The 72,089-nt window shown below is 34.9% G+C and overlaps 4 protein-coding genes and 2 long non-coding RNA genes across 7 annotated transcripts; 1 reads left to right on the forward strand and 5 right to left on the reverse strand.

Annotated features, from left to right (window-relative positions):
- Positions 1-8,059: 8,059 nt before the first annotated feature.
- Positions 8,060-11,241, reverse strand: LOC131144045 (protein LAZY 1-like). Its single transcript, XM_058092392.1, has 5 exons — positions 11,236-11,241; positions 11,086-11,152; positions 9,702-10,480; positions 8,731-9,013; positions 8,060-8,305 (listed from the first exon to the last, which is right to left on the reverse strand). Exons 1-5 carry the CDS (start codon positions 11,239-11,241, stop codon positions 8,286-8,288), a joined length of 1,155 nt encoding a protein of 384 aa, XP_057948375.1. The 3' UTR covers positions 8,060-8,285.
- Positions 11,242-12,640: 1,399 nt separating this feature from the next.
- On the reverse strand, positions 12,641-15,598 carry LOC131144782 (uncharacterized). Its single transcript, XR_009133908.1, has 3 exons — positions 15,350-15,598; positions 13,416-13,767; positions 12,641-13,002 (listed from the first exon to the last, which is right to left on the reverse strand). It is a non-coding gene; the product is annotated as an uncharacterized LOC131144782 (long non-coding RNA).
- Positions 15,599-20,502: 4,904 nt separating this feature from the next.
- Positions 20,503-23,034, reverse strand: LOC131144783 (uncharacterized). Its single transcript, XR_009133909.1, has 2 exons — positions 21,603-23,034; positions 20,503-20,656 (listed from the first exon to the last, which is right to left on the reverse strand). It is a non-coding gene; the product is annotated as an uncharacterized LOC131144783 (long non-coding RNA).
- A 1,315-nt stretch (positions 23,035-24,349) lies between these two features.
- Positions 24,350-25,820, reverse strand: LOC131144781 (uncharacterized). Its single transcript, XM_058093637.1, has one exon. The coding sequence runs from the start codon at positions 25,520-25,522 to the stop codon at positions 24,743-24,745; it is 780 nt and encodes a 259-aa protein (XP_057949620.1). The 5' UTR covers positions 25,523-25,820; the 3' UTR covers positions 24,350-24,742.
- A 20,823-nt stretch (positions 25,821-46,643) lies between these two features.
- Positions 46,644-50,686, reverse strand: LOC131144784 (uncharacterized). Of its 2 annotated transcripts, none has more exons than XM_058093640.1 (3): positions 50,512-50,686; positions 47,148-47,839; positions 46,644-47,061 (listed from the first exon to the last, which is right to left on the reverse strand). In XM_058093640.1, exons 2-3 carry the CDS (start codon positions 47,766-47,768, stop codon positions 46,849-46,851), a joined length of 834 nt encoding a protein of 277 aa, XP_057949623.1. In that variant the 5' UTR covers positions 47,769-47,839; positions 50,512-50,686; the 3' UTR covers positions 46,644-46,848. The 2 variants fall into 2 exon arrangements, with proteins under 2 accessions (XP_057949623.1, XP_057949622.1); XM_058093639.1 differs by having other exon boundaries at positions 50,391-50,611.
- A 9,259-nt stretch (positions 50,687-59,945) lies between these two features.
- Positions 59,946-61,260, forward strand: LOC131144046 (heavy metal-associated isoprenylated plant protein 8-like). The gene is made up of 5 exons (XM_058092393.1): positions 59,946-59,957; positions 60,122-60,335; positions 60,459-60,655; positions 60,735-60,822; positions 60,920-61,260. Exons 1-5 carry the CDS (start codon positions 59,946-59,948, stop codon positions 61,258-61,260), a joined length of 852 nt encoding a protein of 283 aa, XP_057948376.1.
- Positions 61,261-72,089: the final 10,829 nt, after the last annotated feature.

A 72,089-nucleotide genomic window follows, 5' to 3' on the forward strand; every position in this document is an offset into this window, starting at 1 on the left:
CATCCATATATGGGTTGAGGAGGGCAGGTCGACTGACGGAGTTCAGTGATTTATTCCTAGTTGGCCAGTCAGGGTAAATCCCGCCTACGGGCCGCACAACCTCTTCATGAGGGGCATGTCATGACACAGATAGCCACAGGAAATAGTTTTAGTTGCTATTATTTACGTATTGATTTACAGAAACAGGGATCCTACTATATACACTAGAAGTATTTTGAATTATAACCATAATACTGATATGTTAAGCAATAGGGAAAAGGGGTGGTGTGCTTTATTTCTTGTACTGTACCTTGGTACTCAGTTATTTATGTTTATATGAAACAGATTTCATGATATATAGTAGTTCATTTGCCACACAATAGTAATAGCATGTTTCTCCTAACTGAGCGTTGGCTCATCCCAGTGTTGATATATTTTTCAGGTGATCCAGGCGGGCGAGCAAATCAAGCTCGCAAATAGGGGGCGTCTGTAGTGCCCCATTAGAGAGTGAGTATCATTTTTGGAGTGATTTTGTGTAGCCCTAGCTAGTTGGGGGCATTTTTGGGGATACAGTTATGTTGTATATATTGCAAAACATTTTAGAACTCTAGTATTGAATGTAATGGTTCAGATTATGTTTATATGATTATGCTTCTTGTTGCTTAGGTTAATGACGTAGATGGTATCTGAGTCTATATATATAAATCATGTTAATTAAGCAAGTCGTTACAGATTGTATTCGACCTACCTCTCGATTTTGTAGTTGGGAGTGACCTATGGGTAGCCCGAGTGTCACTTATATGCTTTCATATTAACGAGTGGTATCTCCCTGACTGAGTTATGCGACAATTTGGCTATCGACAGGGCATTCCCGACCGCTTCTTGACATCGGGGGTATATGTAATGACCTCAAAATTCTTATCATTTTTTTTATATGTATATAGTAAACATTCCTACGCAGCGGAAACAAAAAGCATATCACTATTACAACATAACTGTACAATACCAGAATCCAATATATACAGGTCATATCCATACAAAGTAAACCCCTCTATCCTCATCTTTCCCAAAAATACAACTCGTCAAAAACTCACCCAAAACCCAGGGGGATCTAAATGCCCTCTATCCACGAGCCTGATCTGCTCGCCCAGCTGTCTCACCTGAAAAATGGTAATGTAATGGGGTGAGTCGACGCTCAGTAAGTGGAAATATGCTATCACTAGTGTGTGACAACTAAGTTAAAGGTACTTTAAAATATAGCAACTGAACTGTAATGCAACAATCTGTAAAACATATCTTTCAAACATATCTATCTTTCTCAATTTAAAAAACATTGTATTGTCTGTATTTTCTACTTTTCATACTGATAATATATCATAGTATTCTCATCATATACTGTAAAACTGTAAATATATATATAACTATGCTTTTATCCCTGGGACTCTGTACGTCATGATTTGACCCCTCATGACAGGGTTGTGCGGCCCGTAGGCGGGACTCTATTTGGTCGGCCCTCCAAATAAGTCATCATACTCTACACTACCTCAGCTCGGCCAAACTGCATCCTCTCCTAAGCTCGGGACAAGCTACTACCTCGTCAAACCGGCCCCCTCAACCCAGTGTACTGGGGAGCTGCATACTCTCCGAGCACGGCTGACGGTGCCCACATACTATTTGAGATATGTGGTTGCACTCTATCTGTATCTAGCAACGGTACCGTGCTCTGTAATCTGTATCTGTCTGTGTAACTTTCCTCAGGGATCTGATACTATATACATATATATATATATATATATATATATATATATATATATACTCTTTTACTGTTTTCATCATGTTTCCAAAATTACCATAACTCTGTTTTTCTGTACTATAAACACTATATCTGTAGCATCTTGATGCTACCTTTGTATATCTATCTGTGTATTCTGTATATATACTCTGTCTGTGTTCTATATGTTATGGTAATAGGAAAAACATGGCATGTTATAACACTGTATATATGTATATACCGTTCTGTAATAAACTGCAATATAAAATACTGATCTGAGTATCTGTATACATGTATTTGGATATATGTATATAACCGTTTCATGAACTATTCATATAAAACTGTATATGCATGTACATTTCTCCGCAAATATAAATCTATCTCTGTATAATCTTATATGCTGGAAAACCATATCAAATGTATATACTATCTATATCTTTGTATTTAGTATAATATGATGTTTCATAACAACTATATAAATTCATTCTTCACATGAAAAGTCTACTTAGGCCACACAAACATTTATGCTCATTTTCTATAAAAATTGTATAATAGAATGACATAAAAATATGCTTATGAAATCTCTATTAACTCTTTTAAAACTCCTAACATAGCATATTTCTCTTACCTCAACTTTGAAGAGCCCTATAAAAATCTGGCTCTATACCCACAGGATTCCTAACCCAACATCCTGAAAACATAATGTCCCAGAACAAAATATTATTATTTTTCTGCCTACGTCATTTCTTATAACTACCATAAGGCCAAAAACTCAATAAAATACCTTACCCAGAATTTGGGATGAAATCCAACTTCGTTTTCCTGACAATCCGCTCCGACAATCTTGTAGAGAACTCCGTTAGGAGTGTCGTGGTAGCTTCGGATCGTCGATCTGACGACTGGTGGGACCGAAAACAAAGAGAGAAGGGAGAGAAAGTCATAGGGAGAGAGAGAGAGATTTTGTAAAAATGAAAATTTTCCCTGGATTCCATATATATAAACAGGGGATTTCGTCGATGAGACCCTGTGTTTGTCGACGAGTCCTTCACAAATTTCGTCGACGAGACCCTGTATTCGTCGACGAAATTCAGGCTACCCCAGAACCCCTCTCGGTATTTTCTCGTCGATGAAATTCTGTGTTCGTCGACGAAATTCTGAAGGCCTTCGTCGACGAGACCCTGTGTTCGTCGATGAAGTCTACGGCCTCCTTTTGTTTCTGTATCTATTTTCCTCTCTCTTTAATATTTGAATATGGATATTTTTTGGGTCGTTACAGTATATGTACTTGGAAAGGACCTCCATGGCATGGATGGACGCGGTCGAGGGTTCACGGACTGGGCGACTATGCACAAGATATTTATGATTGCGTGGGAGCATCGGCGAGAGTACATCCTACCAGAAGTGGTGGAGGATGGTCTGATGCGTTTGGATGACCCATACTTTACCTGGTATAGGTCCATCACACGATACTTTGTCGATAGATATATCTGAGTCTCGTAAGAAGATTTCAACCCACATTTACTTTTATTATGTGTACGTTACGATCTGCATGTGTTAACCAATTTTTTTCGTATCCTGCAAGTTGACATACTACATGAGGCAAATCATATCTCTCCAGATCTTGCAATCCAAAGGTTAATGAGTGCTGCATTGGACCTTGTCCACGAGGACGACCGACGGATCCCAGCTGCTCGACCTGATGTACCTGCACGAGAAGGTTGACCATCTCTAGTACAAGGAGGTTGAGTAGCTTCAGTTGGAGGACGACATGCCTCCTCCAGTCGTTTATTGAGTCCCATGTCATCGTCACCAGTTGTACAGGCGAAGTACATATTCAGTCCATTAGTATTGTATGCGCCTTCGTCAGGAGCTGATATTATGGGACCGTCCAGTAAACAGGTTGATGCCCTTTTTGACTCTGCTGCCACCCCATTGATATTATTTTTATTAGACAACATTTTCAGTGCGAAGGAGGTCGATGCACCCGCTACGCCATCTCGCTCTCGTCCGGAGACATCATATCAGTTTTCTCCCCATGCGCTTGGCATAAATGATGATTACGCAGTACCTCTTGGCGGAGATGATCCATAGACAGGACGACGACGGGATAGGACACCTGATGCAGATGACCAGTAGAGAGAGGGCAGACACAGACGACAACCACCACAACCCTGGAGACGACCTTGCTACGGCCTTGAGTAGTATAACATTATTTTTATTTCATTTGTATAACATTGATTATTTTCATTTCATTTGTATAACATCGTTGTATTATTTATGTATAATGGGAGAATGTTTATTCATTTTCGCCAACATGTATATGTGAATGAAAGTTGTATATGACAGTTTTGAATGAAACACAATGTTATCACCTATTTTTAATAGTGATACAAACGCAATGCTTGCGTCTTTTAGCCTTTAATAATGTTCTATGTTATAATTAATTTAATTGTTTATTTCGCATTTCACAACCCGAATTCATGCTAATTATCTATTCACTATAAAAAAAATAGCCATCATGATGCAAATTATCTCAAAAAATGATCGTCACTATTTTAATCCTCCTATCATACGTGCAATTATACTCTAATAAGCCCCCACGACATGGTGCGGTGGAAATACATCAGCAAGTAAAAAGGAATATCGAAGGTTCAATTTTAGGTAGATACACTCACGAAACCAGCGGTACCTGTGGATGGTGAGAGTTTACTCTGTGAGCCAACGGAGACCGTGGATGGTTAGAGTTCTCTATAAGCCAGCAGGGACTGTGGATGGTAATGGAGATATGTACTGGGGGTCAAGTTGGCCAAACATCCAATTGATGCATAGAAGCCGTGTCCGCATCCAGACTTTACCCTGATAAGCGAGACTTGAGGGCGAAGGATGCTGATTCGTAGGTTTGGTGCCGCACTAAGAGATCCGAAGGGTTCGTTGGTGGCTAGAGTTCCTATGTAATTAAAAAAAAAAAATACTCAAATAAAACAAATATAAATTGAGGAAAACCTTAAAATCAAACATTCACTTCTATTTTTTTTTTTGAATAGCATTAAAAATAAATTAATTGGTAAACATAGAATTTACAATGAAAAATGTCGAGTTAGTAAATACCTTTAAAAATGGAGCAAATGAAAATGAAATAATTTAATTTCTTTTTAAAATAGTTAATAGAATTTCACTTTTTTTTTACTAGTGTGATAAATATTCTATAGTGTGGCAAAGTGTAACTTATTTTTCATTTAAAATAACTGAACTACAATTTTAAAAAAATAAGTGTATCCACTTGTGAAAATAATTTTTTTTTTTCAATTTTCAATCATTTATAAAAATGTCACATTGTTTTCAAATTATTCAAAATATAGAAAAGTTGGAAAACGTTTTTTTTTAAAAAAATATTTTAGATTTTTGACTCTTGCTTTACTTATGGAAGAAGGTAATTATGAAAAATATTTATGATTATAGAAAACATTAATTTATTTTTTTTCATTTTTTATATTAATTTTTTTTAAAATTATATAAATATTAATTTATTTTTTAATTAGAAAATCTCGAACCAAATTGTTTGATTTAAATGGTAAGAGCAATGGTGATTTTGACGCGTGACAAATCTTATCGGAGGAAGTTGTGAGGTGAGATTTAAATGGTTAGAAAAATCTAGTTTTGACGCGTATTAAATCTCGCAGTACTAAGTTACGAGATTAGGAAAATTTTTCTTAAATAAGTATTATTTTATATTTTATTATAAAATAATAATAAAACCGAAAAAACTCAAGAAGTACGGGTGATTTCAAGATTAATTAATTAATTAATTAATTTTTTAAAAAACAGGCCAGCTGGTGCAACCTAGTGACACGAGTAGGGGTCCCCTTGGTAGACAGAATGTGCCCACGCTTACGGGAAAAAAACCCTGGACGGCTGCCACTTGGCTGATATAGGAAATTCAGTTAATACATGAAATGACTATTTTACCCCTCTTAGTGCTCAATTGTGTGCCAGGCAAGACGGAGCCCACCAATATTCAATGTGGCCATTTTTGGGCCGACTCCACCTTTCCCTGACACGATGGGCCTACCCATAACGACGTACAGGCTCCATAATTTGTGGGCTGTCAGTTTCGGCCCACTGAGTCAACTTCTCGAAGCCCGTGCTCGAATTAAGCATTTAAACTTTGAAAAAAGCCTTTGGCGGAGCGAGGGAAGCCGTGGCTTGTGGCGGGCTTATATCAGATGGTGTCCGCTCACCGCGCGATATTACGTCTTCTGGAATTGTCGATGTGCTATTGGAATCATTTCGTGATTCTTGGAACGTTTCCTGTTTTCCGATCGATGTTTTCTGTGTTTTTCGGTTGGATGATTGTGAAAAACTGCGAACCCTAGTTATTGTGCGCGAAGCGGGCCTGTGGACTGCTTCAGTTAGTGTTGCTTCGGATGGTGCGGCGTTCGTGAGGTACGTTCTTTAGAGAATTTCTTAACCTCATTGCAGAAATTGAGGGTTCTTTTCTGTTTCCGGTTTTCAAGTTGCTACTTCTGAGTGATATTTGGTTCGAATGTTGAATCTTAAATGTTATTTAGTCTTTGTTTCTTTAGAGTTTTCTTTGTTGGAATTAGATACAGTTGATGTTGTGTTTTAGAGCAAAGAAATTGAGTCTTAGGTTTATATTTGCATTGAATTCAACAAAATTATACAATTTTGTGATGTATTTTGTGCAAATCCGCATAAGTTCAAGCGGAGCTTCAAATTTCATGCTCCAAATACATTGTAATTGTTTTGGTTGAAGTTAAGATGAGAGATACAGTGCCAAAGAAGCAAATATTATGAAAGATGTTCCTAGATTGGCGTTTCAAAATTAAAATTGGAAGCGTGCTTATTCTCCTCCAGACCTCGAGTCCATGACACTATTATAGTTATAACTTCCAGTGTTGGTAGGCAAAAAGTTCTGTTTCCACCTTTTACTTTTTACAAATGAGATGTATCAACTTTTAAAGTTTTATTGCTGGTGACGACTGACAAGTGACCAGTGTGTATATGTAGAGCTTCCTTAAAATTTGAAGCGGGGATTCTCTAATTCAGAAGTAGGAATTGTTTATTATTATTTTTCATCCACAACTCTTACCTTACGTCTTTTGGGGGGGGGGGGGGGGGGGGGTGTGCGCTTTATGGTCATGGAGGCTGGAGATGTGTGAACTTTTAAGGGAAGAACCTACCCATAAAGACCAGTTATGCTATATGGATCGGAATGTTGGGCGACGAAGAAACATAATATCTAAAACGTAAAAGTTGCCGAGATGAGAATGCTTGGATGGATGAGTGGTATAATATTGAAAGATAAATTAAGGAATGAACATATTCGTGGTAAGTTAGGTATAACTCCTATAAAATATAAGATAAGGGAGGGACATCTCAGATGGTATGAACACTTGTAACGTAGGTCCCATAGTGTACCAGTGAGGAAGAGTGAGTTAGTTACTGTGGGGGCAATAGAAGGGGTAGGGGTAGACCTAAAATAATTTGGTAAGAGATAAAAATTTAATATCCCTGAATCTGTCAAAAGAAATGGTTCATGATTGCATAAATTGGCGAAAAAAGATTCATATAATCGACCCCACCTAATGGGACTTAAGGCTTGGTTTTGTTGTTGTTGTTGTTGTTGGGTGTCGTAGAAGCTATAAAAAGTTTAAGTAATTAGGTACCGGTTAACTAGTCATTTAAGAATTTGAGGATAGTTGGGGCCTTGGGGGATGAACTATCAACTTCTTTTGTAATTGTAATAATTTATTAGGGTGAAATTGTATTCTTAGGAATTTTGGATGCACTTCAAATAAATACATAATAAGGTGGAAAAGGATTCATGTAGCTGACCTCATCTAGTGAGACTTAAAGCTTGGTTTGTTGTTGTTGTTGTTGTGTGTGTATAGATCAAATTCTAATAACATACAGGGGTAGGCACATATTTTGCACAAAATCTGGAGGGGCATTTTTTCTTTCAGATTGAATTATTGAAATATTTTCCCGTTTTGAGTGTGATTTTTTTTTAAACTTTAGCGAAAAAGTTGTGTGTGTGTGTGTGAGGGAGAGAGAGAGAGAGAGAGAGTGAGCATGTCTGACCCAAAATGGACAAGTCTGCTACTGTTTGGAAAAAATGGCTTTTCTGGTTGTTCCCATAGTCAATATGGTTATAAAAACCTAGGACACTAGCCAGATTTTTGGTACCATTCATATTACGCCTTAAAAATTCTTGTACTAGGACAAGAAATGAGCACAATTTTTTAAAAATCAAAGACGATTCTAAGCATTGCATTTTTGCTCTGGAAATAGCAGAACGATGTTTATTAGTAATTTATTAGAGAAGTATACTTTAAATTTTACATCATACACTCATGGATAGGCTAAAAGTGCCTATTTTATTCTTTCATTTGTCTCTATCTCAGTATAGCACAACCACTCACACGCCAATAGCAGCAAACAGCGATAAACTGAATACTACAGATACAATAACTCTTCTTACTGGTAAAAAATCATAATTGACTGCTTCTGCCTTTTAGAGCTCCAACACCAGGTCTGCGACGCCAAAAAAAATAAAGAACTCAGTTTGTGTAATTATGAATAAGAGTAAAAGAAACTGAACTTCTATGCATAGCAGGGACTTCTATTCCTGAAGTCTTTTTTTTTGTTTTTTTTTTGTTGTTTTTTTGTGTTTTTAAAAAGCTGATCTTGGGATGGTCACGCTCATGTGATTTACATGTGATCAGTGTGCAAGGGAGTTAATATATCTGGGTGCATTGTTATATTAATTAGCGACTGTAATTTTGGGAAATGGGTACATTAAAATGTGAGGATATCTATGTGAATTTCAAGACCCAAAAGTTAAAAAATGTAGACCGCTTTTCACATGGTCTAATGTTGCCTAGTCTGCCATGATACTGCTAAGTTATTGAACATCTACTGTGGTTGACTATGAGGATTGTGCATGCTTTAATACTTACAATCTGCATCACTTTTGATCCAATACTCCCTATTTCCATTTGAATCGCTTCCACCAAGTGTGAATTGAGGTGGGTTAGATTGACACTTGTAGCGGCGTATGCTATCCTTCAAGAGTGGTCTATGTGGAATTATAGTAATGTCTTCATCTGGAAGCATCCGTTCTCCATTGCCGTACCCACCATCATAGGACATGTTTTTGATCTCATTTTTGTGGGTTTTGTCGGACTTTCGTGTGGCTGTTGAGCTTTCAGGATGGACTTTTCTGTGGAACATATGTAGGATCTACATGCCAAATATAAAAAAATTAAACCTAACCATAATTCATTATCAGGATACATGGCATCCTGAAGGATTCTAATTAGAGCGATCAATTCTTTTCTGTTATGAGTTTACATTCATTAATTATGCAGAAACATCAAGTGATAAACTTTTAATCCACAGACCTGTAAGTTTGGTTAATCTAATTGGCCATATTCAGAGTAGCATGGGACCATTCTGCTTTTGATGGTTATATGTGTGTGTGTGTGTGTGTATATATATATATATATATATATATATATATAGAGAGAGAGAGAGAGAGAGAGAGAGAGAGGACTGTTTTATGTTCTCTTTGCAAGTGGCACTGTTATTTTCACAAATTGTGAGCAGCACCAGCCGTGGTTGGAGAAAACTATAACAGGAAAGTCTGAACGGCCAGTTGTGACATTATTGATGCAGCGTCTCACTAGATAGCACAATTAGAAGATATTAAAAATTTTGGCTATAAGCACGTGTGTTGAATGGAGGTGGATGAAGAAACTAGGAACCCACCTTGTAATTCTCATAGCAAGGATTAGCAATTTGCTAATTTACTTGTACTGAGTTCATTTATCCAAAATACTGGTGATTTTCAAACGATCTAAAGGGGAACAAGAGATTCACTGTTCTTTGAATCTCCAGTAGAAGATTCGGTATTGGTGAGTAAACGTACCTTATGCAATTTTGTCTCTGCTGAAGCTGGATCAGCAGTTCCAGCACCAGCTGCAGTAGAGCTCCTAGATGAAGCATGGAGCATTCTCCTCTTTAGCATCTTTTTCATGAGATGCACAGCAGATTTGTCAGATTCCTTTTCTGAACGCTTCTCGCCCCTCTCAGATTTAGGACCAGAATTCTCCTCTGCTATTTTACTTCTCTGGAACAACTCCCCAAGTGATGTCCTGTGCTCCTTCTTTGCTACTGTTGTTTCTGGTAATTCAATTGCTGACCCAAAAAGATAACCCTGGAGTGGACAAACTGCAGTTCCATTTCCATTGTTTTCTGTGCCTTCCAACTTGCCACTAAGTGTAATAGTACTGCCATGACTGCTTCTCCCGTTACTGACGTGACTGTTTCTCCCAGATGAGTCGTTGCAACCATCTTCTTTTGCTTCAGCTCCCAGCACTTTCTCCAGCTCTTCATTAATAAGTTTCAGTTCATTCTCTGTCACTTCAGTTTCTTTTTCAGCTATATTCTCAACAGAGATGGAAAATGTGGGGGTTGCTGGGTCAGTGGTGATGGGGTCTGAACCAAGTGTGCCAATTGCAAGAAACCCATGGAACAAATCAGATATTGCAGCTGATGATTCCTCTTCGAAGTCATCTTCATCTATTCTTGCTGCTTCAAGGCCTGCAAATGATTTTCGGAGGGAGTGGTCTCTTTGTGCTTGTCTTAGGGGTCTGCTGCTATAGTTTGACTTTGGGTAGTATTGCTCGTCATCAAGAGATGGCTGCCCTGAAAGACAATTACAAGAATGCCCTGACACAAGAAATGTAAAACGAGCTGGGATGATGGTTAGGTCAATCAGGGGAAAACATTTTATTGTTGCAATTTGGCAGGAAAATCATGTGGTTGTTTCCTCTTAGCATGTCTTTAGGGAAATAGTGTTGATCCATGATTTTGTGTTCCATTAGTATAAACATAATAGTTTTTGGTTTCTCAATTATTATTGTGATGGCTATGATAAGTTATGCAGCTTTGTGGGTAGCTAATTTTCACAGGGGTCCTTTATGGAATAATTCTGGTAGCAGCTCTTTCTAGTCTTGTTTGTGACTTTGCATCAACATGTCTTCCAAAGGTAGCTACGTTACTCGTAAGGTTTCCAATGACCCAGTCTTTTTGTGAACCAATTCAAATAAGTCAGCATAATGTACACCCTAGGCTTTGACAAAGACTGAATGGCCTTTATCATGTTTAACTATGCTCTCTGTACCTGCAGTTTTTGTACCTTGTATGTGTAGTGAGACAAAAATATGATACCAATTAACCATTGTTTAAGTTTGTGCATTCCTGTATGAACAATTTAGTAGAACAAATGTGGATGGGAGTGTAGGACATACCGATACCATAATCTTTGATAGGCTCACTGCTATTCTGCCGGAACTTTCTGTGCATCCAACCTAGTAACTGCAACAAAAACTTGCAAAGATGACCTTACCAAGTATTAAATTCAGTTTGGTTCTGCCATGTTCACTAGATAGGTGACTTACCTTCATCTTTTGATCCTTCTTCAGAGAGCAATGCTCAATCGCCTTGGTTGTGATGAGAGGCTGGGGGACTAGCTTTTCATAAATTCTCAGACGACTGATATTGAATATGATATCAAATGGGTTCCTGAAAGTCTCCAAGTGTTTGAGATAGAGGTGGGTAGAGTGAAACACAGAGAAGGTTACAAGATTGGGTCAGCTATCCTTTATCAAGATCAAATCATGTGGCCACAGGTGGAATGGATTCTGGACCTACAAGCTATTGATTCAATCTGACCAATACACTTTACATGTAGTTGTGAAGTTGGTTGCTGGATTATGATTTTTGCATGATCACTGCCCAATCAAACTTTTTGATCCAGTAGAACTCATCACATTTATCACACATTGATGGTTCTGTGTTTTGAGATGCATGTCAGCATCTTCCAATTGTGAATGGATGTCCTTGTCAATTTGTGCTTCCGTCTAGTTTCTTTTTTTCGGTCCTCTCAATTTATTTGTTCATGCACATGCACTTTCTGTGTGGGAAAATGATGGATTTTTCTTAGTTAATAATTCTAATAAATGTACTAGGTATTTGTTGATGAACAGTGGGGAGTTGAGTGAATATTTTAATTGAACTATAATCCAATCGAGGATGATTTGACCATGAGACATCTTTTCTTCACAAAAAGTTGATTACCAGTGCTTTTTGATCGGTTTGGGTAGGGTAATTCTATCTGAAGGGACCTAGTCTGAATGATTTAACATTTTGTGATCAGCTTGAATAAATATCTCTTTTATGGTGCTTAACAGTGATGCTAAACATTATGTGTGTGGCTCATTTCAGCCAAGATGAATCTGAGGAAGCATTGGTGTTGTTGAACTTCTCTTCATTGTAGAAGCCCACGATACCGGTGGTTTGGAGTCTATCTCTAACAGGATTGGTGTCATTACCAGGTATGAGTAAAGCTAAGACCTTCAGTTGAACTGTTGTGATGCGTGTTCTGTTTCATCTTCCTGGCATTTATTGGAGCTAAAGGACCTTACACATTGTTTGTCAGTACAATGGATCGAACCATTGGAACCTCATATCACTTAAGTTGATTCATGGAAACTAACTTTTGATTAGCTCCAAAATTTTTACAAAATTTACCATCTAAGAAATGTTGTTGCTGTGCCACTTCTTGGAACATTTCGTTCTGCATCGATTACTGAACTTGCTAGGTATGATGAAGATCAAGTAGTCATCCTTGATTGTTAGCCAGTCATGTTTTTATCATCAACCATAGTCTTCGTTGCCACAAATGTTCCTTCTCAGGGAAGGGGGGGGGGGGCCTCGAATAGGTGCCATCCTTGAAAACTGCAGTCCGCTGCCTGCCCCACCCCCTGAATTAGAGAACAGAGAAAAGTGAAAAGGGTTGTAGGCTTTGAGACAAAAGTGACAAAGCTATGTCTTCCTATTTATGTGTAATTTTTTTTAATCGCAAAAGAAGAAGTATATGAGTAGAGAAAGGATACAGAATACAGGAGAACAAGGAATCCTCCAAAAAAGAGAAAAAATAGAAAAACTATAGTAGAAAGACAACAATAATACAAAAAGTAAATATTTGTAGAAAACAACACAAGTGGCTATGTATCTGAGAATCCATGGAAATATTTTCTCTCTCAGAAAAAAGGGAAAATATTCTCTGTGGGATCCATGGAGGCAATCCCTTTTCAGTTAAAGAGTTCCATTCTCTCGAATAGGTGCCATCCTTGAAAACTGCAGTCCGCTGCCTGCCCCACCCCCTGAATTAGAGAACAGAGAAAAGTGAAAAGGGTTGTAGGCTTAGAGACAAAAGTGACAAAGCTATGTCTTCCTATTTATGTGTAATTTTTTTTAATTGCAAAAGAAGAAGTATATTAGTAGAGAAAGGATACAGAATACAGGAGAACAAGGAATCCTCCAAAAAAGAGAAAAAAAGAAAAACTATAGTAGAAAGACAAAACAATAATACAAAAAGGAAATATTTGTAGAAGACAACACAAGTGGCTATGTATCTGAGAATCCATGGAAATATTTTTTTCTCTCAGAAAAATGGAAAATATTCTCTGTGGGATCCATGGAAGCAATCCTTTTTCAGTTAAAGAGTTCCATTCTCTCCTTCATGAAATTTTCGAATTCTAGGTCATTTCTAGGAACTAATAACTGGACTCCATACCTATGCCCAATAATTGTGGTTTGATCAGTGGGTGTCGACATCTTCCTTTTATTTCCTTGTGCATGAATTGTGCATGAAATTGACCTTTAGGCTTTGATTAGATTTAACAGATTTAGATGCAAGTAGATCTATGCAGATTGGGCCATGAGTTGTGATATCATTTGCCATGTACATTCCAAGGATAGTGACAGATCTTGTTCCCTCCAGCAATAGCATATCAAATCATGCTTTGAAAATTAATTGAAGGTTTTGATGATGCCCAAGCATGCAATAGGTAGCATCAGTCACATAGGAAATCAATCTCTTTTACCAAGCACATTGCCAAATTGTGGATTAGTATCCGTAGGAGGCCCTGCAGGAGGAGATTGAAAATGCAATAAGGATAACCAGAAGTGGTCAGAATGCCAATTTTATTTTTTAAATCTGTTTTTCCTTTTCTTTTTGGTTCTATTCATTATTCTTCCTTTTTCTTTTTGGCATTTAATTTGGTACTCACATGGGATTGCAGGGGGTGTCATGCTCCTATATTAAAGAATTGTAAATTTGAGTTATTGTGGTCATTTATGAGTTTAGGAAGGTCAATAAACTATCATGAAATTATTTTAACCATGATTTCAGAACTTTTACTAGTGACCATCCTGGTAAATTTAAGGGTTTCAACGAATTGGCGAACCTTATTGCCCTCACACCATAGTTTTAAATATCAACTTGATGAGGCTGCCGAGTCCGTTGGATTCTGGTTAGACTGGTGGGTCAATTTGGTGGTTGAACTGGTGATGTCAGCATGACATATTATGTGTGCGTATTTATATGACAAAAATAGTATTACACGTCAAATTTGAAATAAATATTGCAAAGATGTTGGTTAAAATCACCTATATTAGCTATTTAAAGCCAAAATAATCACTAATAGCCATCTAAATAAAAGTTGTATTATTATTATTATGATGATGATGCAAGGCTGGCACAATAATAATTATATATTTATTTGCAGGTTGTCTCGGTGTATATGTGTGTATATTTAGTAGTTGAATTTATGATTTACTCCACTTCCACTTTCTTCCTTGAGGTCAGGGGTTCAAACTGGGTTAGTATTATTCCCCTAACATTGTTTAGGATTTTAAGGGAGGCTGTCTTGACTTGCCTTGAACCTTGATTTAGGCCAGTTCATGACGAGTCGAACCGGGTTGGCTGGCCATTCGTTTCTTTGATTTTGTGATTGGGTCAACTCAACTAACCTTTGGTTCTGCCATGTTTATGTGATTTTGCACCCGAGCTGGCCGAGTCAATTAGTTCAATTTTCAATTTTACCTCAGACCCAAACCGACCAAACAACCCATTTCGATAAAATCCGGTCACTCTGAACCAAGACCCGGAACATAATTGTGTAGGACTGTTATTGAAATAGGAATTTTCTTCCCTCTATTGAGAGGCGTAGTCTATTTAGGTTACCTAATTTGGGTAATTCATCTTGCATACAAATTGATTCTCTATTCTTTGTCAAGTGTTTGAACTTGAAACCTTGAATGGAGATGTTATTTGCCCAAATCTTTGGAGCAAATTGTAAGGTGGTGTTATGAAATTTAATCAAGAAGCAAACAGATAGAAAGTAATGGTGTCTATCTCGTCTTTGCCAAATTTGAAACTTTTTTTTTTTAATAAAAAACTTCTGTTTTAGCTTTTCAGAAAAAATTGATAACTTGGAGGTCATGTTTGGCAACGCACTTGGGGTTCTCAACTGCGAAAGCATCTCTGAAGATTTTGCCAATTATGTTTCGTTTTTCTTTTTTAAATTTTTGATGATAGAAACAGAGCAAATAGAATATAAAAAATATAAGCCAAAACATAAATCAGAACATGAAATAACGCAAACCAGAACACAGCCACATGCATAGGGATGGGCATTTAATAATATTAGTCATGTTTTATTTTACCTGTAAAATGTAAAATCGTAAATCTTAAACCGCAAAACCCGATCGGATCATCATTTTGTTTGGCTGATTAATGGTATGAACTTTACCCACTGCAAAATGAGAAGAAAGCGCTGTTCTCTGTGTGGTTGTCTACCATCCTCCTCTTTGGAAACCGACGAGAGACAAAAACCGTCAATGCATGTACTCTTTCCGGTCACTCACATTAAGGGGGAAGCGTTGTTGTGTGTGTGAGCCATTCGTTTAGGCACTTCAGGGACCCAACAGTGAGTCATGGGGTCTTTTTGCCCCGGCTCTACTAACCTCCCATTCTGCATGGGCCCTCCAAAACCCAACGGTCGCTAAATGGGCCGATGCCCTCATTTTTAGGTGTTTGTTTTGGGGGATGGAGGTTGATTATATGGTTAGGTTGGGTTCATAGAATGAAGTGAAATGAGAATGAAATTAAATGAAAATTTGAGTTAAGAAATCCAGAAAACAATACAGACTTGTGTTTATTTATAGAGAAATGGGACAAAAAAGGATTAAGAATGTTGGTTGTATTAATCAAATCATTTCTTAAAATTGTTGACTAAATTAAAATCTTTGTTCGTAAAAAGTGTTAATCAAAATTGGGCTAATGTAAAAGTGATTGACCAATTTTTGGGTCATCAAATGGTGTATTAATCAAAATTAATTAATTTAAAGACATCACAATTTATGCTAAAAAGATGGACTTTTTTTTTTTTGTTTTTGAAAAAAATGACAATTTATATAATTTGAAAAACTAATATTGTTTTAATTTTCAATCACTTATATTAGCATATATTATGGCCTTGTGGCTCATTACTGGATCACTGAATCACAGCATATAACATAGCCTTACCTTTTCTATCAGAACCTTACCTCTTTTTTATATATATATATATCAGACCTTGTATATTTTTTAAATATTCATAACACATTAGTTCAACAGTTTGATTGGACCTACAAGTTGCTATTCAATGACGATATTTACAAACCAGTGCATACAACTTTGGTCGTTGGTTGGTTTGATAGCTCTTTATGAGCTTGTAGTTTTTTATTCTTCAATCCCCTTCTTGATCCAATCCGGGGATAATGTTTGTTATATCCTCATGACTTCTTTAGGCGTAACCAATTCATGAGTTGGATGGATCCAGGGGCCTTTGGACTTGTATTAGTATAAGGTATTGTTTGAAAATATGAATTTTGAAGGTTTGGATTTAGATTATTGTGAATTTGGATAAAATTGAATGTAATTTTGTATTGTGTTTTGTTTAAATTCACACAAGTTTAAATTTAAGTAGTGTTTTAAAAGGTGTACGTGAGGTGCGCCTTGAGGGCCTGGCTTTGAAGACTCCTCCAACTTCTCGCCTCTCTGACGAATCGTTGACTGCGTCTGGGGTATCGTTTCTCTTAGACGACCCCTTCGGAGCTCTCATCTCTTTTTAAGCTGGGGTTTGGCTTCAAAGACTCCTCAAGCCACTCATCTCTTTTTAGCGACCCTCTACAACCTCTTTGCTTGGAGTATTCAACTCTCGCTCCCTCTAGTTTTGTTTGCTATCGTTATTTTTGATTCTTAGTAGAATCTTAGATGACGAGACATTGTTGTGATGCTTTAATTTAAATTTCTCTTCTTTTTGTAATGATTTGGCTTATATTATATTTAAAAATTATGTTTTTATTTTTTTTTCATTATTTTATTATTTTTTACTATATAAAAATTAATTTTATTTATTAATTATTTAAATAAATACAGTCCCAAAACATTTACTTCTCAAGGTTTTAAGGCTTATGCCTCACCTCGTAGAGGGTAAAATACTATATCTTACCCCTTCGTCTTGTAAAACATTAAATTTAAGTAGATTAAGCCTTTTAGAATTTATTTTAGTAGTTAAAATTTGTAACTAATATATTAAAGGTATTGAGAAGTTACAGACTTACAAGAGAAATAAAACTTGGTGTTTACACAATTCTGCTCTGCCTATTAAAATATAGATTTCATTTGGGTTTTTTTAGGACTTGGATTTCAGACGTGCTTCGATTATCCCACTCTTGTGTATATTCGGGACGTGATCCAGATACAAAATCTTAAAACAATTGATTTTTTTACTAAAATATATATACTTTTATTATTTTTTGTTAGGGGGGGAGGGGGGTGTCATAGAAAGTCAAACCTTTCGGCGCAGGGAGTGGAGTACGTAAAAAACAAGCAGAGCCCTGCACTAAAGGCAAGGCCAAACGGGTCTCGACTCATCACCTCCTTGTCGCACATCCCTACCTGCTAAAGTTACAATGCTGCCATATTGCCGTCTGCACTCAAAGGCAGCGGTACTGTCGTCTGATGGAACACATCCCGGTTCGTACATGCACCTTTCACATAAATATTGACTTGTTTTGATGAACCAATATAATGTAAAAAATAATGTCAAATTTACTTTTAAGTCTTCAAAAATATAAATTCAAAACTTACAATTTACAGTGTCAAATATAATGCTAAGTGTTTTTAGATGATTATTTTGGGAGAAAATTTGGATAAAATTTTCTTATTATACTTTATGTTGAGCTTGAAAAAATGTGTCACTATAAAAGTGTTAGTAACTTAGTTTCATCAAGTTAATGGTAATGATAAGCGTAGTATATATAAACTTGAATTTTGAAAATTTTCTCTAGCCAAGTTTGTTCATGCACCTTTCACATAATTTACAAATAATTCCATCCTAATATTAACATGTTTTGAATTTGATTATGTGTTTGAAAATGTTTAGGATTTGAATTTAAATATGGGTGCATTTAAACAAAATATAGTATGAAATTATATTGATCTCAATATAGATCTTGACAAAAGCTATTCAGATTATAAATTAATAAGGTTAGATCACTACTCAAACAAACTTCAATTGTTTTGGAACTTTATTTGGTCCACTTTTAATCGAGTTTGAGTTGAGTTTGAATTGATAAAGTAATTTGTTCGAGTTTAGTTCTAACTTGTAATACCATTCAAGAGTATCCTAATTAGGCTGAAATTCACATATTAGCATATCTTTGACCTTAGTGAAGTTGTAGGATGAAATTTACATGCATGCATGGATTTCAAATATTTAGGGGCATAGAATTTGATCTTTTTCTAAGGTAAATTTTTTATGATTTTAATTAAAAATATAATGACAATTACATCAATTTTTTTTTTAAATTCTCAATCAAATTTGAATTTAGAGTTTAAACACTAAAAAAAGAGATAAAAATATTGCATATTCTCCTTGGTTTCTTTTATTAGACATATGTGCCGAGTTTTTTCTCATTTAATTATTAAAAAGAAATAAAATATTAAATAATACTTTTATTAGGAAAAAATTTTCTAAACTAATGCTCATGTAATCTCACAGTACCAAGCTGCCAGATTTAAAAGTCCAGCAAGTGAGAAGTTGACGTGTGGCACGGTTGTAGAGAAAATCTTGCAGCATGAAGCTGCGAGATTTAAAGGCTCAGCCCAATAGGGTGGTGATGTGTGGCACTAAGTAAGTTTACAAAATTTAAATATAAATAATATATTATTATGATATTAAAAAGTACTTATTTGTATTTTATTATGGAAGTATTTGTATACATTCAATTATAAGAAAAGTGATTATCCAATAATTAATTATTGTCAAATGCAACCTGATCAATAAAATAAAAAAAATCCTCGCATAAAAGAAATTATTGATTATAAACAAGTATTTTATCATAAAAATCTGGATAAAATCCAAAAAAAAATTCAAAATATGACTCTAACTCGTGAATTTTCAAAAAAAAACTAAAAAATTTCTTATAATTTAATTTTATTGACAAGTGAATATTTTTTTAGTCAACTATTAAGTGCATGTGAAATAACAAAATTTGTCCTTAATAGAATGATATTTTAAAATGACATTAATTTAGTAAAAAAAATAATATGATTAATATAATGATTGAAGTCAAATAAATGGATTAGGGACCGAACAAAAATTTCGAATTGATTGCTTTGATGCTTTGGGTCAACTAATTATATAAGTATGACAAAATAATTTGTATTATTTCAAAATTTTTTAAAAATATAATTGGAAAAAATAAAATTTGTCAATAAGTTATAAAAATGCCTAGTAATTATAATGCTGCTAAATGTTTATTGGATGTAATATTTAAAATTAACAATTAAACACATTATAAAATAAATAAAATATAATTTAATATTGTTAGAGTCAAGTAATGTATCAAATATAGTATTAAAAAAAATGTAAACTAAAATTTCACTGACTTTACCAAAGTTATTATGTTATTAATGGTCTTCAACAAGACTAAAAATAAGAACCAATCAATTGATGCAAACTAATTTATTCATAATGACAAACTATTATCATAAAATTAGAGTATTAATCAAAAGAATGTGATATTTTCAAACATTTTGAAAAAAGAAATTAGAAGATATTGATAGATAATCACGAATTTAATTTTACTTATTAAATTGGCCGTAGTTAAATAAAATTATTTCGACTTATCTGAGTGGGTAAAATCCTTAAAAATCATACTTCACTTGATCATATATATAGCTCATACTCCTATTATTTTGAAAATAATTTTTTATATATTATTTGTCATAAACTCATAAAAAGATCACATTATTATTATTTTTATATTGTCAAGATAAATTAAAACCGAATTTATAATTAGTGCACAAACCAATCAACAAGTAGTAATTAAGTGATCTAAATACACTTAGCAAAATAATAGGGTGGTACCGATTCTATGAAATTAAAGTGATTATTATGATCTCCAGCAATCTCAGACACTTGTAGATGTTGCAATACCATTCAAACTTAAAATAACAAAAAATTGTTCAATTGTCATTTTGGGTGAAGGTTTCCGCACTTTACATGTTGCAACATATATATAATTATTATGTGTCATTTTTTACATTTGACAGTATTTAATTCTTTGGAGCAAATGTTGAATCTTTCACTGTTTAGTTAAATAAAAGTTATTTTATTCATCTCAATTTAATTTGAAAAATTATACAAATAAACTTCAAGAGTATGAAGTGTGCACAAGACACATGACTATACAAATGAAATGAAAATAATCAAATATTATATAAGTTAAATGAAAATAATCAATGATATATACAAAAGAAATAAAAATAATCACTACTATACAAATGAAATTAAAATAATCAATGATATACATACAAATAAAATGCAATGAAAATAATGCTAAACTACTCCGTGCCGCAGCGAGGTCGTCTCCGGGGTCGTGGTGGTTGCCTTTTGGGTCTGCCCTCTCCCTGCTGGTCATCTGCATCAGGTGTTGAGGTAGGTGCAACTTAATTAATGTAAAATACAAGTATAGTTGAAATTAATTATTGCCTATAGTATTATTAAGTCTTAGAATTTAAGACTGTTTGGTTGGTCAATCCTATTATAATTATTAATTAAAAATAATAATAAAATAAATAAATAAATAAATTTATTCACTTTAAATAACAAAAAATATTACCCCAAAATAATGTTCCAATTTTTTCGTGATCCAAATTTGACTAGTCCCAAAACACATAAATAAATATAAATTAATTAATTAAATAAATATGTTTTAATTTTTGGAGGTTGAAGTTAATTGGGAGTTGAGGCAGGTGCAACTTAATTAATGTAAAATACAAGTGTAGTTGAAATTAATTTTTGCCTATAGTATTATTAACTCTTAGAACTTAAGACTATTTTTAATTGCACAAAAATATTAATACAATGAGAATGAAAAATACATTTGAGATGAGACAAATGCATCTAACATCTACAAAATATATGATGGAGTAGGTTTACATATCTCTAAATCACAACATTCTTATTTTATTACAATAGTTTATTTTTTAAAAAATAAAATCATTTTATTAATATTATTATTGTTGCAAACAGATATGAAGATGGGAAATCCGAATTTCTCAAAATGTATGTCATGTCAATATACAGTAATTTTAACTTGCAAATATTATATATACATTTACACCTACTAATTATTACAAAATATTTTCTTAGTATTATGTATGTGAGCAATAAATTGAATAGGCAAAACATGAGAAAAAAAAAATAAAAAAGCAAATAAATTAAAACTAACCTTCGTCCAGATGTAGCAATGAACCGAAAAAATCCAAACAAAGTTATGAAATAAATCCAACTTAATGCAACAAATTCAAACTCAGTAAGTAAAATAATGAAATTCACATTTTTGCTAAATAAAAAATACTTACCCCATCTTCTCCCTTAAATAGCTTTCCTCGCCTTCGAGCGGTCACCTGCCTCTCTGCAATCGCCTTTATTTCTTCCTCTACAAAAGGTCACAGACGAAGCAAATCTCGTAGGATAGACCTGCGAAATTCTCCACGTATCACACGCCGCACCATTTTAGAGACAAATCTCGCAGCTTGGTGTTGCGAGATTTCTGTCACGTGTCGCCTTTTCAAATGCTGTAACTTTAAATTTCGCAGTTTGGTGTTACGAGATTTGCTGAGCCCCCTGCCACTCGTCACCTTCCCGCTCCCTGGTCGTTTTAAATCCCACAGCACCAAGCTGCAAGATTTGCTCAGCTCCGTGCCACATGTCATCTTCCCACTCACCCATTAGTTTAAATCTCGCAACATCAAGTTGCGAGATTATGAGAGTATTAGTTTAGGAAATTTTTTCTTAATAAGAGTATTATTTAATATATATATTTTTTAATAATAAAATGGAAAAAAACTCCGTATGTGCTTCCCCTTTGTCCGGATAGAGGAGGGTTCTATCCCATGGGATCTGTAGACTCTATGACTTGTCATTTTCTAACAGTCCAACCTAGCGCGCCTCCCTTATTCTTGTCTTCGTTGGGTTTGTTGGCTGGGCATTTATGTCTTTTGCTCTAGGCGCGCCTTGTTCTTGTAGTACACAAGAGGCAGTGTGTGTTAGAGACACATGAAAAGAATAAAAGTTATTTATATCTTATGACTAATTTGTAACTAATAATTTTTTGCAATTTTGTTTTAGCTGTACTTTTCAATTTCTGAAAATACTTTTATTTAACATCTAAATTTTTGTTTTTTTTATTTATTTATAAAAATTTGGGTCAATAGTGGGAACTCCTTCAGAGTGTAGTCTGTAGACATAAAAATAACTAAGAAGTTAAGAGGGTGCCAACAGCTGCCCTCTCGAGCAGTCCCAAATGTTTCGTGTACCCTAAATTGTCCCCCTGTTAGATCCTTCGAGTGACAAAAAATGATGTGTTCCATGCATCTGCCCGACACTATAAAAAATTTTACCGACTGCAGATTCTATTTTATTATATTAGGTAACACTGGGCTCGAGCTTTTGGGGGTGGTGGACTGGAAGGAAATAGACGATAGTAGGATCGTGAAGATCCATTGTGTTGGTGGGAGGGAAGGGAATAAGACTTTCTAAGAGTAGCCTGTGGCCCAGGGGGGAAAAAAAAATCAGTAAAAATAGAACAATCCTACTGCGTCTTTGCTTACTCACAAACCCAATTTAGGGACCAGGGAGGATCCTCTGGCTTGGCCCTTTCCAGAATCACAACTCACTCCTTTCTCCAACTCAGGTACCCCCCAACTCGTACCTTTCACTGACTTGTATGAGAAAGTGCAAGGATCATTTAGTCATGCCCTCTTGATTGAAAAGTTTAAATGTTTTGAGTTCCTGCATTAAACAATATGATTAGAATGAATTTTTATTTGAGTTTCATTCTATAAGTAACTGTTTGTTTGATAGTAACAATGTTATTCAAATACTTTATATTATTGTAGCCTAATAGTCACATTTCAACTGTAACTCTTTTAACTTGTTTTAAGATTCAAGCAAAGTCAAGCAAGTTGGATGGACTTTGTTACCATTTATCAAATTGAGTTTTTGTTGCTTTATGGCAAATTATTATTGCTAGAGGTTGGTGTTCAAATTCTTTATGCTACCGTGAGTCTGATGGTCTAGATTGTCACTTTTCAACTATGATTTTGATTTGAATCTACATAAAGCATATCAAAATTAATAAATTTCAAGGTTTTGAAAAATTTAAAGAAAATTCTAGTCTTTTGTTTTGGAAACTTAGACATAATTTAAATAAAAAGTCATGTTAAATTACATTACATTTTGTTCAAGTAATTAAAACTTAATTATGATAGGATAGAATTGAAATTGGATTGCATATTTTATGACTTTAAAGTAAAATATTATTTAAATATCAAAAGTTTTAAAATAACAAAAGTACAGTTTAAAGTCATTTGAAAGATATTAAAACTTTAACAATGTCCAACGATTTCAAAATGTACGAAACTTGCAAATCACAAATTTAATATTTGTATAATTTCATAGATGGCAAAGTAAGAATATTTAAAAAAAAAAAATAGATTTTAGTTGGCCTAACTTTACTATGGCAAATAAAAATCGCCGAAGATCAAAATCTCATTAAATTAGCAAAGTTAAACAAATGAAATGAGCATATTTCCCATTGCCGGCTGGATGAACAAAACACAAAAAAGCACCATTCAAGAAAAAAACAGTGTTAAATCCAAAAATGGAACATAGAGATCGCATACATATCTCAATTCAATGCTGGCAAACTATTTTACAGATGTCAAAATAATTTCTAAAACCATGATATTAGAGTATTACTGCATCAAATTCTTTATTTATTTTTTATTTTTTCAAAAACAGCCAGGACTTCCCACCTCCCAACTTCACACAATTTCATTATTTTAAAAATAATTTATGTGTAAAAGAACACCAAAATGACAGAATTGCCCTCCACCAACAATAGGCCCTAACAGCGCAGGAGATTATGACCACGTCCGTCCGAAACATTTTGGGGTAGCTACCCTACGCGAACTGGTGGTACTAAAACACACGCACACGAACAAATATAAGCAATTTTTTTTTTTTTTTGTTTTTGTCATTCTAAAGAAAGCATAGGAAATGAAATCCAGTCATTGACATTCAAAGAATAACCCTACAAAAAGCAAAAAAAGCAGCATCATATCATATATAGAGCAGCATTAATACAGTAAGGTCGCCGCTTAAGACCCGAGGTCACATCTATAATCTATTTGGTCCACCTATCTTCACCAACTTTCAAAACTTAGCTCCTAAGCAAAATTAAATAATGCAAAAAACAACTAAAACATGTTTTTCAAAACAAAAAACAGTGAGCGAAGAACAGCTAGACCGCCTCGCCGGGTAAAACTACCCGCCGGCGAGTGCCTCAAGTTCAGGCACCCAAAAACGAACGTGAATAGGAAGATTTTTGAAGGAAGCAAATGCTTACTTTACTTCAAAGGGTCATAACATAATGCATACAAAGTAAAAACTAACCCAAAAATATATATATAATTGTCGTTTTTCTGGGCTCGAAAATTTACGCATTCGGACTCCAAAGGCTCCACAAACGCGAATTCAATAACCCCACCACGTCCGGCAGCATCTTCCGAGCCAACCCCCTGGAGTTATTGTCCACCGCGCCCCGTACAACCGCTGCCGTCTCCGGCGGCGTTCCGTTCGGAAACTCGGCCGCGAGCTCCGGTTTTTCCGAAGAGGAAGCCGCCGGAACCGGCGACTCAGCAGCACAGTCTTCCACAGTTTCAGGCGAGAGACTGGAAGAGTCCATCGTCTCCGGCACCGGCTTATCGGTGTTCCGACGAATGGACTTGTCTTTCTTCTTGCCTTTACCTATTTGACGCCGGCGAGAAGTTCCCCGCTCTCCGGCGGCGAGATGGTCCTCGAAGGCTTCGATGGCTTGGTGGATGAGCTCGCGGTTCGCCGATGAGTCCCACCGGAACCAGAAGCTGGTGTAGCAGTGGAAGCAGTCGCAGTCGAAGAGAGGGCTGTGGCTGTGGTGATTACTGCTGTTGTTCACGGTGCTGTTGGGTTGCGATTTCTTGCTCTTCTTCTTATCGTTGTGGATGAGAGAAGAAGTGCTGGTGCTGGTGCTGGTGCTGGTGGGGGCCTTCATGGACCTGGTAATCATGTACGCCAGGACCTCGCGGTCTTCCAGAGAAAGCACCGACGCTAGAGCGAGAATCGCCGCCGGCAGCATCTTCAGCCCCGACAGAGCGTCTCCAACGACACAGTACGGAGCCGCCACCGGCGCCGCCGACGACGGAGATGGATGTACCTTCCCTTTGTTCTTGATCTTCATCTTGTGGTTCCGTTGTTCTTCCTTCTGGTGATGTGTGTGAGAGAGAGAGAGAGAAAGAGAGAGAGAAGGGGGAAGGGGGGAGAGACAGAGAAATGAGGGTTTTATTTTTCTTGGTAGGCACGGCAGAGGGACAAGTTGGAGGCAGTGGTCACCATTTCCTTGTTTTCTAGGTCAGGGGAGGATTAGGGCACGGGCCGGTTCCCACGCGCTGCTGGCCGGCGCGTGTAAGCACAGTCGCCGATTGTTGCATTAAAGTAAGTACTCCGTCTTACCGACGGTGAAGAGTATTTTTTTCCTTCTTTTTTTTAGCCGCCTCGAGAATTTTTTATTAAATACCCGCTAAGAGTGTCTTTTTTGTTCCGTGACTAAAGATTTTGAAGGACTGACGTTTGTTTATAAGAAAATGTAATAAAATTGTACTGAAACATAATAATTTAAATAATAAATTTTATAAAAAAAAATTATGTTATTGTATTAACCATATACGTTTAATAGGTTTGGGGATGGCATTGCACTTATTACTTGATTTTGCTATTCTTTTTATTTAAATTTCCATTTCATTTTTCCCCTTATCTCATTATATTTGACACACTCTGCATGATATAAATGTAAAATAGAATAAATTTCATAATAAAATGTGTGAATAAATTAAATTGTCTTTTTTTTTTTTAAAGTTGTAATATTATTTGTTTATGTAAATAATATAATTTTTAAAATAAAATGTCATCTTTTTATTATCATCATTCTATTGCTAGAAATTAAATTATTATAATAAAAGCATAAATTAATTGTAAGTTAAATTTTCTTAAGCTAATAGTCAAGGGTTTATTTAAAATATATGAATTAAAGAGATTAAAAACAAAAGTTCTCTTTTTTTTTTTAATTTATAAGAGTGGATTTCTTTTTATTGAAAGGTATTAAATATTAAAATTTTTATGATTTTGAGGGTTGGTACTTTTGTAATAGAACTTAATAAAAAAATTTAGTGTGAATTACATGTTAGTAGTAAGGATTGTTGCTTTAATAAAATTTGATAAAAATTTATTGTGAATGATTAGTAGAAGGATTGGAGCTTTAGTAATAAGATTTAATAAAAAATTATTGTGAATGATATGCTAGTAGTAAGAAAATATTCTATTTCATTGATAATAATCCATGATGAAAACGTGTAAATTAATGATTTTCATTTAGTAGTTCTTATATTTTGGCAACAAAAATAGCTCACAGAATCACCTTTTCTTATTTAGACGAAAACCAATGAGAAGAAGTATTGATCAGTTGAGTAACTCAGTGGTCATCTATAAAGATGAACTTGATTTTTTACATGATTGATGAATTGTAAGGAACTATATATATATATATATATATATATATATATATATATATATATATATTTGGTTATGCCGGGTGTCCGGAGATCATTGGGTGTCACCCCCTCCTTCGGACTAGTCCCATACCTACACCGACAGTACCCTCCACCTACGTAGGATGTAAATCGCGGATATGCACTTTGCTGATAGGGTTCAAACCTGGGTTTATACCGTCAACCAGCCCGCCAGTCTCGTCCTTACCATCCAAGCTTATGTAAGGAACTATTCTTAGTTGTACTGTTACTTGTTTATGGCATAAGCTTTTTTTGATGTTTATTGTATTTGCTCTGTGCCTTAAATAGTTTTTCTTGGTTTTTTAAAAAAAATTGGATGTTCAAACTTGTTCAAAATTTAAAATTTTGGATTTTTATAAATGACAATTCAAGTTTTAAAACAGAAGCTATTTGAAGCATTGTTTACCAAATTAGTTCCAAATAGTGAGATTATTTATATTCTAAAATATGTTGATTCTTATATTTATTATTGTCAAGTTGGGTTTGCTCAAGTAGTAAGAGCAAAGTTAAGCTTTCAGTTCATCACTTGGGGTTTGTCTAATGAATTAATAGTGATGTGTGGATGAAAATATTTTCATCTCCTGATTTGATGTCACTTGGATAGATCTAAAGGGCTCGTCTTGAATTTGGAGTCATAAAAAAAAAAGGGACCTTTTAATTGTTGAAAAATATGGAGTCCTCTCAAAAGTGCATGTGAAAGGCATGAGGATCGCGTTTCTTGTTACTCCCCATGCCTCAAGTAATTATGGGATTTTTAGTAAATTTCCAAATGATACAAAGACTGTATAAATTTATTTCCAAACTTAATTACTTTTTCAGGCTTATATATCTTTATAAATATTAAAATGATGCAATTTTAGATCAATGGAATACAAAAAAAAAAATATTGATTTGCATGTTAAATGGTTTGAATGATAAAATTTAAATATACTTAAATATTATGAAATAATTCCAAGGCCATGCACTGTTTATATTTAAGGCAAAATAAATAAATAATAAATACATGAGGAGATGCCTTAATATTCAAAAATATATAATAGCTTTTCCAATTAAATGACATTATTATAATAGAATCATAGTGCATTTTATTGTAATAATAGGAGTTGTTCATACAACAATTAGTTGAGCATTTTAAACATGGGTTTACAAATAAAATATCATTTTGTTAATATCTCTTTAATAAAGTCATAGTTAATAAGCAACAGTAAAGCAAATATGATAAGATAAAAAATTAATTTGCATCAATTGGGTAACAAGTAGCAAGATGGGTGAATTTTTTTTTGATCTGAAAATTATAATTATAGACCAAATGGATATGTACAGTATCACTGGGCAAAATCATGAAATGAAGAATTAACTTCCAACCAAGGATTTGCTAAGTAGACAATTAGAAAGCTTTACACGACTGAGAATAACTACAACTCAATACATTAAAACCTAGGCATCCTCAGAGGCAAAGGTCAGGATGACAAAACAATCAAATAAACTCGATCAACTAAATGGGAGCACTCCCCCAAAGCAATCAGCAAGCCATATAAGGCTAGAATAACTACTACTCAAACATCCAAACTCATACAACCAGATAGGGAAACTTATCATAAATAATCCTGTAAACGTGAGATTGGATAGAATTGATGAATGTCTTTGGAAGGGTAGCAACTTCCTTAGACTTCCTCTCGTTCCTAGCATGCCAAAGGCTGTAAACTGTAATGGCAAGATAGACCTTCTTAGCAACAACCTGAACTCTTGTATCCTTGACCTCTTTACGCATCCACTTGAGAGTAGATTTAATTGTAGTCATGCCTATTGAAATGCCCATTCAACCCCTAATGAAACTCCACACACAGGAGGAAAACTTGCATTTGAAAAATAGATGGTTAATGGTTTCATTTTTAGAGTTGTAAAAAATACAAGATTGGTGTACACCATCCACCCAAAATCTATCACAAGTCGGCAGCTTCCCTTTTGCACCAAGCCACAATATAAAGGAATGCTTCTGAAGGCAGCAATTCTTCTATACTGTAGCACGTCAACTGCCAAGGGACTTTGTTACCCATGTTTCTTCGGAAGTGATAGGCTTTAGAGCAATTAAATTACTCATCTTCAGCCCATTGTCTCACCTGCTTCTCAGCCTCATTTGAATTTCCACATTGCTGCATAATCTCATTTTTAATCTTAATTATTCTCTTGAGGAGAGGTGAATCTTCATTTTTTTGCAAAAGCACCCCATAAGTTGTCCCTTTTCAAATAAACATGGCTAATCCACTTGGACCACAGTGAGTATTTTTTGATATGGATGTTCCACATGGCCTTAGTAAGCAAAGCTTTGTTCTAGATTTTTAGATCAAAAACCCCAAGACCCCCTTCATCCTTTGGTAGACAAGCCTCACTCCAAGCCACAAGAGGTTTTATTCTTCCCCCCCTCATAGGAAGGATCTACATAACTTGACCACACGAGCCAACACAGTTTTTAGAATTGGAAAAATGGCAAACCAAACACAATCCACACCCTAAACATTAGAGTTCAGCAACTCCAGTTTACCAGCATAAGATAGGGAGTGCCCCGACCAGGAACCAAATAAGGTTGGAGATCTTGCTAATAAGAGGAGAGTAATGCATTGTGTTCAAATGAGTGGAAGCCAATGGGATGCCCAAGTACTTGAAAGGAAACTCCCCTTCTGAAAAACCTGTTAATTCTTTAATGGCCTCTAGATCTGACCCATTAACACAACATTTGGGGTGATATTTGAAATTAGGATTGTTTTCAAGGGACTTCAGTAATTTCGAGAGATATTCTAAGCAAATCACAAAAAAGGAGGGGGGGAGAGCGAATCCCCTTGTCTAAGCCCCTTCTTCCCTTCAAAGAATCCAAACAAATCCCCATTCAAGGAGATTGAGTAGGAAGTTGTAGAGACACATTGCATTATCCAACCCACCATGGTCTTTGGAAAGTTGAGGTGCACCAACATTTCATTTAAAAACTTCCATGAAACTAAGTCATAGGTCTTTTTGAGATCAATTTTGAGCACACACCTTGGGGAGATTCTTTTTCTTGCATACTACCTGACCAACTTTTGAACAAGGTATATATTTTCAATCACACTCCTTTGCCTAATGAAAGCTGACTGAGCACTGTTCACCAACACCTTCAAACAAGGCTTAATTCGGTTGGTCAAAATTTTTGCTATTACTTTGTACACCACATTACAACATGAAATAGGCCTATAGACCTGGACAGAGTTGGCATGCTGAAACTTGGCAATCATCACAATAGTAATACGGTTAATCTGAAAAATTCTTTAACCTCCATTGTAAAGTCCTTCCCTATAATACTCCAAGCCTTCTTGAAAAAAACAGGAAGTGTACTCATCCGGACCGGGGGATTTATCCTCCCCAATGCCAACGAGAGCATCTTTAATCTCCTCATCTGTAACAACATTTTCCATTTGCTTTGCTTGATCACCATTAAGGATAGGGAACGCAAAACGACCCTAGGGTCCACAGAGGTACATACATCTTCAGACCCCAGCAAACCCTCGTAGAAATCTAAAAATTCCTCAGCAACTTCTTGCCGAGACTTGGTTCTATCTTTATTACCCTTCGTAACAGAAAAATTATGCTTCCTGGCCGAATGCCTCTTCATCATGCATGAAAAAAGGTGTAGTGGTTCTGTCACTATTTTTGAGGAACTTACTTTTAGCTTGTTGTGCTAGGAACTTCTATTTTCCTCATCTAATCTGACAGCAATCTCTCTCTTTTATATAATACCAACTACTGCAGCTCATCACTCCCAGGGGCATCATAAAGCTGATGCTGGGCATTCTTTAGTTCATCCAAAGCCCTAGCTGCCCTAAAGGATGTGTGAGCAAAATGAGTGGCATTTAGAGCCTTCAGGGACCGTTTGAGGGCCTTCAGCTTCTGAGTAAGACGAAATAGCTTACACCCCTCAATCCTGCCCCTCCAGGATTCCTTAATCACATCCAAGAAGCTGCTATGCTTATGCTGACCCCACATGTTAAAAAATTTTAAAGGCCTCCTTCCCAAATCTTCTTTATCAAGAAGAGAAACAAAACATGAAGCATGATCTGAAATAATCTCAGGAAATTGAAAGGAAGCATGAACGTTCATCTCAGCCTCAGCCCACTCATTATTCACCACAACCCTGTCTAATTTACACCAAACTTTCCTGTTGGTCCAGGTTAGGAAACAACAAGACCTCAAATCAGAAACCCCACATTTACAAAAACATTCCGTCATGTCCCAAGTTTCATAAGCTGAAATAGGATTGTCATTCTTTTTTTCCTCAGTCTGAAGAACATTGTTAAAATCATCCAAAAGCAGCCAAGGAGATGAGCAGGATCTGCCAAACTGACAAATGCTCTGCCATAGTGGTCTCCTAGCAACAACAGAGTGTAGATCATACACGAAACTAACATTTGTAGATGAATCAAACAATTCAGGGATCAATAGATTACCTGAGGGGTACTTCCCATCACTTGAACCTAAATTTTTTGAGGATTCCAAACATCCAAAATTCTGCCAGCTCTATGAACATCAAAATTATTAACCTGACACCAGTTAGCCAATCTTTTCTTCATGAAAATCTCCATCCCGCTGATAGATAGTTTTGATTTCAAAGTGCCAAAGGCATCAATTGTAGTAATCCTAAAAAATAAAAAATAAAAAAATTTTAAAAATTTTTTGATTAAAAAAAATTAAATTTATTTAAAATTAAAATTAATTTTTTTTTAAAATGTATTAATTAATTAATTAAATAATAATTATTAATTAAATAATATAATATAACAATAATATAATATTATAAGGATATATATAGTTATAAAGTTAAGCTTCCTCCAGTGATCTTCAGGAAGCAACCAAAAAAAAATTTGGATTTCCAGAAGACGCTGCCCGCGCCTTTGGTCTCCTCAGCTCCTCTCTCCCACTCTTTTCCATCTCGTCTCCGTTATTCAACTGATTGGAACTATGAAAATACCATTGGGCTCTCCTCACTGCCACCGAGCGGATCTGTCATGGGAGTGGCGTAGGCATATCTCATTGGGTAACGCCAAATCTCAAATTTACCTCAATTTCTCTTAAACTATAAGCTCCATTAACGAACTAAAATTTCCAGGAGACTCGTGGGGAGATTCTCTACAATCTAATCAGAGCGAGTTTTCAAATTGGAGCTCTGAGGTACAAATCTTAAATTGGGGGTAAGTTTGATAATTTAGGCTTTTATTAGGCTATTTAGGGTATTCAAAACTTAGGGAAATTTTAGGAAAAGTTACTCTAGGAATTATGACGAATAATATGGTGAAATTTGAATTTCAGGGTTCAGGAGTTTTTGAACACCTGGGACGTAGGCCGGGGTGTTAGCGGGCCTTTTCAGGAATCAGGTAAGGGGATTAAGTTAAGTTAAGAATTTTATTTAATTTGAACCGATTAAATTAATTAATTAATTTATTTATTTATTTATTTATTCATTTGGGAATTTAAAGACTATTTTGAAAATCAACCGTTCGAAATTGTTTTTATAAACGTAGGATATATGGTATGATATTTTTGAATAAAATGATGGTGGAAAATTGTGTGGCAGATGATTTAATTTGTATGGATTATTGTATATCTGTATTTGAGATTTTGAAATACTGGAATTGTTGTGAAAAATACTGGAAATGCTTGTGAAATGCTGGAACTATTTATGAAATACAGGGGTTTGAACTAACGACCAGTGGCCAGGTATTGTTTGATTGGCCAAGGGTCAGGATTATTATTTGACGGCAGAGGGCCAAGTTTTAATGGATGGCTATATGCTGGATTGTATTTTTGGATTAGGGTTGGGTTTTTGGAATAACAAGAAATACATGTGAAATGATGTTTTAAATGGTATTTTCTATTATCTAAATTATATGATATGCTTTAGGAACCCTGGGGACCAGTGTAATGTGAGCACGATATAGTTGTTAGAGATTTGTTATGTGGTCGTGTGCGCCCACACCTGTGCTGAGAGGTGTAAGGTGGCCTTATCTGATTTGCCTACTTGAGGAGAATGCACCCCTGGGTGAGGGCAATCAGACCAGCAGTTGGAGCTGCGTGTACCCGCGGAGTATGTTAGCGGAGAGTATAGATGACTAGTGTTTGGGTGGATCCCCCAGAACATTATTTCAGCCTTTGGGCCGCACAACCCGTGCCATGGGGATGTAAATAACGTGTTTGTCACAGAGAGTGTCTTATATGCATATATGTTAATTTATGTAAATACGATAATTAATAAAATAATTTCGAGAGCTTACCGAGAAAGGTGAGTGCCTTGGTAGCAGTAATGGTACTAGAGCAGAGGGAAGCTACTTGTATGGACGGGTAATCTTCCCCATCCTCGGCTAATTGTGTGTGTGAGTGTAAAATAAGAATGTTTTCATAAATGTATTTATTTGCTTAGTGAATTGGTTATTTTTTGTACACTAAATGCATGCTGGCCACACACTGACATTAACTTAGTCTTTCCCTTACTGAGCTGTGCCTCACCCCTACTTTACAAACTATCTTTTCAGGCTAGAGGAGCCGAGCTAGAGGTGTAAATTCATGTAGGTAGTGTGTAAATAAATATTTTATTTTTGTTTAGTTTTATGGGATATAATTGTGTGAAAATGGATACTTTTGTGTATAAAGATAGTTAGAACTTTGGTAATGTAATTTGATGATTTTATATTTTATTTCCACTGTGTATGTGTGTTTTATATTTAATGAATAAGGTATCAGGTACATTGACGTCACTAAAGTAGCACTCCGGGCCCATGTGGCGGGTCGGGGCCATTACATCAATCATATTATTTTTGATGAGGTCTAGTGTAACGACCCAGATTTTAAATGAAATTTAAATAATAAAGAAAGGGAAATTGGAAAAGAGGAACAGAGGGAAATTGCCGAGCTTCGAAGAATGAACACAGGGCTTCGTCAACAAGAAAATACCGAGAGGGGGAAATGAATCGGCTGAATTTCGTCGACGAAATTAACGAGAATTCATCGACGAAGGTCGGGCTCGTCAACGAATTTTGCCATTCTATAAATATGGAAATCCGAATTTTTATCTTATTAAGGAAGCCATCTCTTTTCTATCTCTCTCCCCTTCGATTTTCTCTTTTTCTTTCGTCGATTTCGGGCTAGATCTTCGCCGGATTGACAATCCGAAGTCACCACGACGCTCCTGATAAAGTTCTCTACAAATCCGCCGAAGCGAATCATCAGGGAAACGAAGTTGGATTTCATCCCAAATCCAGGGTATGACTTTATACTCAATATTTGTATTTTTGACAGTTGAAGAAAGTGATATACGCATAAAAATATTGAACTTTAATACTGGAATTTTCATTTTCATGGGTGTTAGTTGGGAACATTGGGAATCATCCCTAAGTTGAGGTAAGACTTTCTAAGTGAAATTTGACTTTGTGGTAGTTATAGAAAATATTGTACGTACGAAAATACTGAACTTTACTTTTGTGAGTTTTCGTTTCCAGGGTTGTTGAGTTGGGAACCTTGCGGGTGCAAGGAAGGTTTTCTTAGGGGCTTTACAGGAATCAGGTAAGGGGATAAACTAAGTTAGTTTGTTTTGAGAAAATGTATGTATATATTTATATAGAATCTCATCCGCAAATGTATATATATATGATTTATATTTGGAAATTTAAATGATGATATATTGAATATGTGAAAATCCGATTGTGTGGCATGAGTATAAAATGTTATGAAATACTGTTTTCTGGGAATGTGGATGATATGAACTTTTATGATGGAACACCGGTGTACGGGCCGAGATATTTATATATATATATATATATATGATTTGTTGGCATACAAGCCGTGCTATGTGGATGAGATTTGCCGGCGTACGGGTTGAGTTATGTGATTTGCCAACGTATGGGCTGGGCTATGTGATTTTCCGATGTACGGGCCGAGCTATGTGATTTGCCAGCGTACGGACTGGGCTATGTGATTTGCCGGCATATGGGCCGAGTTATGTGATTTGCTAGCGTATGGACTGTGCTATGTGATTTGCCAGCGTACGGGCTGTGTTATGTGATTTGCCGGCGTACGGGTCGTGCTATGTTAAAATGTGTAATACGGGCGTATGAGCCGATGATTTTCATGATACACGTATATATATATGCAAATGAGATGATTGATGTGAAAATGAATGATATGAGATATCTATGTATCACGATTTTAGAATATGTATATGATATTAGAACCTAGTTGGCTTGGTTTAGGCTAGCACTTACACGGTACCGTTGCTAGGTGTACATGGTCTTCGTGATCATGATATCTGTGTTAATGCCGCTGTACGGAGTGGTGTGAGATTGGATGATCGATGTGGTTATTTTCAAGAAGTGTGCTGTTATCGCCCCTGGTGTACGGACTAGTCTGGGTAGACCCATTGGACCTATAGACTAGACTATTGACTTGGCAGTGGTCGGCCAACCATTGTCAGGTCTCACCTTTGGGCCACACAACCCATTCATGTGGGGGTAATACATGACAACAATCAGCTAACCTACCAGGATTGTTTTTATGTTAGTATTATGATATGAGATGAGATACGCTTATGAAATGCAGTATGTTTTGTCATGTTTTGATATATGTATGTTTTCCCAGATTTGATATACAGTATTGAATATATTATGTATGATATATGTAGAATACTGAATACTTATGTTGCCACACACTGATATTAGTTTATTTCCCTTACTGAGAGGTGTCTCATCCCTAAATTTCATAAACTTTTCAGGAGCCCCAGATAGGAGAGCGGGAAAAGCCTCGCTGATATAGTGTGGATTATCAGCCCTTTTTGGAAGGGTAAGTTTTTGGTAGGGACGGTTAGGTTTTTGTGGAAATTGTCCCTAGATTCCATTTTTAGAATGTATATACTGAGAGATAGTGATTGTAGTACTCTGGTATGTTGTATGACACATTATGATGAGACGTATATAATTATATACTTTCTGCTGCGTAGGCTTCTGCTGTATGTTCTGTTATATCCCTGGTACCCACGGGTCTAGGTGGATGATGACCTGTTGAGCTGGAATGTGAGATGTGTGGTATTGATTTTATGATTTGATGTTGATTTTATTATATAAAAAAAAATGTGGAAAAATGAGCAAGTCGTGACATCTAGCACCCCATTTTGATTCAAGGGTTTGTTAAAACCCTTGACATTCCAATAGGCAAACTTCATTTAAACCTAGGGGGGGTGTTTAACCTCTTTATCAGATCCTAGAAATTGATTCCTTTGTTCCTCTTATTTCTTTTAACAGTAGTGAACTCCTTACCCTACTCATTTCTAGTGTTCCTTTGACACCTTTGATCATTTAGGGGGCTGCCTTTGCCCTTATCCCTAACATGATAAGTACTTTGCTGCTTTTGGGAATCCTTAATAGCTGAAACCACAATGTATTAAGCAGGACTGACTGCTCCCTTACTACTGTCCGTCTGGGGTCCATTGTTGCTCGAACCTTCAATCTGTTTACCTGTTGGATTTAGTTGACTCCCCCCTATCATCATGAGGTCCCTTCACAGTAGAATCCTCAGCATTTTGATCAGGTTTGTCATCTCCTTTTCTATTATTCACCTGAGGGGTAGTGTTGCTCGAGCCTTCAATCTGTTCACCCACAGTGTTGTGTTGATAATCATCACCACCTGTTTGATTAATTGCCTTAGAGACAACCTTAAGTTGCTCTTGGTTTTCGTTGGCCTTGCATCTATTAACCGAGTGGCCCAAGGCTTTACATTTCTTGCATAAGCTCAATAGATTCTCATAGTGAATAACTTGGGTGATAGACTTCCCATTTGGAAGCCACACCTTCACTTCCTACTTAATCTCCTTAGCTACCTCCACCTTAACCATAACCCTAGCATAGGAGATTCTTTCCTTATTGGTGCTCAATTTGTCAGCATATTGTGGCTTCCCAATTACAGAACAAATTTTCCCCATGGCTTGCAACGTCCAAACTTCAAGGGGCAAATTCCTGAGTCGGACCCAAACAGGGACGGTGCTCAAGTCCTCAATATCAAATTGAAACATTTCTGGTTTCACCTTGAGGACTAAGGGGCGCCCAAAAACCATGTAAGGTCCCTCTTGTAGAACCTGAATCATTTCATCTACGCAACTGAATTTAAACACAATCCAACTACTTTTATGATAAAAAATTTGAACTCTAACCTCCCATGAGTTCACCAGTTGATTTAGGGCAGCTCTTCCCGGGAATTTCCCAGCAAAATAGCCCACAAGACAATTCTTCCATGAATTTTTGGGGTCCTCATAATCTGAATCATCAAGTTAGGCTTCATTTCCTTTAGGTAAGATGTAGAAACTCGAATCCTAAAAATAAAGAAATAAATAAGAAAAGGAAAGAGAAATTAAAGAGGGGATACCAGTCGGCTTCGTCGATGTATCCCCTATTTTCTTCGACGAATGCCCCTTAGTGGTTTGTAGACGAAGTTTAGGGTGTTATCAACAAAGAGATCCCAAACGACTGAAAGTTCAGGCTTAAGGTTCGTCGACGAAGCTCCTTCTTTCATCGACGAACGTCCTTCTATAATTTTTTGATAAAGACGTCATTTCGTCGATGAATGTGACCGGGTCAAAGGGTTATAAATTGATTATTTTGGTGTTTACTCATTAAGAAACATAATTTATCTCTCTCTTTCTCTCTCTCTCTCTAACCCGCTCCCTCACTCACTCTCTCTCTCTCTCTATGATTTCTCACTGCTCGGTTCTAGATTCGACGATCAGAAGTTACTACGAGGATCTAGGAGAGATTTTTTACAAGTCTAGCGAAGCGAATCTTTGATCTGAGTTTTCAGACATTACTCCAAAATCAGGGTAAGTAGGATATTTTAAGGCTTTATAGTTGCTTTGGAGTATAGGGAGCTTAGGAAATGCTAAATGAGGAATATTCTGGGGTTTGTGTTGATTTATCTGAGGAAAATGTGGTTTCAGGATTTTGAACTGCAAATGCTATAGGGCGTGGATTTTGGGGTTTCACTAGGCTTTCTTCTAAGTCATGTACGGGGATTTGTTTACATCAGTTATTTTTGAAATCTGAACTGGTTAAACTGTGGTTTATGGTTATAGGTATGATATGTATACTTATTTGAAAATTTTCACCGGGTGAAATTGCCGATTTTTCAGGTTTACAATTTTGAGAAAGTTAGGATTTTGGGGTATGGTCTCCATTTTTCTTAAAACTTATATTTTGTATTAAATTAAAGATTGGAGATGCTTGAACCCTTGTTTTTAAATTAAATTATGTTTTTTCGAACCATTTATTATACTATTGCGTATTAAATCAAATGAGTGTGGCATGAGATGTTAGATGGAAATAAACTAATCTTGTGGAATATTTGGTATGGAACATGGGAATTGGAGTTCCAAATTATTTTCAAGAAATGTGGAAAACAAGGTGTCGGTTTAATACCGAGAGCTGTGTGTGCCGGTTAATACCGATGAATGAATGAGTTTGTGAAAAATACTGGAATTGCTTAAATGCTTTGTGGAATGAAAATAGGTTAATATGCTTTTGTTATAAATTATATATATGATGTATGAACCACATGAGGAACTTGTTACTATGAGAGTGCGATTGTAACGCCCCGACCCTCTACGTGGGCCCGAAGTGTAACTAATCCATTCATTTACCTGATAATTCTACATACTAATATTATGTACGCAGCGAAAAATATAAATATAATTTCTACAAATATAATATTAGAGTTTACTATCCCTAGCTACCAACCATAATAAATTAATCATCCACCTATATTCAACATATATGAATATCCCCAAAAACATCCAGTATTCACAACCATTCCTATCTCAAAAAACTAAAAACATAGAACAAAAAACATAAATTTATACATCTAAAAATTAACATTAAAATATACCATTTTCTCTTTTTATTTCTCAAAAATGCTACTAAACCTCGAGCTCTCTAAGCTCGATTTCGAAGAGGTCTTGAAAAAGACGAATTCATATTTAGGTGAGACACATCTCAATAAGGGAAGAAATAATATATTAAAACAGCATGTGACTAATATGAGGTATATAAATATCCTTTTAATAACATTTTTCAAATCATTAACATAACACTGAAATCATTTTCTAAACCTAATCAATCACATGTAAAATATTTAACCCACAAGATTACCGAAGGATAGGGGTGATTACCCACCCATACAAGTGGCACCCTTCTACTTTGATATTTAGGTAACCCTAAGGTCACTACTAAAGTATACCAGGACACTCACCTTACTCAGTAAGCCCTCAAGTGTTATATTGATCTTGTACTCACACTGTTTAATAATAGCTTACCGGCAAAGGGCCTAAGGATAGGGAAATCTACCCGCTCATACAAGTAGGTTCCCTTTGCCCAAGTACGTTATGCAACTACTGTTACATCTGAAACTACTAGTGTATTCGCCTTTCTCAGCAAGCCCTCAAGCGAAGAGTACGCCTCACCCAGTCATAACATCTTCTACGTACATAGGTACTTCTAGTATCATAATAAATTATCATTTTTGTCATTATTCAATCATACACATCTATTCATGTTCATAACATAATCATTTCATTGCATTTCACTTTGCATGATCTTCAACATTTCATCGTTCACATTTGTTATTTCATATCATGGTCATTTCATAGTCATTTCATTATATTTTCGTTTCTTTCTTTCGTACTACAGCTGGTCTTTAGTCATCATCAGTTAGTCTATAGCTCCTTTTAGCTGTTATCAGTTAGTCTACATAGAAATGTACTAGATCTGCTAACAAGATTATCTTTAAGCTATCTTACATTTACATGGTTGCATTTAATATACATAAGCAGCATTGTCTATATCATATTTTATTCTTAATACTTTACTTACTTAGCTTACATCTCATACATTTAACATATATTTGCACAGAATCTCATGTCACACAATTTAACAGTAAAAATTCATGTATATTCCTATAAAATAAGTCAACCCACATTTAGCATTTATATACTGAAAATACATCTCATTTCTTACATAAATTTTTAGAAATTACTTTTCACTTTCATTCATTTACTTTTGCATATACATAGTAATAAAAACAATCCTAAGTTCAGAAAATATAAATTTCATAGTTGGCATTTTATAATTCACATCAAAACATACATATAATGTAACGTAATTTGTTATCTTTAATTTCATAAATCTGATTTAATATATAATTTTCTCTTACCTGATTTCTTGAACTACGCCAACAGGGACCTTGAAAAATACCTGCGATGCTCACCTGAACATTGAATCAAAAATCTTAATTCCATTAAATTAATCCTGAATAAAATACTATTTTAATATTTTCTAAGACCTTAAATACCAAATAAACAGTTATACTCTCAAATATAACCAATTTGTCAAAATTTTCAAATCCCACTTTCGGTTTGGAGTGGAGTCTAGAAAATCCTAATTAGAAATTTACTCATGTCAAAATGACAACCATCACGACTAGGATCTCGTGGTGGTGCCTGATCGTCGATTTAATAGCAGATTTAATGAGAAATTGAGAAATTAGGGAAAAATTATCTTACCTCAGGAATGGTGCCTACGTTGCTCTCACGATAAATTCGCTCCACTAGAAATGTCGGTGGCGGAGTTAGGAATCCAACGACACCTTTTGTTTTGCAATTGGTCGAATATCCGTCGTGAAATGAGAGGAGAGAGGAGACGGAGGAGTGGAACTGGCAAGAGAGAGAAATGAGAGACGGCTGCCATGAATTCTAAATTCTCCATACTTACTATTAAAAAAATATTTTATTATATTCTTATATATATATATATATATATATATATAACTTATATTATATTAATTATATATATATGTTTATTCCAATTAGTTTTTTTAAAATTTTTTTTTATTCCTATTATTTATTTATTTCAATAAATAATTTAATAATATTTAATTAATTAATTAATTAATAATTTTAATTAATTAATTAATTATTTAAAAAAAAAATTAAGTTATTACAACGGTACCGTTGCTAGTGATTGATACAGTGCAACCACACAGTATTGTGATGTGTGGGTATCTAGATAATCGATTTGGTATGAAGGGGCCTGGTGTATGATCTAGGGTGGGGTTGGCCAAATCGGACTTATAACTGAGTGAAGTGATTAGCCTAGTGGGCCATCAGTGTTAGATTGGGTTTCCGGACCGCACAATCCATATCATGGGGGAAGTAAATGGTGTTCATGTGATGTTCCAAAAGAGGGATGAGTTCGATATGTATATACATGATTTAAAAATAAAATAGTTAAAGTTACAGTTTTGAGCACCGAGCAGAGGAATTGTATGGTGTATGAGCTTGTATTCTATCCCAACCTTGGGAACTCTCGCTCGTAATGAGTCGAACCATCTTTTATAGGAATTATATATATATATATCTCATATATTACAGGGTTGAGAATGTTTTAACTACATAATCCATTTCAGTTAAACTTACTGTTATTTTCTGTTGGAATAAACTCATATAATCACACACTGATGTAAGTGTCTCACTCCAATATATAAATCTTATTTCAGGTCCTATAGGAAATCGGACCTAACGTTTTAGAGGGTTCTGGAATATAGTATTTTGTGAGTTTTGTAAATACTTATGTAAGTATTGAATTATAGTAAAGTTGTATTTTTTGGGGTTGTAATAGAAATACTATATGTATTTATATAATAGTGTTGACTTAAAACTCTGCTATGGTATTTTGAGTTTTCTGCTACTTTATTGTATGTTGATTATTGGGTAATCATGAATCCTCCGGATCGGACCCTCATATTTATAATATTAGGAAGTATTTTTATGTTTTACTAGTACTCCGAGTCCATGCCGGGCGGGTGCTACATAAGAACATTGGAACAGCCCCACAAAACTATTTTTGTCTATTACTCGCAAAGAGCTCTGCCCAAGTAACCTTGGTTTTCTCCTTTCATGAAAAACTTTTTCTTGCCTTATTGTTCATTGTTGGCTTCCGGAATATTACTGCGAGCTGACTTCTCACCTACTGAATGCTCCGATTCCTCCATAGTGTCTGCAGAACCCAACGTCTTCGACCCTAGCGAGTCATCATCCGCTCATCTTTTAACTTGCAGAGGCCCCGACTCACTGTCAGCAACTCCATCGCCTCCAGGCAAACTTCCAGCCGGCTTCCCTGAACTCACATTTTTTAGGTTATGCTGCATCTCTTCAGACTTCACAAAATCATTTTCCTTCAGACTCAGATTACCTGTCTATTCCTTATCACAAGCATCATCGAGTAATCATGAAGTTTCAGTGCAGATCTCGATTAAACTTTTATTAGCCCAATCGGACTCTTTTCCATTGTATCTCTCAATAACTTTTAGGGCAACTTGCCCTTCCCTCTTTGAATTCAAATCTTTCCTAGGGCTCTTCGAAGCTTTACGCTCATATTTACGCCCCATTGCGAGCAAGATAGCAAACTTTTGAAACCCTAGACGGGAAGCAGAATCACGAACCAGCTGCGCAAGGGGTTAATCTCGATGGACAAGCTCGAAATTAGAAAGTTACTTAGTTTTGGTGGAGGAGACAAGGGGAGATGGTCGGAGAAACGAAGATGGACGGCGGAGATGGTGGAGGAAGAGCCAAAGCCGCCGTGCATCCCTAGAGAGGGAAGAGTGCTTCTCTCTCTAACATGACTCCTCAGGTTTTTCTGTTCTATGTTGATCATTGGCTTGCAAGATGGGTGAATTTTCTTAGACGGTAAATGAATCAGGTGTGCGAACACTCATTATTCATTTATTATTTATTTGAAGGAATTAACGAAACCAATCCAACCCCTACTTTAGTTTAAGATAGATCTCAACCTACCATTAAACTTAGTAACACGATTTATTCATTGAATTTACACATTGTTCTAACTATTGTTTTAATTTTGTAAAAATCAAACCTCTATCTCACTATGGTGATTGAACTTCTTGGTGCTCTTGTTTTGACAAACAATCTCAAACATTCTAATCAATCCCAATCCGAACCTGTTTAATCCCGATCGATTTATGACTTGTTCGAATCCAACTTATTAATTCGTTTTGCCATCCCTAATTGTGCACATGATAACTTTTGAATTTGAGTCAATACACAACTTCTTTTATGTTAATTTATTTATATATCGACAACAAATGTTTAACTTACTTATTATTTTGCAAGGGGAAAAAATGATTTGAAATCTTAAGCTTGAATTTGCTAGTCATGTGACTTGGCCAACATATTAAAAAGATACAATTGTGCACAAGGTTGGTTGATTAAAAATACATTTTTAATGGGCTAGTAGATGAATGTATCTTATGAGAATCCAATGGTTGAATCCATTATTGTCTTTTTTATTTTCTTTGAATGGGCAGAAATGGGTTGCCACTTGCAATGCATATAACCTAATCTTTAATCATATTATTTAAATGAGTGGGTTTCAATTCATTTATATTTGTGATTCATATTTTTGACACATCAAGTTTTTGTCCAATTCATTGTGAAAATAAATAAATAAATAAATAAATAAATGTAACATTTTAATTTTTGTACATATTTTTGATCGGAAAAAAGGAGTAAAAGCTAAAAATCATGCAATAGTAAATTTTTTTAATTAAATAATTACTATAATATAAACTACAGTCTTTTGATAATTAATAATATAATATTGTTTTGAGGTGTGGATTTTAGACTTGCATGGTGTTTTAAAATTCAAAGTAGCTGACTAGGAATATCTTAGTAGGCCCTTGCCCGGCAAATTCTAAGAGACTCCTCCCAGATGCATCAGACAGGGAAAATGATAATTGGGGAAAGTTCCCACTCATTCAAAATTTTTTATAACAATTAGCTTGTAAAAATAGTTTTATTTTTATTTTTATTTTTAAATGTTACGAAAATTCCATCTTATTCTTTAATTATCTAAAATTGTACAGAATCTAAATTTATTTATTTTATATTTTTTCTATTTTCAATTTCTTACACTATGTTTGGAAATATGAAATTAAAGTTTTAAAATTTAAATTTTTGTAAATTTAGGCAAAATATTGTATTAAGTTTGTTCCAAATTCACAAAAATCTAAATCAATGTCCCAAAATTTGTATTCCCAACTACTACTTTATAAAATTTTAAAAAAGTGGAAAAATAACTTATTTAGATAAGATATTGTATTATTATTGTTATTATTGCTCAAGACAAATTGACAAGTAGCCTTTCCCAATGCTTAATTAAATAATATTGATTTCAGTTTGTATGTCACATATGTTATTTATTTATTGTTTTGTTTATACATTTTTATGGACATCTAATTTGTTAATTTTAAGGAGCCAAAAGGAGTATGAGATGAGAAATATGTTGCTTTCTGTAGTCTAAAAATCTTTAATTGACCCAAAAATATATATATATATATATATATATATATTGAATTCATATATGGTTTAATGTGCTTTTAAATTATTCATTTTAGAATATACATTTCTTGTACTACGTGTTAGACCTAATGATAAGAAACGAGATGATGAGCAAATACTCAAAGTGTGTTTAGATTAAAAATTTTGTTTGGAAAAAGAAAGGAAAAGAAAATAAGGAAGAAAATTATTTTTCATTATATTTTTCTTTTTTATTATGTACTATCAAAAATAAGAATTTATTTTACTGTACTAAAGATTAAGAAAAACTAAAAATGAATGATTGTGCTAGATCAAAATTTTATTCATCTTTCTTGAGTGGAGCCTAAATGATTGACTTTGTAAATTCTTTTATGTTATTTTTGTATAATTAAAGGCAATACCCTCAAAAAATTAAACCACTCTCATCATTTTTCGTTTTTATTATTATTATTATTTGATTTTCAAATAATCTTGACTACCCTCCCTTATTTTTTTTGATAAATACTTTCCTTATTTTGTATATTATCTTTTGTATATGTAATGTTTATTTAATTGTCTTTTAACATTATATCATACGATTTTATATCACCAGTTCATCTTAATATTCTTATTTCAATATATTTTGTTTGTTAATTAATTAACATTGAGATCAATATAGCATAACTAGTTTTATAATCTCTCTTAAAAATGCGTTTTTTAATTTTAAAGATTTTTAATAGTAGAAAAATATTTCATATACATTTTATTTTCTTCAACAGCTTCTTTTATTCTCTAGGCCCATGATAGGCCCATTGATTGCAGCAGTTTTATTCCATTTATCCTTCCTCTACTCATCTTAAAATTTTTAGATTCTAAAATATTCTTTATTTTAATTTTAATTATGCAAGTTATTTGATTTTATTGATAAAGACATTATGATCAATTCAACTCTAAATTGACATTTTCTAATGCTACTTCTATTAACATCATGCCTTCAATAATAAAATCCATCATTAATGCACATTGAATAGTGTATATCACAAAAAATTGTTTCAAAAGATCAGTATGGTACTCTTTTATGTCTTTTTGTTCAATGAAATTATTTTAAGTAATAAATCTCTAATAAAGCCTATATATAATCCAATAAAGCTCATTTTTTTTTAAATGATTTCATTGACAAGAAATTTTAATGGGATTCATCTTTTAAAAAGACCTAATTTGTTCATGTTTGACTACACTTTTCAATTAGTTCCTATAAATCAAACATTATTTTAATTAAATATGATCAAGTGAATATGATTTCAGACTAGCAATTACCATTCATAATCTTTTATAACATCAGTAATGATAAAAATAACAACCCTTAAATCTCCCATATGAATCCCATTTTCATCAAGAGTATTTATTTTTTATTAAATTAAAAATTATTAAAATTTTATTCATTATTTAATTTAAAGTTATTATAAACTTATCCCTATCCATTCTCAAATAATAGCTAAGTCACTTTTTTTCATAGATGCTCTACTAGATTTATATTTTAAATACTCAAATCTTCTTAGCAGCTAACCTAAATCATTGTGTGTGTGTGTCTATATATATATATATAATTTTATTTTTAATATTAAACTACTTTACATTTAAACAATTTTTTTACATATTATATATTATTTTTTAATTACCCAATATTATGAACCATAAAATCCATACATGATATTCTATCCAACATTATTTTATAATATATATTATTTCTCAATTACCCAACATTATGATATTCTATGCAACCCCCCTCAATCGTAACACTTTTCTGCCATAAAATTAATGCACATCAAAATTATCAAACATGCATCAACAATGTTATGACAATATTTTCAAGCTCCCCATTTAGAGCCCCCATTTATTATTTGCTTAAATGAATTTTGGCAAGAGTCTCGAGTCATTAAAAAAAAAGAAAAGAAAAGAAAAAGTTGTGAAAGTGTGCTATTTATCTCGTGTCCCATGCTAAGAAGTATTACTCCTCTTTTCATTCCAAATTCAAGAAAGTTCCAAATTGGGACCATCCAATTGGATTGATGCCAAAAATCCTATAATCCACGAAAGCGAAAGCCTTTATCAACTGATTTCGTTGACTCTATACCATCGAGAATAAATAAAACGACTGTGATTAATAGAAAAAAAAGAAGTACTACATTACTTCAATGCCCTTTCTAAACCCATTGTTTCCACCCGTAGAAACTTATTCATTGATATAAATCCAATAATTAAATCTCAACTACTCTTTCACAAAATGAAACATAAACATATACCGAAATCAACACTTTTCTTCAACCATGGCCAGCAGTTCCTGTCATAAATAATGATAAATCTAATAAAAGATAGATGTAGAACGTAAGAAAATCAGCTAAACACCAGAGTCCAGGCGTACAAAATACTAGAGAGTTAACAAGACCATAAAGTGCCCAGGGGCAGTGGAATAGAGTTTGAACTCGCAAAACAACAAAGCTACACATATCACGAATATAATTAATCCCCTTTCTTATTAGCTGGTTGGGATGCGTTAGCAACAGCAGACCGCTTGTCTTCTGACATTTTGGCATGGATCTCATCTCTCTCCCTGAAATACCTCTCAAAGGCCCTCGGAAGGAACCGAGGGATCAAAAAGCAAAACAGATTAATCGAAAAGTACACGAGATTGGCCGCTGCAAGAACCCTCCCAAACCAAAGCCAAGCAGCGTCCTGCGGACAAAATAAATAAGGTCACATCATGCTCACACACAAAATAAGTTCAATTTTATAATCAATGCACCTACAGCTTTGGTCACCTTGAATATTGCATTTGCAGGTAGAGATTTGTTAAGCCAGACGTCATGCATCCAATCAATGATCACGAAGATTCTCCGGATCGTATAAAGCATCGGCACGAGGGCCCTAACGGGTGGTGAGAAGAACACCCGCCCACTAATTATGTTCTCTGATAGGATCTGAAATGAAAGCAAGAACAAGTGGGGGGTAGCTGACCGAACGGCATGCTCGTCGCCCCGAGCAAACCCCCCTAGCACGTATGCCAGTGGCAAGAACAGCCCCACTGTGGTTCCCACGACGACGTAGAATTGAAAGAACCTGCTTCCGTGGAAGAGCTCCTGCGACCCTGAGGTGGTGCTACTGCTTACAGGGAAGGCAAAGCGTGACAGTGCTAGAAGATAAAAAGAGGCGAAGGCTGGGAATACGAGATCGAAAAGGGGAACTAGACCACTAACAGAGAAGACCATAATGAAAGCCACCAATTGCAGTTCTATAACACGCAGGGACCCCATTATGCCCCCAACTGCCGGCTGTTGCTGCTGCTGGCGGAGGTTGGGGGGCTTCTGCTGTGGTTTTGTGGATGGGGTGTTGGTTGGCCCGGGCTCAGTTCGAGGAGCCACCGCGAGGGATATGCCCGACATATTTTCTTTTTTCCTTGATTCTTGGTCGCCCTCTATTTAACTGAACTGGCTAGTGTATAAGATAAAAGTTTCTGAAATAGGCAGAAAAAAAAAATGAGGAAGATCATTATGATAATTCTCTACATAATTCATTTAATAGATTCCACCAAATTGAAGCTGAAAAACCTGCAAAAGAATTTACCATGTTATTCTATGCTAAGGCATAGAAAAAAGTTTGCAAACATAGGAATTATATGAAGAACTATGGCAGAACACACCCAAAGTAGGATCTCATCATGGACTGCCTGCATTACAACAATAACAGAACAAAGATATGCGTGCCATATTGAAAAACTAAGGTGGCAACAAGTAAATGCTCCAACATTACTGGGTAGCTTGTCAAATTTTATATGTCATTAAGGTACATGCCATATCTCAAAATCTAAGATAGTTAGTAGGCACCTTGTTTACTGAATTATGTATAATAAGTTTGTTCGCAACCTTGGTGCATTTTAATACTGGACAATAAATGGCGTGCATTGCATTGTGCAAGTCTTAAATTTAAGAGTTCGTTCTAGAGAAATGAAATGTATCTTGGATGGTTTAGATCATGCAAATGTGCATTATCAAAGATTACTTTTCCTTCTAGATTCATTAGGGTTAATATAATTGTGAATGCATGGAAGTCTTACGATTCTATAAATAAGAGCCATCTGTGTTCATTCTTGATACAATCATTATTCATAAGCAAACATAAAACGCATGAAGAGGGTTTTATCCTCAGGGGAAAGTTGTTTTCTCATTGGAGCATTGGGGTCTTGGCCCTTCTATTGACTATTATAACTAATAGTTTGAGCCAAATATGATTCAAGGGAGCTATTGTATCCTAAAAGGGACCAACTTAGTCCAACATGATTTATAGGCTTTGGCACACTGGGCTTTGGATTTGTACTGCGCGTCATTAGGAAAGAAAAAATATGGAAACATAATGTCTAAGGCACTTTATACTAATTCAAAATTTGAGAAACTAACAAAAAAAATTTATTTAATACCTAAAAATTATGAATTGGTAACTGCTCTTCATTACTTTAGCTTCTAGCCTAGAGGCTAGTGCTCTCCATATTCCAACAACAACAATAACAATAATCATATAGTTACTAAATCAAGCTCCCACCAAAGTGTGTGGGAGTACATTTTGCTTGGGATTCGGGATTATTAGTAAGTAGGGTTAGGTATGTTTTGCTCAATTGAACTATTCCCCTCAAACCACTAGCTTAACTAAAGTTTCTAGGTTCCTCAAAAATTCAAACCAAAATCACTCTGTTTCACAAGGTTAATCAAAATTTAATTAACCGGTTTTTACATTTATGTTCTACCGTGAACAACACCCAAGCTGTTGGATCCAATTTAAAAATTTAAAACCACTACAAATTAACATTGTTATTTTCCATTATAATCAACATATAAATTTTGAAATTCAACACATTAAAACTTGAGCATCAATTGGAAGTGTTAAATTCATTAAATTTAAATTAGCATCCCAAGTAAGTTCAAAAGCATCCACCCATGAATTGAACGGATCCATAAAATCCAAGTTCTAGCTCTAAAAAGAAATATCATAAAACCAACCAACCCAAATTTTAAATTGTCATTGAAATATATATATATAATTTAAATTATTAAATATTATATATATTATTTAAATTATTAAATATTATATAATATATTATATATTTTATAAAATATTAGTTCGCTTAACCATGATCATTGAATAAGCCAATTCATAATTGAATCATTAACCCAAAAAACTAGAAGCTATGAACTCAATCAAACTGGAAAAAAATGATTAACCAATCTTTCGTTTTGATTTGGTTCGATTCAATTTTTCTATACCACCCCTGATATTAGACAATTTAGTTGGAGCCGGTATCTATTCATCTCAAATAACTTCATATTCCTCATAACTCCGGAGAGAACGGGAATTGACAAATTCCCAGTTGGGAGGTGAGATTAATCACATTCCCTTATCCTCAAAATAATTTACAAATCGTTCAGAAAAAAAAAATGCTGGAATACTTTATGCTGGCACCAAACAAGATACCAAATATGTTTGTGCATCTTCAATGCCTGAGGAGACATCCCATAGGTTGAAACTTGGGACCTCTCTGTCACTTTCAGATATAAAATGAGAAATGAACCATCCAATTAACCCAAAAAGGGAGGAAAAAAAAAATCTTCAATGCCTCGAAACCAAAAGTTATGGTTTAAATATCCACCTTTTATAAAGAACCTCATTAAGGGGAAAAAAAAAATTGGAAAGTATAAAATCTGGAAAAACAGCCATAATTACAAATGCAGAAGATTGCTGAAATCTGAACTCTTGAGTATTCACTAAATCTGGAAAACATTAAATACTGCGTTTGGGATTGTAAAGTGGAGCTGTGAATTTCGCAACTTTGACTCACCAACGTGACCGTACACACGATATTAAACCAAAACAGGTAAAAATCATCGCCATTCACACAATTTTAAATTGACAAGATCAATTTTAAATGCAAAACAAATCATTTCAACAGAAAATATGAATAAAACAAGTTCATCGCGCAATCAGAGGGAAAAACGCAAACAAGTAAAATCGCATACCAAGAAATTAATTAATCTGCAATAATCAACCCGCCGGACCCAGAAATCAACGGAGAATGAAGCAGTTCAATCCTAGGGTTTCGAGATTAGATTAGCAGAAATGAACAATAATGGATCTTACGCAATCAGCGAGCGAGCAGAAATGATTCAAAAGCACTGGAGATTTCCGCGCGAACGGTAAGACGGTGGCGCGAGAGTGACGGGGCGGTCGCGCTCTCCCACTCCACCTGAGATACCGCCAGCCTGCACTTCGGCTTCGCTTCCACGTGTCTTGTCTAAAACTGACACGTATACTTATCTTCACGTGGAATGCAAAGCATTGGGCGCGTGTCTTATTTCCTTGAACCTTCGAATTTGAAAATAGCTCGTGCATAGCACGTGTTAACCCAAATAGCTTGGTATTTTTTTTTTAATAAAAATAAATAAATAGTTTGGTTACATGAATATCAGAATGTGCCTATCTCATTTTTTTTTTGGTTGCGTCGGATGTCCTGGCGCCCTCGACTCATTCAACTATATGATATATAATCATCGGTGACGTCACGAGATACTCAAATTAATCCCTCATCTACGTTGTCTGATCCCTATCTCATTTTTATTGGATATTCAAATGTGTATGTGTAAGTGTGCATATTTTGAAATTTGTTTCAACATCTAATGTGAAATTATTTTAATCTTCTAATATATATTTTAACATAATTTATGAAGAAATTACAAAATAAAATTATATGGCATTGTTTTTATTTTATTCTTATTATATATTTTGGTAGACAATGAAAAATATTATGAGCAAATAAATATAATTGAAAATGGCTTATAATATGTGCAACACTTTATGTTATTTTCATTTTACAAATTTCTATTTTTAAGATAAAATATATTAAAAAAAATAGTTTATGCATTATCCTAAGTTTAATCCTTTATTTTTAACTTCTATTTTGAATTAAAAATAATTATTTAGTTTTTGATAGGTGAAATACAATCAGAACTAAAATAACAAGCATGATTCTATTCACTTCTTCCTTTTTGTTCCATAATGATAGGGATTTAATAAAAAAAGTAAAATATTTCAATTAATATTCTTTCATTGTCACTTCAATGTAACACTCTTTATCTTACTTTTAACTGTTTAGCTAAAAAAAATTTAATTTCCTTTAATGCGATAAATTTTTAATAAAAATTCTTAGCTAATTCTAGCCAATTAACAAATAAAAAATTTTAATTTTCAAAAATATAAAAATTTGTGTATTAATTATTAAAAACCAAAATGTGGCTTGCATGGAAAACAAAACAATAAAAAAAATGTGAAGTATTGGAACAATAATGGCCTACACTAAATATTAAGCATGTAATACATATTATAACTACACAAACACACACACATACACACAATACATATTACAAAGAATGATTTGGTCAAATAAAACATTAAAATTAAAGATCTTTTGTTGCGATGTTACAAAGGGTAGAACGGATTCTGAAATGGAAAATAGACTATACATTATTGTGTAGTGTAAAGTTAATGAGTCTCTAATAAACTAAAAAGAGAAAATTAATTCTAACATCGAATGATTTGTTAGTTTTTAAAAAGTATGATATAAATAAAGAGTTGATTTTTTTTTTCTTTTTATTCAAGATTCTTAAGCGTACATGTTACATATTGAAAGCAAAAGACCCTCTCCGTCATGAGTCTTTTCTTACTTGGAGTATTATTCAAAAAATAATACTTACCTTATGTTTGGATAAGTATTAAATTTGGAACTAAATTATAATATAAAATTGTATTAAATTTTATCCAAATACACCCAAATCTAAATCCAAATACTGAAATTCATGCTTCCAAACACAACATTATATTTTAATGTTAAGTGTAGATGTTTTAACTCTAAGGTAGTATTTGAGAGTATGAATTTTGAATCTTGGATTTAGATTTGAGTTTGAGTAAATTTGAACATATTTTAATATAATTTTACGGTACATTTTATCCAAATCCAATACAAACTGAAATCAAAAGACTCCCCTGTTGACTTTTTGAGTTTGATCCCTATTTTGATACTGACAAAGTATGTGTATCTTATGTGTGTGTTTAGTATGTGAATAAATTTTCATTTCAGCATGAACATAAGATACCGAAATATGGAAGTTAGAAAGGACTTAAAGCTCACATCATATTTATAGGGACCTGAGTCCGAAAAAGAAAATAAAATAAATAAAAGAAAAGAGAAATAAGGAAAAAGAAAAGGAAAAGAGGAAATTGGTTTGGCAAGACCCCAAGCCATCGACGGTTTCACTGAGTTCAGGAAAAACCGTCGACAGCTACAAACAACCAAGAGCATTGAACTGTCAAATCGTCGATGGTTTCAGAAACCCCAAGAAAATCGTCGACGACTTTCCTCTAGGCTGGCATTACTTAAGGGCTAAGCAAGATTTTATTTTCATAACTAAACATTTCCCTCTCTCTCTAAATTAGGTTTTTGAGACTCTCTCTCTCTCACGTGGCTCTCTCTCTCTCTAAGATCACCCGGAGTCTGTCATCGGTCCCCGATCATTTCTCCCTCTTCTCTCGGTTTGTCGGCTCACTTTCGGAGGCAAGTTTGAAAGCTAGGGTTTCCCGTTTTCCGAACGTATGTAATCAACTTATTTTCAGGAACAGTTAAGGGGATTAAGTTATGTCAAGTCTTTTATCGAAATTGAACCAATTAAACTATTCGTAGGTATGTATTTTCATGGTATCAATGGTTATTTCAAAATCCAACCATTCAAAAATGAACTTTATAAATATGGGTATATCATACTATATTTTGAATGAGATGAACGGTAGAAAGCTTGGTTTTATGGTCATATCCGTGTTTTGGGAAAGATTCAAAGGCTGAGGGGTGATCATCTTCATATTCTTATGGAAAAATATATATGTATATGTGTATATAAGCATGTTTTGAATAACTAGAACGTGGAGGTGATCATATCCTGGTTTTCATCTTATGAACTAAATATACTATGAGGTATTTCCTAGTTACGTATCTGATTATATTTTAATACTAAAATCGTGTGACATGAGAATAATCCATTTAGTTTTGTTTCATAATTGAATTCGAGTATTTTATGGTATTGTACTGTGGAAATATGATTTATACTGTTTGACGGAAATACTGGAACTGTTTGTGGCAAATATTGGAGATGTGATATGACGACTGTATGCCGAATTTTGATATGATGGCAGGTTTTATATGAAATGACAACAGTGAGATTTATAATATAGTTTTTATTACTTAAATTGCATGACATGATTTAAGAACCCTAAGGACCGATTGTATTGAGAGCACGATACCATTGCTAGTGAGTTGTTTGGCCAAGTGCAACCACACTGTAGTGGAAGTGTAGGTGGTCTCCGCCGATTGGCCTACGAAATGTCGTGGTACCTTCCCTGGGTCCAGACCAGGAAGTGGTAAGGTAATTGGACCTGCAATTGAGCTTGCAGACGTACTTGCAGAGGGTTATTTTAACTTTGTTTAGGTTGATCACCCAGGCTAAATCCAGCCTACGGGCCGCACAACCCGTGTAGTAATCTGAAAAAAATAATAATAAATAAATAAATAAATAAATATTAATTATTGATTAATTAATTAAACATTATTAAGGAAACTAATTAATTGAGAAATATGAGGGTTTTGTGTGTGTGCTTAAATATATATAAGGATAAATTATTATTATTATTATTATTATAATATAAGTATAAAATAATGGTTAAAGGAAAAGAAAAAAAAAGGAATAAAGAAACTTAATGGTTAAGCTTCCTGAAGCTTCTGGGTGAGTTGGTAGAAAGAGAAGAATAAAAAGAAAAACTCTTACGCTGCTAATAGAATAGAAAGGAAATAAAGGAAAAAAGAAAACTCCCACGCTCACTCATGTCTCTCCTCACGCCACCTCCTTCTCTTTTTACGATTTCGCGGTGGATTCTCGCCCAATTGAAAATTTGAAAATACCACTGGATTCCATTCTTCGTCACCGACATTTCTATTAAAGTGGATTTGTCGTAGGAGTGACATAGGCATATCTCCTGGGGTAAGGCAAATTCTCACTTTTACCTCAATTTTTCTTAAATTTTAAGCCAAATTGACGATCTGACACCATCACGAGAATCTAAGGATGATTCTCTATAAGTCTAGTGGAGCGGATTTCTCGTGGGATTGTTGTAGGCATAGCCCCAAAACTAAGATAAAGGGGTTATTTAGAAGTTAATTATTACTTAATTATTGTAAATTAGGAAATATTAAAATAGTATTTTATTATGGTTGATTTGATTGAATCAGGGTTCGGGTGAGCGTCGGGAGTATAATTTTGAGAACTCTACAAGCGTGGTTCAGGAAATTAGGTAAGGGGGAATAAAATTATATCAGTATTTTATTAAGATAAATCGGTTATTTATGAGCATATGAAACCTAGTATTTACCTATATGATTTTTAGAACAGCCCGAGTACTAAAAAATGATGGTTTTGTTTAAGGTTATATTTGGGATAATTGTGTATGACATTAAATCCGTGTGACATGAGAACAATTTTTCCTAATAAATTGAATATGAATTTCTGTGTATTTGGGTTTGCATTTGGGGATGTTTGGAATGATTATGACAAGATGAATGAATTGTTATGTTTGACTCCTGTGTGGAAACGTATTGATCTGTTGGATTACTGTGTGAGAATGTATTGATCTATTGGATTACTGTGTGGGAATGTATTGATTTGTTGGATTCCTATGTGAAAATGCATTGATGCATCTGTGTGAATTAACTGGTGTGGTTATTTGTATGCATCTCAATATAACGTTGGCATGAGGAGGTTGTTATATTGTTTAGATATAAATCATGATATGGCGTTGGCAGGTCAAGGAGTTCGTCATATTGTCGTTTATATGGGGTAGGACATTGGTAGGTCGGGGAGATTGTTTTACTGATGCACTACGGGTAGGTCATCGGGATTGGATACTGATGAATAGTGATGCCTGTGTGGGTCACGTGTTGTGGAAGCCGGAGTGGTGCCTATGTGGGCCACGTTATATCTTGTGTGGATGATGACACCTATGTGGGTCATGTTATGTATCATGTGTGGATGATGGCGCCTATGTGGGCTATGTTATGTATCATGTGTGGATGGCGGTGCCTATGTAGACCATGTTATGTACCCTGTGTGGATAGTAATACATGTGTGGGCCACGTGTAGGTAAGAAATACGTAAGTGCCTGTGTGGGTCACGTGTTGTGGAAGCTGGAGTGGTGCCTATGTGGGCCACGTTATATCTTGTGTGGATGATGACACCTATGTGGGTCATGTTATGTATCATGTGTGGATGATGGCGCCTATGTGGGCTATGTTATGTATCATGTGTGGATGGCGGTGCCTATGTAGACCATGTTATGTACCCTGTGTGGATAGTAATACATGTGTGGGCCACGTGTAGGTAAGAAATACGTAAGTGCCTGTGTGGGCCACGTACTGATATGTACGCAGTTGCTCTATGTGGGCCATGTATTGAGGACATTGGAAGGCGAAGTATGAAATGCATGATTCTTATGTGGATGTGTTGTGTGCATGTGAATTTAATTATAGCATAATAATAATGGAATAGCATATTGTGAATGCATGTGTGTGCATGAGGCGAGGTAAACATCTCGATCCTCAGAAACCTTCGTCTTTAAAAGAAATATATAAAGATGTGTATACTGGCGACGAGGTAATTCTGCACCTGAGGGCTTACTAAGTAAAGTAAGTGCTTTGGTAGGTATCTTTTAGGTACCAGAGCAGAGGAAAGGTACTTTTTGTTTAAAAATTATTTTTGAGAGTAGATTTAGTGTAACGTCCCAACCTGGGTTGGCCAAGGAGCACTGCGTCTCTCCTCCTCTATCTGGATTAGACAACAGGGAGCGGGCCTTATCGGACTAATGACTGGCTCCACAGATCAACACGTGTCCTTTTCAGTGTGTTTTTTCATCACTCACACACTTCCTGAGAAAACTTCCCAGAAGGTCACCCATCCCAAGATTACTCCAAGTCAAGTACGCTTAATCGTGGAGTTCTTATGGGAAGGCTCCCGAAAAGAAAAATGCACCTTATTTATATGGGTAGTAATATCTAATTCTTTTAAGCCTTTCTTCAACGGGGTATCACAATCTCCCCCTCTTACACAACGCAACGTCCTCATTGCGAACCCACATTTCCAAACCCAAGTGATGTGAATCTCGTCACACTTCTGGTTGGGGAATTGCTCTAATACCATTGGTAACACCCTAACCTGGGTATGCTAGGGAGCACTGCTTTTCTCCTCCTCCACTTGGACTAGACAACAGGGAGGCGGGCCTTATCAGACTAATGATTGACCCCACAAACCAACACATATTCTTTTCAGTGTATTTTTTCCTCACTCACACTTCCAAAGAAAACTTTCAGAAGGTCACCCATCTCAAGATTACTCTAAGTCAAGCACGCTTAACTGTAGAGTTCTTATAGGAAGGCTTCCGAAAATAAAGATGCACCTTGTTATATGGGTAGTAACATCTAATCTTTTTAAACTTTTCTTCCATGGGGTATCACACTAAACAAAATCGGCGCTCCCTAGGACGTTACACTAGGTCGAATAAACCTCTTATCTAACAATTCCTGCAACTGTTTCTTCAATTCTTTCAACTCTGCCGGTGTCATTCTGTATGGCGCCTTCAAAATCAGCGTTGTACCCAGAACTAGATCAATAACAAACTTTACCTCATGATCAAGGGGTAGTCCTAGCATATCCTCAAAAAATACATCAGGAAAATCCCTCACCACTAGGATATCCTCTACCCTCGGCTCCCTTTCTGATACTGCCTTCACATAGGCCAAGAATCCCTGACAGCCTTCTAGTAGCAATCTTCTCGCCTAAATGACGGATGGTAACTAAGGTGGGGTGCGCACATATGATTTGACAAATTTGAACTCTTGTCCCATTAGAGGTCTGAACACTACCTCTCTCTTATGGCAGTCAATGCTACCATAATGGGCAGGCAGTCAGTTCATTCCCAAGATTACCTCAAATCCATGCATATCTAAAACCACCAGATCAGCTGACAAAAACCTTTCTTAAATACCCACTAGATAGTCTCTGAGTACCTTTCTACATATCCCTATAGCTCCAGTCAGCGTAACAATAGATAAACTAATATCTAACTGCTGAGGTTCAAACCCACACAATTTAACATATTCCCGGGCGATAAAAGAATGAGTTGCCCTTGAATCAAACAAGACAGTAGCTTTAAATGACAATATTGAAACAGTACCTGTCACCACATCTCCTGCCGCCTCAGCATCTCGCAGCGTCAGTACATAAACTCGCGTCGAATATTCCTCTGTTGTCCGCCTCAAGGTGTCTGATGGTAGACCTAGGTTGGGGCGTTACATTTAGAGTTCTACCCATATTATTTTCTTTGATAAATATATTGTGGAAAACTTTTCGTAGCCTTTGAATCTTTGCACTTCTATTGCAAGATTCAAATGCTCAAATAGTACTCGTTGCACAAATATTTTCGAGCTTAACTCCTAGCCTCTTCAAACATTTTCATTGCAAGATTTTTATTGGAGAACATACTCATCACATTCAGATATTTGAAAACGCTTATTGCATATTTCATTTTTTAAGTCAAAGATTATATGAATTTTTGTGTGCAAAAATTATTTTTAAGAAAAACACTCTTACTCTACTAAGCACATTTCATATCATAAGAGAGTGCATGTATTTGAACTTTTAATGTGTACATCAATGCTTGTATTTAGAAGCGTATAAATATATACAAAAACTATTTTTATTGTATTGGTTGGGTTTAGCCCAGAATTGAACTGGGAAGTCTCAGCCCTGTAAGTGAGACCGGTTTGGTTCAGCTCAGTAAATTAAACTGGGGGGTCTCCGCCCCGTAAGGGAGACCAGTTGGGCTTAGCCTGATAATTGAAATGGGGTTTACCTTGCCCTGTAAGGAAATGTTGTATTAGCTTCTGCTCTGTCTGTTTAAGTGAGCAGAGATAGTGTAATCCTTGGGGGTTATGCCCAAGGCAGGGATGTAGGTTGGTTTGACCAAACCTCAATAACAAATATTGTGTGCTCTCTCTCCCTATCTCATTTAAATTACAATATTTTATTTCCATATGTGTATGCTTGCTTATTTACTGTTATAATTATTCGCATGTATGCATTTAATTTAAATGAGATATGCTGCACACGTGTATGACTGCACTGATAGCCTAATCATTTTACATACATGCTTTTAATATTGAATAAGATATGAATTGTGGTGAATCGGCAAATATTTAAATTAGCAAAAAAGTTTAAAAACCCAATTCACCCCCCTCTTGGGAATACACCAATTCCAACATCCCCAAATATAGGTTAAATGTTTTTATCAAACTTATATTTTTTGCTCGATGCTTTGCTTCTTTTGTTGTTTGGACAAATTGCTTGGTAAAAAATGAGCTAATTTGTTAGTTTTTGTCTTTCCTTATATTTCCCTCATTATCTCAATTTATTTTTTCTCGCCTTTCTTAAAATAACAATAATTTCTAATTTCAGTATCATAAATTATTTTTTTCATAAATTTAGATCATTGAATGATTCAATTTTATAATATGACAGATATTTTTGTCTTACTAGTTTAATAACATTTTTAGTTTTTTTAAAGAAAATAGAATACCAATAGAAAGATGTAAGATATCTAAAATGAAACACATGAATCAGACTACCACGTTTAACTAAAATCCTTCATTATTGTCGAGTCATCTTTTGACCTTAGAATTAAAAAAAAAAAAATTAAGAACGTAATAGAATTAGTATCATATTTTTAGAAAATTTGAGGATTCTACAAAACAAATAACTTTTATAGATACCTTTTTACATGAAAAAGACAATAAAATTGTTCTTAAAAGTTGCCTTGGAAAAATTATTTGAGAAATTTCTTTTTCGTTTGAAAAATATTTTAAGAAATTTATCTAGTAATATCAAATGTTTTTGTCAAAAAGTTAGACCGACTTTACTTTGCATTTAATCTAGAAAACTTGGGTTAGGAAATCAATATTTCGGAGATATTAAACTGAATATTGTTCCAAAACTCCTTCTTCTCATATTCTTTTCCATTAACGATAACATTATAAATGCGAAGATAGAAAATCTAATGTTAATTTTATTTTTTTCCTTTTAATCAAAATATCTATCTTTTTACCTTTAAACTTTAAAGATCAAAGAAATTAAAACAAATATTCTTACATTAGTTGAATATAGATTTTTAGTATTACATTCCATGTAGAGAAATACCACCTTAAAAGATAGATATTTAAAATAATTATGCTCAAATATCAGTTGTATATGTGGATTGTTAGTATTACATTCCATGTGGAGAGAGGTCTATAAGTTACCCACACAATATAAATCTTTCCCCACCTCATAAGCACTTCAATACTATATATTCCCACCATATATCCCCTCCATCCCTTCATCACTATAACTTGGAAGCATAAAATAGCATTACATTTCTTGTTGATTAGCATGATGGGGGCCAAGGTTGTCCATCATCATTTTTTTTGCTGCATTGGTATATTGAATTGGGGAGGGAAAATGATAATCCAATTGCTTAGCTAGTGGGGCTACACTTAATACAAGCTTTTGTTTAATTTATATTTTATGTTCCATTTTGTAATTATTCTAAAATTTGTGATTTTGATCAGAATACAGATAAACAAAACGGTGAACAAGTGCCAGCTCTAGATCATCCACAAGATCAACGAGAGACAAAAGGAGAAGGTGGGGATCAAGAAAAAAAATCCGAAGAGGTTAAAAAGAATGCACCTAACTCAAAAGCGGAGGCTGTTCTTTTGGGAACTTATATACATTGCGAAGGTTGTGAAGTTGATGTCAAAAAAAGCTTGAAGTTCTTTGAGGGTAATGTCGTGCCTTTTTTTATATTTAGCTCTTGCTTGCAGTCTTTTCACATAAATTTGAACTTTTTTTTAATAACATATATGTCTTGTATGTAGCTTATCCTTGTTTATTCTAATTAATTAGGTGTTGAAGAAATTGAGGTTGATAAGAAAAACCATAAGGTGACAGTCAAGGGGAAAAATTTGGATCCATGGAAAGTCTTGGAGAGGCTTGAAAAGAAAACCCAAAAACACGTGGAGTTGATTTCTCCAAAAGTACCGAGAGACGCCAAGAAGAAAGTTGAAGTAAAAGGAAATACTGAAGCCACAAACAAAAAAGAGGTTCATAAATCAACTTTACATTTATCTTAATCTATTTAGATTTTAGACAATAATCTCTTCTTTGATTTTCAATATGTAGCCTCAAGTAATAATTGCAATTCTCAAGGTCTACATACATTGCGAAAGTTGTGCTCATGAAGTCAAGAAATGTGCACAAAAGATGAAAGGTAAAGTCATATTTTAATTCTTTCAAAGCACTTAATTGCACTTAACTTGCATTGTTTTTCAATTATTTTTGTATTAAAATAATGAAATGTACTGTAGGAGTTTTGAGTGTAGAAGTGGATCCAAAGAAGTCTCTAATGACAGTGAAAGGCACGTTTGATCCACCAAAGCTTGTCCATTTTATTCATAAGCGAGGGGGGAAACATGTGGAAATTATAAAGCAAGAGAAAGTTGATGGCAAGGATAAGGATAAAGGGGATGGCAAGGACAACGATAAAGGGGATGGCAAGAGTGGGGAGAAGAAGAATGAAGAGGGGGAGAATAAAAAAGGTAGGGGAGAACCATTATTCTATTACTACCCTCCTCAAATTGTCATGGAAAAAACTTATCCTCCTTTATTCTTTAATGATGAGGATGTAAATTCATGTTCAATTACGTGAAAAATATGTCCAAGATATGTCTTTCTGATATAGTTTAACCCAGGAACTTAGATCCTCTCTGGATCAATAATATTTTATGGCATTTCATCCTTCCCTTTGTATCAATTTTCTTTCTCTTTAGTCTTGTCTACCCCTTTTATGATTTTAAAAAAAATAATGCATTGTCAAATTGCAAAGAAAGTGAATATTTCATTGAATGATTTATTTAATGATCATTAATTTTGTCAATGTTAAATTAATGATTATGAATGATCAAATAAGAAAACTTACAAATGAAAATTAATACTCATTTAATGAAAAATTATAAGAAAAATAGAAATTATACAAATAAATTTTGAGTACATGCTGAATTTTTCACAAATTCATTAAAGAAAGCTTTCTATCGTCCCCCCTCCTTTTTTCCCCCTATTTGGTTAATGGTAATGTTGTGATGTTGTGAATAAAGGGTCATGTTCTTCGAATCAAAATAGGATCTATAAATAGAACCTCTTTTGATTATTCAAATACACCAACTAATTACGAAATCAAACGAACAACCTCTACTTACATCCTACATCGTTTGAGAACTAGATTTCTTTTTTCTTTTTTTCTTTTTGGATTACGCACCAGGTTTCCACGTGTCCATTTTACGGTCTACGTGAGTAATCCCACGCCCCTTGAAGCCAACCTCACAACTCCAAAGGGAGATAAATTTTAGGAATCCAGGGGCGGAAACGAACTTGGGAAGATTTGAACACCTGACCTTATGAGAGGCACTCTCGCAGCTCGCACTACCACTTGAACCACACCCTAAGGGTGAGAACTAGATTTCTTAATTGTATATATGTATGTATGTATGTATGTATGTTTGCATAAAAGTATATAAAGTAATTACTAGTTAATTTGCAAAATTACAATTGTTTTCAAATGAAATAAATTAGTTAACTTGTAATTGTTAGTAAATGGTCTTAAAGCAGAGTATTAAGGTTAGGGAATTAGGTTTTTTTTGTTTTTATGTAATTCTTTTTAAGAAAATACAATTAAATAATGTGCAAAAAAAAAACTAGGGTTATTTGGGAGAATAAATTTTGGATTCAAAGTTGTATTGATTTAGATGAAAATTTAACATAATTTTACACTATATTTTGTCAAAATATGCACAAATTCAAATTTAAAGTTTGACTCAATGCTTCCAAACATGAGGTAAAATACAACTTTCAAAAACACCGATATTTACTATCTCATGTGACGCATTATGTAAATATTAGTCATGTAAAAAATTTTACAACTTACCTAGTATATTATTTTGAATAATTAAATATCCGTTTCATATGCATAGAAAACGTTAGAGATATAAATTTAGAATATTTTAATTTTGATGAAAATTTTATTAGATATGATTCAACATCATATCATCGTCCCAATTAATTTATTTAAGTACTATCGGTATTGGCTTTAATGATCTCCTTTCCAATTTTTAATAAAGGATTTTGTTAAAAAAAATAATAACACTCTTTAATTTGTGAATTTGAATCTCACATATAGGAGGAAACCCCTTCATATAATAATAATAATAATAATAATAATAATAATAATAATAATAATGGGAAATCAAGGAAAGAAAGGCCAACCATAAAATTTTGATAGGACCCATAACTCTATCCTATGTCCCATGTGCTTAGGTGCTTGCAATGTGGCTAATAACTATGCCTAGACTTAAAAAATTCCTCCTCTAACAACCCTTTTATAAATGGCATGTTTCATTTTTTGTATCATAATTTTTTTTTATGAAATAATATTTCTAAAAAATTTATTTATTGAAATAGAATGGAGAATATTTTTATTTTCATGAATGTACATAAAATTTTCGTGTCAGTCTATTGTTCAATATGGTACTATAAGAATATGACCTTATACTATTAACATTTATGTAATATATATATATATATATATATATATATATGTATGAAGAATAATTATTTTTTCAGTCTAAAAAAAAAACTATTAAGGATGCACACTTGATTTAATACATGCCCTAAATTTTACAACAGTTGTAAATTTCAAAATTCAACACTTAAATAGTCAATCAATCAAAATAATTGAGAGAAATATAGTGTTTAAATATCAGCCATAGTATTATATTAAATTATTATAACAAAATAGGAATTTTATTTACTACTAATAAATATTATTTTCATTTTATTAATAATTATTATTTAAAATATGATACTAAAATTAGATAGTACTATGTTATAATAGGGGCATTGTTGTTTAATTCACTAAGGGTCCATTGGAACAAAGATTTATTTGGGAAAAAGGAAATGAAAGAAAAATGAGGAAACTCATTTTTCGTATATTTTCTTTTTCTATTAAGTATTATCAAAAACAAAAGTCTATTTTAATATGATTAAAATTAAGAAAAATTAAACATAATGATGTGTAAAATCAAAATTTGTTTATGGATTTGGTATTTTTTTTTTTCACTTTCCTTGATAACCAAAAATGAAAATATGGAACCTTGATATTTTCCTTTCATTTCTCCAATATATTTTTTTGAGTTCCAAACGGGGCCTAAAATATTGAAGATAATCTAGTCCAAAAAGTATAATTTTATGGGAATGAAATTTGCATGAAACATACCCATGGAGGACAAAAATGTCATAGTAATGTCTATAAAAATCCTTCCATTCTTACAAGTGTAAACTTTTTCTATCACTTAGATTTTCTTTACCAAATGAACATGAAAATGAAATGTCAAAGAGTATCACATTTTCGAGAATCTAAAAAAATACTACAAACCAAACACATCAATGAATCATACTCATTTTAGGTGAAATGTATTTTTTTTTTTAAATTAAATGAAAAAAAAATAGAATTCATATGAAAACATATATGCATGAAAATAAATTTAAGAAAACCAAGTTTTAAACATCTCAAAGGTTTATTTAGTTGGGATAAATAATTTTTATTTTTTTTAATTATAATTTTCTAAATAACTATAAGGATATCAAGCCTTTTTTCTAATTTTATTATCTTTATTGGAACTTAGAAAAAAAAAATTTATTTGCCTTCTAGATTTCCAAGACAAATTAGGGATTTTTTTTAAAAAAGAAGTGATTTTTTTTTTTTTAAAAAAGCCAAACTATTGTAAAAATGCAAAAAAATAAATAAATAGAAATGAGACAAATTTTACGTGATTCGGCTATGCTATGCTTACTCCATGGGCAGATGTGATAAAAAACTTCACTATCTTGAGAGAAATGACAAGATGATTTGGAACTGACCTTATACAAAATATCTCTCTTTCTTTCTATCTCTCCTCTTCTCTCATCCTTTCTATTCGTCTGCACACTTCAAGTTTTTTTGTGTGAATGTCAAAATGAGAGGGAGAGAGGTCCCTTTTATAGGACAATAAGGATAACACGTAATTTATGGTGGTGGAAAATGAAGGGATGACTGTCATTAATTTTTATACTTTTCATAATACTACTCCTTGAATGTCATTCATATATTAACTTATTCTATTAAGATCTTTAAAATGTCTCATTCCGATGAGATGAACTAATTTCTTGAATATTGTAGTAGGCAAAACTTTGGTGAACAAATCTGCTAGATTATCACTTGATCGGATCTGCAAAATATTTATATCACCATTCATTTGGAGTTCCCGTGTATAGAAGAATTTTGAATAGATATGCTTCATTATGTCACCATTTATGTATCCTCCTTTTAGTTGAACTATACAAACAACGTTATTGTGACGACCTACTTAATTTCCATACATAATTTTTTTTTCTTACATAATACAAATCAGTATAATAAATCCAGCAGATCATAATCTACCTAAACCCGTGGGTACTAGAGATATAACAGAAATACATACGGAAGCCTAAGCAATAGGAAACAAAAAATCATAATATCATAAACGTAAATTCATTCATTCCAATACAAGAGTTCTACATCCATTGTATTTATACATATACATCCCCAAAAGAGTCCTAGGGCCATTTCCCACAAAATCCAACTGACCCTACCAAAACTTACCCTTTATAAAGGGCATATCAACTGTACTATCTCAGCGGAGCTTTATCCGCTCTCCTATCAGGGGCTCCTGAAAAGTTCATATAATTTAGGGTGAGACACCTCTCAGTAAGGGAAATAAACTAATACTAGCGTGTGACAACATGAGCATTTCTGCGATATACATATAATCATATACATAAACATAACCAGTAAAACTGTATGTATCATTTCTGGGAAAAACATGTATAATCATAGCATACTTGAACATATAGGATTTTCATAGAATAATTCATCTCATATAAATATAATACAAAAACAACCATGGTAGGTTAGCTAGTTGTTGTCATGTAGTACCCCCACATGACCTGGTTGTGTGGTCCGAAGGCGGGACCTGACAATGGTTGGCCGACCACTGCCAAGTCAAATGTACAGTTTGTAAGTCTGATAGGTCTGCCAAACCTAGTCCGTACACCAGGGACCCTCACACTTCTTAAAACCACATTGACTATCCGTCCTTATGCTACTCCGTACAGCAGTGTTAACACAATATCGTAATGATCACGAATACATAGCATCGGTACCGTGCAAGCACTAGCCTAGACCAAACCAATCAGGTTTTGATAACATATAGCATATAATCAAACTGTGATACATGACTATTTCACACTAATAATTGCCAAGTTAATCATCACATCATTTTGCATATATATACATCATGAAAATCATCGGCTCGTACGCCGATATTTCATATTTAACATAGCTCGGCCCATACGCCGGTAAAATATATCCATAGCTCTGCTCATACACTGGAAAAATATATCCATAGCTCGGCTCATACACCGAAAAAATATATCCATAGGTCGGCCCGTACGCCAGCAAAACATATCCATAGCTCGGCCCGTATGCTGGCAAAACATATAAAACTTTCGGCCCGTATGCCGGTTTTTCATTATAAAAATCCGTATCATTAGCATATTCCCAGAAAACAGTAATTCATTATAAAATCTACTCATGCCACACAAAATGGGTATTTTGCATAATCAGAACATATTATCATTTTCAGCAGTATTTCCCAATATAATGCATATATATATATACACATACATATATTTTCCCGAAATCAAATACTATAAAATTATACTTATAATTTTCATAAAAACACTTAGCTTAGTTTATCCCCTTACCTGATTCCTAAGAAGCCCCTAAAATAAGCAGTCCCACACCCGCAGGGTTCCCCGTTTAGCACCCTGAAAAACGACATTTCCCAAAACTAAACTTCAGTATTTTTACGCGTACTGCGCTTTCTACAACTATCAAGAAGTCAAATATTGAGTAGAAAGCCTTACCTTGAATTTGGGATGGATTCCAAACTTGCCCCACCAACGATCTACTCCGGCAGATATGTAGAGAACTTCCCCAGGAGTGTCGTGGTGGCTTCGGATCGTCAAACCAATGAAAGATCGGCCCAAAATGTAACGACCCAAAGAATAATGATATTTAAATAATAAAGAGAGAGGAAAATGGAAACAGTAACAGAAGGAGGCCGCTAACTTCGTCGACGAATGCTTCGTGTTCGTTGACGACATTGCATTTTGGGGGTGATAATTCCAAGAAATTTCCCAGGCCTCATCGACGAATACAGGGGTTTCATCGACAAGGGTTCTTCAGGATCTCGTCGATGAGAAGATACTGAGAGAGGATTTTTTGGATGTCTGAAATTCATCGACGAGGGTGTAGGTTTGTCGACGAACTTTCTATAGGACTTGTCGACGAGGTGACGTGACTTGTCAACGAATCCCATAGTATAAATAGTGCTAAACTCGAATTTTACGCAGAAAATTTCAGCCGAGAAACCCTCTCTTCCTCCCCTACGGTTTCCTTTCCAATTTTCTTCGATTTCGGCCCCGTCAGTTATCGGATTGACGATCTAAGGCCACCACGACATTCCTGGCAGAGTTCTTTTCAAGTCTGCTAGGACGGATCGTCAATGGAATCAAGTTGAATTTTTCCCCAGAATCAGAGTAAGACCTTTTTGTTGAAATTTGGCTTTCCAGCAGTTGTAGGAAACGCTATAGACGTAGAAATAATGACGTTTTGTTTGGAGATATATGGTTTTCAAGGTGTTGAGTGGAGAATCCTATGGGTGTAGGACCCATCTCAGCAGGGGGGTTTTAGCAGAAAACAGGTAAGGAAAATATGCTATGTTAGGTAGTTCTACAATGATTTCTAGTATGAAATGTATAGTTTTACTAGGTTATTGTTCACAGTAGGATTTTATACAGGTTATTAATTATGAATATTATGTATTAAATTACTGTGTGGCTTGAAAATAAAATATAGTACAAAAGTATGTTTTACAGTATTTTCATGGTATGTTTTACAGAATATACGGTCAGTGGATATGTTTTATAGTAATTACAGAATACCATGATTATATAGTTTTCAGTACCATGACTTACAGATTACAGTTCAGTTTAGAAATACAATTGACATAGTTACAGATTATTTCAATGTCATGGTTAATACAATTATTTCAGAATCATGGTAAATCAGATAGTTGTATATAGAAATATATTATATAGTATCAGACCCTGTTGGACTATACAGTAGAGCACGGTACCGTAGCTACAGATATTCAGTTCAGAGTGCAAACACCTATTTAGATAATACGTGGTAGTAGGTCGATCATATAGTGCTCACGAGTGGACAGGCTCCCCATGAGATATGGGTTGAGGAGGGCGGATTAGACCGAGGGAGTATAGTGGTTTACCCTAGTCGACCAGCTAAGGTAGATCCCGCCTACAGGCCGCACAACCCTATCATGAGGGGTTAAATCATGACACGCAGTTATCCACATGGAAGTTTTTAGTTATTATTATGTATATACAGATTTATAGAGACAAAAAATATTCTTATCGTCGGGTTGTGTGTCTAGATTGTAGAACGAGATATCAAATTAGGATCAGGGAAGATGGTTAATCTAGAATTTGTATAGGGTAGATTTGTGTAGGAGATAAAGTTCTTAAGTGTGTTTTTTGTTTTCAGGATGGATCCAGGAAGCAGCAACACAAATGCTGGGGAGGATAGGCTAGGACCTTCCAGCATAGGTGGAGGAGATGCAGATGTTGTACTGTGTAGTGTCACTCAGCAGGTGATGGTTGAGATGGCCAGGAGCTCTCGGGAGCGTGGCTGTTCGATTGAGCAGTTTATGCAGATGAAGCCCCCATCCTTTGTTGGAGGAGATAACCCGATTGTAGCTAACAATTGGGTCTAGGATAGCAAAGAGACGTTGGTTGTGCTTCCTTGTTCAGATGAGCAGAAGGTGGTATTTGCAGCATATAAGTTGACAGGGGAGGTGAAGCGCTGGTGGAGATCAGCGCGATTGATAGAGGAGTAGAGGCCGGTTCTAATGCCAGTGATGTGGGACAGATTCAAGGAGCTATTCTTCGAGCGATATTTCCCTGCTATCATTCGAAGTATGAAGGCAGCAGAGTTTATGCATCTGGTACAAGGGCAGATGACTGTATCTCATTATGTAGCTTGGTTTATCGAGTTGTTGCATTTTGCTCCACATCTAGCACCTGATGAAGAGAAAAAGGTAAGGAAGTTTGAAGAAGGACTGAGGCAAAACTTGTTTGAGCAGGTGATTGGTTTTAAAGCTCAGACATTTACAAAGGTTGTAAATAGAGCTGGGATCATCGAGAGTGGTATTCAGAGAGGTTTAGCAACTCAGAGTTAGAGGAAGAGGCTGGCGCCTCAGGGTTTTCAGGCTGGCTCTAGTAGAGGTCCATGGAGAGGAGGTCATGATAGGGGAGATCAGAGGCAGATGACAAGACCTCGAGGGAATCAGGGTACACCAACTTTCCCGATATGTCAGACGTGTGGGAAACGTCATTTGGGAGAGTGCCGGGTTGGCAGAGGTATATGCTATCATTGTGGGAGACCCGGCCACATAGCACGTGACTGCTTAGGTCCGCCAGATCAGATTCCAACTCCCACGCCCTATCGGGGAGGATATCAGGCGCCTCGTGGAGGTCAGTAGAGGAATGTGGCCCCATCGAGGGTTTACGCGTTGACGCTGGGTGATGCCAAGGCTGCTAAGGATGTGGTGACAAGTACTTTTACTGTTTTATCGCATTCCGCTATTGTTTTATTTGATTCAGGTGCTACTCATTCCTTTGTCTCTGCATCGTATGTTAATTTATTTGGAAGTGAAACTCAGTTATTAGATAGAGAACTATCAGTAGCTACACCGTCTGGATCAGTGTTGAGGTGTAAAAGGGTACTCAGGGGCTATCCTATAGAAGTTCAAGGGAGAGTACTACCAACAGATCTAATTGTGTTCGAGATGTGTGGGTTTGATGTAATACTGGGTATGGATTGGTTGGTAGTTAATCATGCCAGTATTGCTTGTCATTAGAAAGAAGTGGTTTCAGACCCCATGGTGAGCAGGAATTTAGATTCGTTGGTTCACGGGTACGTGCTCCAACAGAGCTGGTGTTAGCCGTGCAGGAGAGCAGATTACTCATGGACGAAGGTCAACGGTTTATAGCATTTGTGAAAGAAGTATCTTAAAATAAATTGAAGATTGACAGCACCCCAGTGGTATGAGAATTTCCAGATATTTTTCTAGAGGAGTTACTTGGGTTGCCTCCTGTGCGCGAGGTGGATTTTCCTATAGATTTACCTCCAGAGACCGCGTTGATTTCTAAGGTTCCTTATCGCATGGCTCTAGCCGAATCAGGAGAATTAAAGGAGCGGTTGCAAGGCTTGCTGGACAAAGGGTTTATACAACCCAGTGTATCGTCGTGGGGAGCTCTGGTGTTGTTCGTAAAAAAGAAAGACGGGTCTATGAGGATGTGTATCGATTATAGAGAAATCAATAAGGTTACTATTAAGAATAAATATCCTCTACCCCGTATAGACGATTTTTTTTATTAGCTCCAGGGTACACGGGTATATTCCAAGATCGACCTCAAATCCGGGTATCATCAAGTGAAAGTAAAAGTAGAGGACGTCGCGAAGACAACCTTCAGTGTAACGACCTGTTATTTAATTGGGGTTTTTTTTTTTTATGTTATAACATTTAAAATGCTCTTTTACCACACTGGATTAAACCCAATCATCAACCTAAGCAGCGAGAAGCAGAAATCAAATAAACATAACCATACGTAATTATATACAATACCAAAGTGCTAAATTTTTTCCCAAAATATTCATATATAATTGTTCCCCAGAAATATCCTCAACTGGCTAAGGCTATACAAAAATACTCCCAAAAATACTCACTCTAATATCAGGGCAATACTAAGGCCCCTCTATCTGTGAGCCTGATCTGCTCGCCTACTTGGATCACTTGAAAAATGTTAAAGTAATTGGGATGAGCCAACGCTCAGTAAAACAAAATATGCTATTACTAGTGTGTGGTAAATGAGTTACAATACCATGAAAATATGTTGCTATAAAAATCATGTATAACTGAATCTGTAAATACAGTAAAAGTAATAGAAACCACCCCTATTTTCATGTTGCTTAACATATTTGTATTTTAAGTTTCTACTCAAAATACTTCTAATATAAATAAGTATACTTTCCGTTTCTGTAAATCTGTATATACATAATAGTAACTGAAAACTTCCCTGTGGATAATTGTGTGTCATGATTTAACCCCTCATGACAGGGTTGTGCGGCCTGTAGGCGGGATCTACCCTGGCTGGCTGACCAGGGTAAACCACTATACTCCCTCGGTCTGATCTGCCCTCCTCAACCCATATTTGATGGGGAGCTTGTCCACGTCAAGGCACTATACGATCGACCTACGACCACGTATTATCTGAATAGGTGGTTGCACTCTGAACTGAATATCTGTAGCTACAATACTGTGCTCTGATGTATGGTCCAACAGGGTCTGATACTATGTAGTATATTTCTATATACAACTAACTAATTTACCATGATTCTGAAATTATTGTATTAACCATGACACTGAAATAAACTGTAGCTGTGTCAACTGTATTTCTGAACTAAATTGAAATCTGTAAGTCATGGTACTAAAAACTGTATAATCATGGTACTGAAAACTGTATAATCATAGTGTTCTGTAATTACTATAAAACATATCCACTGGCTGTATATTCTGTAAAAACATATCCTGAAAATACTGTAAAACTTGCTTCTGTACTATATTTATATTCTCAAGTCACACAATAATTTATTACATAATATTCATAATGAATAATCTATATAATGTCCTGCCATAGGTAATAAACTAGTAAAAATAAATATTTCATACTGGAAATCATTTTAGAACTACCTAACATAGCATATTTCCCTTACCTGACTCCTATTAAAATCCCTTACTGAGACGGGTCCTACACCTGCAGGGTTTCCTACTCGACACCCTGAAAATAATTTTCTCCGGAATAAAATCTACGTCTACGGCATTGTCTACAACTTCTAGAAAGCCAAATTCCGAATGGAAGACCTTACCCTGGATTTGGGATGAATTCCAACTTCGTTTCACCAACGATCCGCTTCGACAGACTTGAAAAGAACTCTGCCAGGAATGTCGTGGTGGCCTCAGATCGTCGATCCGGCCACTGACGGGGCTAGAATAGAAAAGAGAAGAGAGAGAGGCCATAGGAGAGAGAGAGAGAGAGAGAGAGAGAGAGAGAGAGAGAGAGAGAGAGAGAGAGAGAGAGAGAGAGAAGAGAGCGGCGCTGATTTTCTATGATTAAAATGAGTTTAGGGCTATTTGTACTTCGGGCTTCGTCAGCGAGCCATGTCATCTCGTCGACGAGTCCTTAAGTAATTTCTTCAACGAACCT

This window comes from Malania oleifera, chromosome 12, assembly GCF_029873635.1.
Source record: "Malania oleifera isolate guangnan ecotype guangnan chromosome 12, ASM2987363v1, whole genome shotgun sequence".
NCBI lineage: Eukaryota > Viridiplantae > Streptophyta > Magnoliopsida > Santalales > Ximeniaceae > Malania > Malania oleifera.

What these genes read in the sequence shown, in the direction of transcription:
- LOC131144045 (XM_058092392.1), bottom strand. An exon ending in TATCAAAGATTATGGTATCG is followed by an intron (nt 10,481 to 11,085) that starts GTATGTCCTACA and finishes ATTGTCTTTCAG; the next exon opens with GGCAGCCATCTCTTGATGAC. An exon ending in GATCAAAAGTGATGCAGATT is followed by an intron (nt 8,306 to 8,730) that starts GTAAGTATTAAA and finishes TTGGCGTCGCAG; the next exon opens with ACCTGGTGTTGGAGCTCTAA.
- LOC131144781 (XM_058093637.1), bottom strand. Translation starts at nt 25,522, where the DNA reads ATGAAGATCAAGAACAAAGGGAAGGTACATCCATCTCCGTCGTCGGCG.
- LOC131144784 (XM_058093640.1), bottom strand. Translation starts at nt 47,768, where the DNA reads ATGTCGGGCATATCCCTCGCGGTGGCTCCTCGAACTGAGCCCGGGCCA. An exon ending in CTGCAAATGCAATATTCAAG is followed by an intron (nt 47,062 to 47,147) that starts GTGACCAAAGCT and finishes TTTTGTCCGCAG; the next exon opens with GACGCTGCTTGGCTTTGGTT.
- LOC131144046 (XM_058092393.1), top strand. An exon ending in AAGCCACAAACAAAAAAGAG is followed by an intron (nt 60,656 to 60,734) that starts GTTCATAAATCA and finishes TTCAATATGTAG; the next exon opens with CCTCAAGTAATAATTGCAAT. An exon ending in ATGTGCACAAAAGATGAAAG is followed by an intron (nt 60,823 to 60,919) that starts GTAAAGTCATAT and finishes AATGTACTGTAG; the next exon opens with GAGTTTTGAGTGTAGAAGTG.